This window comes from Myotis daubentonii, chromosome 3 (genome assembly GCF_963259705.1).
Source record: "Myotis daubentonii chromosome 3, mMyoDau2.1, whole genome shotgun sequence".
In the NCBI taxonomy this organism is placed as follows: domain Eukaryota; kingdom Metazoa; phylum Chordata; class Mammalia; order Chiroptera; family Vespertilionidae; genus Myotis; species Myotis daubentonii.
In genome coordinates, this window is record NC_081842.1 from 187,556,687 (window position 1) to 187,627,974 (window position 71,288).

At 51.5% G+C, this 71,288-nt stretch overlaps 2 protein-coding genes across 2 annotated transcripts; both read right to left on the reverse strand.

Moving 5' to 3' along the window:
- Positions 1-42,979: 42,979 nt before the first annotated feature.
- Positions 42,980-45,534, reverse strand: FOXD2 (forkhead box D2). The gene has a single exon (XM_059689668.1). It carries the CDS (start codon positions 45,273-45,275, stop codon positions 43,779-43,781), a length of 1,497 nt encoding a protein of 498 aa, XP_059545651.1. The 5' UTR covers positions 45,276-45,534; the 3' UTR covers positions 42,980-43,778.
- Positions 45,535-62,615: 17,081 nt separating this feature from the next.
- Positions 62,616-65,742, reverse strand: FOXE3 (forkhead box E3). Its single transcript, XM_059686231.1, has 2 exons — positions 65,738-65,742; positions 62,616-63,607 (listed from the first exon to the last, which is right to left on the reverse strand). Exons 1-2 carry the CDS (start codon positions 65,740-65,742, stop codon positions 62,755-62,757), a joined length of 858 nt encoding a protein of 285 aa, XP_059542214.1. The 3' UTR covers positions 62,616-62,754.
- Positions 65,743-71,288: the final 5,546 nt, after the last annotated feature.

Consider the following 71,288-nt stretch of genomic DNA (forward strand, 5'->3'; position numbering starts at 1 on the left):
GCCCAGCATTCTGAATCCCAGACACTAAAGAATTATCAGCTCCATGCGCCAAGGCAGCTGTGGGGTTAAGCAGGACCCAGTGCTCTAACCTGCCCACTCCCCTACCACCCGCCTGGCAGACACCCACTAATCTTTAGGATTCGACTCCAACATCACCTCCTCTGGGAAGTCTTCCTTGACAGCTCTCCCACTCCCCTCAGTGTACCCTAGACAGAACTGATCACTCCCTAATTTGTGCCCCATTCAGTTCAGTCATTCATCCCCCTCACACACACACACACACACACACACACACACACACACACACACACACAAAAAGCTATTAATGGAGTGTCTACTATGCACCAGGATGTTCATTGACCAAAGACTGGGGATACAACAGTGAAGGGGACAGATGAATGTAAGGCCTGCCCTCACAGAGTTTACAAATGCTACACAATGCTCTACCAGCCTCCTGGACCCATGCCTGTCTCTCCCACTGCACTATGATCTCTTGAAGGCCAAATCTCTGCCTGAAAATTCTCCGCACCATAGCCCAGGGCTCTTATATAACTGGTTCTGAATACTGAGATGTTTCTGTACTCAGCCTCCCCCCACCCTGGCCAAGTACCCCCAAACTCCTTGGCCACCCACACTCTCCCCCGAGACTCTCTGGACCGGCCTCCATCATCTGAAGCATCAGTGGCCTTTGCCATAGCTGGTGATCTAATGATCTGATTAGTCAGCACTATCGGCTGTTGCTAAGTATTTTTAATGTCACTCATTCCTGCACCTAGAATCATGTCTAGCACACACGGCAGGCACTTGGTTGAAGGGAGAAAGTTAAGAAGGAAGGAAAACAGGCACAGCTTCTGGCTCTGCCACCATTTATGTATGCACACATTGAGTTTCTCATTCTCATTACTCATGTGGGCCATGGACCTACAGCACCAGCCTCATCTGGGATCTTGCTAGAAATGCGGGTTTTCAGACTCTCTGATACAAGATCTGCATTTGAACAAGATGCCCAGGTGATCCGTGTGCCCGTTAACGTCTGTGAAACACAGTTGTAAGCTATGAGGACGATAATGCCAGGCCTATTGACCTCCCAGGAGAGTTAAGAGGGTCAAATGGGATGACGAATGTGAAAACATTTTGAATATATTGGAACATGCTGGACAAATGAAGTAGACGGCTATGATTTTTCTTATGATTAATAATAGTCCTTGCAGAAAAACCACTTTATAGTTCTGTCTTAAACCTCATTAAATTCTGTTCAAATGTGCTATTAAAAGTTATGTTCTAGTCCACTTAGTTTTGTAAACCCCAAGCCTTTTAAACAGAATGGAGTCTGGGCTCAAGGACAGGAACATAGGCCCTGCTCACGATGGTTGCCATGGGCATGATTGAATGCAAATTTCTTTCCCACAACACCCTGCCAACTGATTGATCCTGGGGCAGGAGGAGATGTTGGGCACGCAGATCCTCAGAGAAAGGAAAAACTAAGTAGAGGCAGAGGGTGGAAAAAGACAACCATGGGGTTTCACGCTGGTTTGTGGGGTGGAACTGCATGCCTGTAATCTTCTGTCTTTCAGCCTCTGCCAAACCACGTGGAAGGAAAAGAAGGGCGCTGAGGAGCTGGGAGCAGACTCCGGTGGGGAATTACCTCAGCCACAGGCTCGGGCAGTGGGCGGCCGTGCAGAGGCTCCTTCAGCTGGAGCAGCCACAGTTGCAGCTGCAAGTCAGTGCGAGGGCTTTTGATGAGGGGCTGGCCTGCAGCCCGGGGCCTGCCAACGGCCCCACCGGCTCTTGGCCCCAAGATAAAGGCTAAGAGTGAGTTAGGAAGATGCATGTTAGACTAAAGTTTGAGCAATGGGCAAGAAAAAGTAAGAACCAGGATTAAATTAGGTGGCAATTGATAACCAGTCAGGACTGGTGAGAAGAGCAATAAACACCAGGTGGGAGGCGCAGGCTCCCCAGTTCTCCTAGCTACAGCTACGTCTGCCACGGCTGGCCACCACAAAGAGCCTCAGTGGGGGGACTTTCTAGCTGGGTCTCCAGACCATGGCCTACCAACTTTGAATCTAGTGTTCCAGTCTCCTGCTCTGCTTACCCCTGGTTGGTCAAGTTCTGAATCTCCCAGCCCTCCACCTGGCTCACATTTGCCCCCTTCCAGCATGACCTCTCAACCCTTCAGACAACAGCACTGATTCTCTCAGCCAGTCAGTCTTCATACATTCCCTGGACCCAGCCCTGTGCCAAGCACCAGGGGCACAGAGATGAATTAGACCTGCATGTGACCCTCAAGGTCCCCACAGTCTAGTGGGGGGGAGAGAGGAGTACTACCCACTAAGATACGCTCTATTATAATGGAAAATGCAAGGGATTAAGAGGACAAAAGGGGAGGCAGAAACAAAGTGAGGGGAGCAGTCTTCCCAAGGGATGTGCACCTGTACTAAGACCGGAAGGACCCGCTGGACTTAACCCAGATAAAGAGGAAGGGGGAATGCCAAAAGGGCAAGCAAGTGTAGGGGTGATACTCAACCTCGCTCGTAATCAGAGATTTGCAAATTAAAACTATGAGACACCATTTTACACCCATCAGATTGTAAATGTAAAAGCTGACTAATGCCAAATGCTGGCAAAGACTGGGGGAAACCTGAACCCTTGTGCTCTGCTGGGGTCCCGTCAGGCAGGGCTAGGGGAAGTTAAACCCAGGCAAGAGCCCTCTGAGCAATGCTCCTCCTTGGTACTCACCACAAAGGAACGCACGCCCTGACCCTGAGGGCACAGGTACGAGAATGTTCATTAGGGGGCCGTTTGTGGCGGTGAGGGGAAGGAAAAGTGTCACTGGGGAGTGAGAGGGTAAGAAAAAGGCAGCGTTTGCATGCAGCACACATGCAATTAGAGGCAATGAACGAGACTAGAGGGACATACAGTGATATGGATAGATCTTAAAAACATGTGTTAAGTGGGGAAAAATAAGAAACAGAAGGTGCTCTAAAGCAAAATACCATTTATATAAATTAAAAACATACACAAAGAAAACAACACCATATATTTTTCAAAGAAACGTGCATTTCCAAGGTCATATACCAAACACATTAGAGTGGAGACCTATCGGGTAGAGGGAAGTGGGAGGAGGGATGGGGACTGAAGGGGGGTAGGAAAGTCATAAATACAATAAAACAAGAGCAGCGGCTGGCAGGAAAGATGAGAATAATGGCTTTCCATGTGGAGAGGGTCATTAACTAAGCTTGGGTGCTTACCTGAGAAAGAGCAGGGAGGAGTTGAAGTCTAGGCAGAGAGAACCACGGTGCAGAGACCCAGAGGCAGTGGGGAGGCCGACGGAAGGAAACACAGGAGGCGCGCAGTGCAGAGCACGGAGGGCGAGGAGGCAGAGAGGAGAGAGGAGGCTCCGTGGGCCTCAGGTGAGGAGTTTGAACTTTGAACTTCGTCTTACATCCACTGGGCAACGCTGGGAAGGTTTCAGACTGGGGAGGGACTTGCTCAGATTGGGATTGTAGACATTCTCATAAAACCACAGATCTGTGGAACGTTGTGAACAAGAGGGATCTAACCATCACACAGTCTGCCCTCCGTCCCCCTCATGCACACGTTTCCAAGGACAGGAAGTCATCCCAGCACTTGCTTGTCCACAAAGCACTTTCACACACAACCTCACTAATCCCGGTAACACTCACAAAAGAGGCAAGGCAGGTGTTGCTATTCCCCTTCAATAGATGAGTTCATTGAGGCTTAGGGAGGTTAAGAGAGCCTGGTACTTTTCAAATCATAGAATTGCAGCCTTCTTTTCCAGAGGTTACAAGATACAAAAAAAGTCTTGTCTCAAAGTTGAACTGAATTAAAGTGCAGTGAATTAAATATGCTAATTAGGGTTAAATCAATTTGTATTATACCCAGTGGGATCCATTCATTTAAAAAATAGTTTTTAAGTTTTTACTGTGTGTCAAATATGCCAGGTGCAGGGTGTGCTCAGTCTTCTTGGACACGTAGGGCACACCATGGGCTCAGGCAGCAGTGCCCGGTCCTCGGGGGCCATCAGGGGCGGCTAGAGCAGCTGCCCGCAGTGTCCCACCCAGGGCACCAGCAGCAGCTCCCCTCCCACCTGAGCCCTGAGCAAAATCACAGCCATGCCTGGGCAAGGGGGACTTCAAGGTTGGGAGGGCCTCTTCTCAACCCCGTCTCCTGCCATCCACATGCTAGCCCCAAAACCTGAGCAGGGCTGAGGGCTGGTTCTCCAACCTCCAGCCTCCTGACCGTGACCACCAAGACCCACTCTTGCCCACCGTGCCTTCCACCCATCCCAATCTTAGACAGGGTCTCCCCATCAACTCATGGAACTGGGTAGGATTTCCTTGGGGCCTTGTGGAGACCATGACTTCATGGAAGACATACACACCACACACACACACACACACAATTACAGATGAGAGATGTGGTCTAGGAGCCAGGGAGTGACACCCTGGTTCACACTCAGAGTCAGTGGTGAGCCAGAACTAGAACTCAGACCCCCCCTTTTCCTTCCCCCCCCCCCACAACCCACCGCCAACTGCTGAGCCAGGGACCAATTCTTCTCCCACATCTGGACAAGCTGGTGTGGTCTCCAAGTAGGGGTATGGGAGTAGAGGGGTAAGCTCTACAGCAGAGGCTGATGTAAATTAGGGCTCCCTACCTCCTACTCCCTCCCTCAATTCTGAACTTCTCTCTTCCCAAAGTCACTGCCAAGGGCTGCGCCTGTAAACCCTTCCCAGCCCTAGTCCAGAGCATCGCCATCAAAGCCGCACTTGATTACCCGCTGCAGGATGACAGGCTTGGAGCGGAAAGTACCAAGCTTTCTGTGCATCAGAAACAACTATTCTGACAATTAATTCTGACATCCCAGCCTATGGAACCCCTCCTCTTCCCCTCACTCTACTTAGAGGTGTCTATCCACTAGGGGCCAGGTCTGCAAGAGCATTTCTACATTTCATCTTCACAAGAACAGACAGAAGTGGATACTATTGTTATCCCCATTTTACAGATTAGGAAATTGAGGGTTCTGTTTGTCCAGAACCAAGCAGCCAGAAGGAAACAGGTGGGGATTGGAAGCCAGATCTACGTGACTCCAAAGCCAGTGTGCTCCACCACCTTCAGTCCCGCTTCCCTGAGCTTAACACCAAGGTCAACATACAGTAAATTTCACGGGTCAGGGTGCCCCAAAGGCTCCATGAAAATCTCAGGGGACACTCTAGAGCAGAGGGGAAACCTGGGTGGCCAGAGCTTCAGAACTCAAGCCCAAGAACGTAGCTGCATATGCACATAGACATGTGCACAGACATGCACACGCACGTGCACACACACACATGCACATACACACTCTGCCCTCAGTAAGAACACAGCAATCTCCAATGCTTTGCTATGAAAAATGTGTCTGACCAGAAGGTTCTGCTGCTAAAAATCACACGAGGGGCAAACCATTGCCTCCTGAGCCTCTCCAGGGAAGGGTGCCTGGTTTCCCCTGGTTCCTAGGGGGCAGGGCAGGGTAGCCTCACCATGCCTCCCATCCTGGTCCCTTGGTGCCAGAGCAGGACTTTTGCTGACCCAGCCGATGGGGCTGGGGCTGGGGCTGGGGCTGGGCATTGGTGGAGAAGCAAGATCTGGTGAGGTCAAGGGCAAAGCAGGGCGCAGCAATGTGGGTCGATGGTCCAAAGAGAAAGACAGAGAGGCTGGAGGCAGGGAGGGGCGTATTCCTGCCAAAAATGGTTATCTCAAATCTAATCTTAAGGAAACTCTCAGACAAATCCATTGGATTCACTTGTTCACTCATCAATATTAGTTGATGAGTGAACTATGTACTGGGAGCTGGAATACAGTGATGGTCCCAGCCCTTGTAGAACTTACATTCTAACGGGATGTTTCACTAAATAACTGAGCTAGACTCCTCAAAGATGTCAATGTTGCCCTAGCTGGTTTGGTTCAGTGGATAAAGCATTGGCTTGTGGACTGAAGGGTCCCAGGCTCGATTCCAGTGAAGGGCACATGCCTGGGTTGCAGGCTCAATCCCCAGTAGGGAGCGTGCAGGAAGCAGCCTATCCATGATTCTCTCTCATCATTGATGTTTCTATCTCCCTCTCCCTCTCCCTTTCTGAAATCAATAAAAATATATTTTAAAAAAAAAAGATGTCAGTGGCATGAAAGATGACAAAAAAGGCTGGAAAATTATTCTAGATTAAAAGAGGCTGAATCAACATGACAACTAAAATAAAATGCTCTAGAGGACATTATGTAGAAAATTGGGAAAATTTGAATGTCGACTATGTATTAGATAATAACATAGTATCAAAGTTAACATTTCAGAGCAATAATTCTATTGTGGTTACGTAGGAGGAGATATTTTTTAAACGATCATCCTGCAGCTGGAGGGGTGAGGTCTGCTATTTACTCACAAGTGGTGAGGGAGGGAGAGTGACAGGAAAGGAGGTGGGGAGGAGGGAGGGAGGAAAGGAAGGAGGAGAGAATCGCTTCGTGGCTGGTGGATCAAGGGATCGGGTTTTTGTTGTGTGATGTGGGGCGGCACGGGACTTGGTTGGAAAGTCTGTAAGGACGAATCTCTGAAAGGTTGGGGGCCTCTCAGGGACCTTGCCGAAGGCAGCAGACCCTGCTTTGACTTTTCCAAACAAGCCCCGTGCTTCCCCACAGTGTAATTCTTACTACTTCTCTGTTCTTCACACATTTTCACAATAAAAGGGGAATGGCTACACTAAGAAAACGGGAGAAGGCATCCCCGCAAGCAGAGATGTGAGTTGACTACCAGGTTGGTGGGGGAGACCATGGGGCCTTCATTAAAGGAGAAGGGGAGTGAGAGGGTTGGGTTTCCTGAGCCAGATGACACAGGGCTTCGCCACCCAGGGGAGAGTCCAGCCCTGGACCCATGGAGCCCTGGGCGAAGGAGAGGAGAGAGACAGGTCTAAGTGTGGCTCACAGGGCAGCAGGGTGGTTGGAGTGGTCCTGAGAGAGTGGGGCCAGAGCAGAGAGGAGCTGAAAGAGGAAAAGAGGCCTGGCCAAACCCATGGGACACAATGGACCAGGTGGGTCTTCGAGCTCCTGCACAGACAGGCCAGTCCGAGGGACAGGGGGGGAGCCCAGGGGGTGGCAAACATCCTGGGCTTGGACACCAGCTCACCCACATCACTGGCATTTTGTGGCACATGCACTCAGGGCAGCCAGGACCTGTCCCCACCATTCAGTGCCTCCGTCTCCTCATCCAGGAAAGAGGGGCAATCGCCATACCATCTTATGCATTAGTGATGTGAGCATTTAGTGAGCCGGTGGACATGGCGTGCTCAGAAAGCAGGTAATAAATATTAGCCAATGCACTAACCGCCCCACTACCTCTCATCTGCGAGGTGAGGATGCCACATTCACTCAGGTTGGTTCTAGGTGCCCAGGATGCAGCAAATGCAACAGACAGAAATCCTGCCCTCAGGATAGACAGACACTGAATGAGATAAATGATGCTGGGAGGTGGTAGCAAATGCTAAGGAGAAGGATAAAGAGTGGGGGCAGGGAGATAAGTGCTGGGGGGGAGGGGGCTGCTGTTCAAGAAAGGGCTCACTGGAAAGGTGACCTTTGGGCAAAAATAACAAGGAGGGAGGGAGGGGGTCTGTCAGGTCCTGGGGCAACCAGTCCAGACAGAGGAAACAGTCGGTGCAAATCTCAGGCTGAGGTGCCACCAGGAGGCCAGTGTGGCTGGAGCAGAGCCACCAGGAGTGAGGAGGAGAGGAGGTTGGGAGGGGAAGGCGTGGGCCGGTCACCGGTCGCTGGGGGCTAACACCACTGTAAGAATTTGACTCTGGCCCGGCCAGCATGGCTCAGGGGTTGGGCTCCGACCTATGAACCAGGAGGTTTCGGTTCGATTGGCAGTCAGGGCACATGCTGGGATTGCGGTGATCCCCATTGTGGGTGTGCAGAAGGCAGCCAATCAGTAATTCTCTCTCATCATTGATGTTTCTATCTCTCTCAGTATATTAAAAAAAAAAAAAAATTCTTTTTCCTCTGTGGCTGGGAAGTCCCTGGAGGGCTGGGGCCACAGAGTGGCATGGTCTGAAGAACATTTTAACCAACCACTCTGGCTTCAGTGCTGGGAACAGATTGAAGGGAGCAAGGGCAGAAGCGGAGACCGGTTAGGAGATTGATTTAATCACCCAGGAGTGAGAGGATGGTGTCTCTGACCCGGATGGTGGCGGTGGAGCCTGAGAAGTGGTTGGACTATGAGTAAGTTTCTACGTTGGGTCAGCAGGGTGTCTGACAGGCTCACACCTCCCCTGCCTGGTTACTGTGAAGCGCAGAGAAAGTGTCTGGAGGGCCCCCCGTGTTTATGCCCTGCGGCAGGCCTGACCCCCCTCGCCCAGGTAGCAGACACTCAATAAATGGGGCTGTTGGGACCAGTGGACGGCACCTGATCAGCAGCAGCATCCCACTGAAAGCCTCTATTGCAGCCAAGCAAGAAAGGGGTGTCCCCGGGGCCTGGAGGCCCCTCCCCGCCACTCCCTGCCTGGACAGATCCGCAGAGGCCACAGGTTACGGAGAGGGAGCTCCCACCCCAGCAAAGATTGATGCCTTTTAAACAGACCCAGAGTGAGAAGGACAGAGAAAGTCAATATTTGTCCGAGCAAGCCAAACAGGCAGGCTGGCCCAGGAATGTGAGGGAGGGAGGGAGGCCCAGCGCCCGGAGAACATTATTTCAACAGGCAGATATTTGGAAACCATGGCTGTCCTGGGTGTGGGGGAAGGAGCGGTTCATCCAGCCCTCATTTCTCCCCAGGGATGGATGGGACCAGGCCAAGCAGCCAGGTCTCGAGGGGAGGCAGGGACGGGGGAGGCAGACTCACACAGTCCCCATAGAAGAGCTGGCCCACTGCTTCCCTTGACTAGAAATCAAGGTTCAGGGAGGGGAAGGGATTTGACCAGTAGATACTGGTGAGCCGCCCTCACACGCCCCGGTGATTCATCACAGACTTCAGGTTAAACTGCAGACATCAGACATCACAGCCTGCTCTGTGGGGCTCCCCGTGCTCCAGACCTGCCAACTGTCCCCTCACCCTCACTCCAGCCAATCAGAGCAATTTATGGCCCCAAACACACCAGCACTAAGCTCATTTTCACCACTGTGCTTTTGCCCACACCATTCCTCCACCTGACACACCTTCTGTTAACCTTGATTCATTCTTCAAAACCTGGTTCAAGTTTTGCCTCCACCAGCCGGCTTCTTGTATTGAGGTTAAGAGCTTGAGGCCTGAGACCAGGGAGTGTTGGATTTGACAGTTATGGCTGAATGATTTAGGCAAGTTCTGTGACCTTTGTAAACCCTAGTTTTTCATCTGTAAGATGGGATGAGGAAATAAATAATGCCCCCCCCCCCCCCAAAAAAAAAAGATGTCCACGTCCTAATCCCTGGAACCTGTGAATGAGTTGCCTTACATGGTAGAAGGCACTTTGCAGATGTGATTGAGTGGAGGATTTTCAGGGGAGGAGATTAGCCTAGCGTATCCAGGTGGACCCAATGGGATCACAGTGATCCCTATAAGAGGGAGGCAGGAGGGTCACAGGGAGAGCGAAGGATGTGATGACGGAAGCAGAGATGGAGTGATGCAAGGGCTGAGAGCTGAGAAATGTGGGCAAGGAAACGGGTCCTGCCTTCGTAGCCAACACCTCCAGCCCTGCCAACACCTTGACTTTCATCCAGCGCAACTGGTGATGGACTTCTGACTGCAGAACTGTAAGATAATAATTTCATGTTGTTTTAAGCCACCGAGTTTGTGGATTACCAAACAAACTTGTTTGTTGTTACAGCAGCAGCAGGAAATGAATTCAGATGAGGGCAACATTCATGCCTACCCGCAGGGCCTCTTGTAAGGACCAAATAACATTTCACATAGACAGCCTGTAGCGTGGCACCTGAGGCAGAGAAAGGGCGCCAGTTGGTGCTACCGTAAGCCTCTCCCCCTTCCCAGTCCCTGACCACTTGATCTTTAATGGCTTGTTTATACCTTTGTCTGCCCCTCCCAACTAGGAGCAATTTGAAGACAGGCTCACAGTGTCATATCAGTCTTGATATCTCCAACTCAGCCACAGAGCAAGTGCTCAGCAAGGGTTGAATGAATGAATGAATGAATGCTAGCATGTATCCATCCATACTGTGGCTTTAGTCATGCAATAGAATCCCAGAGTAAGACAAAATTCTAGAATCCTTGGGACCAAACCTTAGAACCCAAATACCAGAAGAGATCGCTAGAAATGGCTGGGCCCTTCCTGCAGGGAAGATGGGTGGATATCCAACCTCCCAGCTGCTCCTGTCTCCACTGTAGACTGCCTGGAGGCTTCTCCTTGCAGCAGTGTGAGAAGCACTGCCCAGACACAGTGTACTACCTCTGGATGCAGGTTCACACATCTGGCTGCCGCCTCCAGGTCAGAGGCGGTGGCTGTCAGGCAGCCCGCGTGCCAAGCAGCTGCAGGCCTGGATCATGTGGTGGTGAAGTGGCTGGCCACACCTTCACTATGTGCCCAGTATGGTGTAAGGCACCTTCCATCATAATTTCATGCTCAAGTGTCTAGTATTACTCCCAGTTACCAGGGAAACGGAAGTTCTGATCGGTTACACAATATGCCCGAAGTCACCCAGCTCACAAGTAGCTGGGCCAAGATTCAAACCCCAGGCTGTTTGCCTGGAGAGTCTGTTCTTCTAACCACCAGGCTCCATTGCCTATCAAGCTGCCATGTTCTCAGATTGTGTTGCCCCTTCTCTAGAAGCTGATGGGACCTCAGGAGAGTCAGCTCGGTGTACCTGTCTGTGCCCCCCTGTAGATTCATTCAACAAACAGAATTGGTCAAACTCTGGGTCAGGACTTGCTCTGTATACTGGGAACAGAGAGGCGACCCAGTCAGTGAGAGACACAGACCCTGAACCCTCACAGCCCGGTACTAAGGTTTGTGATAGGGGGAACCAAGAGGTCATGAGGACACAGGTGTGGGTATCAACATCTGATGGGTGTCAGGAACAAAGCTTCCTTGGTAACAGTTAAATACATGGTGGGGAGGAGGCAGGGGAGGGAGGCACAGCTTTGGAAGGGGCACTCCGAGCCAAGGAAACAGCATAAGCGAAGGCCCAGGGGCAAGAAATGCTACATTCAGGAAAACGCAGGTTAATTTGGGATGGCCAAAGGATAGTGCATCGGGGAGTGACAAAGCTGAGCGTGAGTAGGGGCCAAATGTAGACCCCAGCTCTGAGAATGCACTTGAGCCTGAGGACAATAGAATACTGTGGAGATGGTTTAACCAAGGGAAGGACTTGGTCACATTTTATTATATTTCTATAATAATAATAATACTAACAATGACATCTATCACTTATCCGGTACTTGTTGTATCTCAGCCGATCTTCTAAGCACCCTACATGGATTAAATCACATAATCCTCACTGCAACATCATTACTATCATACAACAGCACCAGTTTACAGATGAGGAAACTGCAGCACAGACAGGGGGAGTAACTTGCCCAAGGTCAGAGAGCTAGTAAATAAATAAGAGACAGGAATTAGATTTGAACCCATGCAACCTGACTCCAGAGTCCAGGTGCTCCCTTTGCCAAATTCTCCTCCTTAGGGGGCAGGGTTTAGTCCTGTCTGGATGACACCAGACCCAGAACTGGGCAAAGCAAAGAGGAGTGTGCAGGAGTTACGTACCGGGTGGCCCGGCAAGTGGGCCTGGCTCAGAGAGAGATCCTCCTCTTCAAGCTGCTCCCAGCCTCAGCAGCCGTTACCTACACACATCCCAGCCTCCCAGGCACTTACTGCCCCAGCGCCACCGGCCCGCCAGCCCGCCAGCCCGCCCACAGTGCTGCCAGTTCTCAGGGCAGCGCCTTATCTTCCCAGATTTCTTTGGGGTTTCTCCCAGCTCCGCTTTTCTGGAAGGCCTTTCCGCTTGGCTATAGATCCTATCTCCCTGTATGTTTCCTATTAGCAAAGCGATTAGCACTCATCCATTTGCATAAGCGCCGGACCCCCCAGACCCAAGTGAGCAGTGGCCTCTGCTTGGCTGGAAAGGAGCTCCTCTGCAAAACCTGCCTGGTGCCTTGTCAGTAGCTGCGTGTTGTCTGAGGTGCCTCAGTGTCCTCCAATGTCATGCGCTTCACAATGCTGTTGTGAGGACTACGTGATGATAAATATGAATGATATATAATCAGTAAACTACTATGCATAGGTATATTATTATTATTGATGCTATTGTCACTGCCATCCAAATAATCACTTCAATTAAAGAGAAAGAGGCAGCCCTAGCCGGTTTGGCTCAGCGGATAGAGCGTTAGCCTGTGGACTCAAGAGTCTTGGGTTCAATTCCGGTCAAGGGCACATGCCCGGGTTGCAGGCTCAATCCCCAGTGGGGGGCATGCAGGAGGCAGCCAATCAATGATTATCTCTTATCACTGATGTTTCTCTCTCTCTCTCTCTCTCTCTCTCTCTCTCTCTCTCTCTCTCTCCCTTCCTCTCTGAAATCAATAAAAAATATTAAAAAGAAAAAAGAAAGAAATAAAAAGAGGCAGAGTGAAAATTCAATTCTGACGTAGCCATTCTGAACAGCATAAAGGACTACATTAATCACTGAGAGGCCGTTGACTGACAGGTGGTGAGCCAGGAGCTTTCACATGTTCTCCCATCTAACTCACAATTTCTCTATGACATAAGAACTATCCCCATTATACAGATGGGAAAACTAAGATACAGAGGTGTGAGGTCACTTAATCAAGGTCACAAACCTTGTAAGTGGCTTTGAACCCAGGTCTAAAAGACAGACTGATGGGAAATCTTGTGCAAAAGAATACAAATGAGAGCCAGCATTTATTAGACTCTTAATAGAGTCCAGCATTTTCATGAATTCAATCCTCACAGTAACCCTCTAAGATAGGTTACCTCCCATTTTACTAATGAAAAAATTGAGGCACAAAGGGGTGGCGTGACTTGCCCAAGGTCATACAACTAAAGTCAGAACCAGGATTTGAAGCAGGATAGTCTAGCTCCAGACTTTATATCCTTAACCTGAACCTCTACACACAATACTGGAGATGCTGAGAAGTAAGACATGTCCCCCCTGCTCTCTCTCTCTCTCTCTCTCTCTCTCTCTCTCTCACACACACACACACACACACACACACACACACAGTATTCCCACTGACCCAGGCCACTATGTCTGCTATGGTCCCGCCCCACCTTCTCTGTTATATACAGGATGTCCCTGGATGTGAGTACCTGAGGGTGGTAAGTGCCCGGGTTCCAAGGTGCCAGGTTCCCAAGGCCTACTGTGGAAGGAGCATCCCCCATACACAGGAGGTCAGGCAGCCTCAGGGCCCACTTCCCTGTCCGGCCTCGCTGCTAGACAGACACTTGCTGCTAAGACAGGGCCTTAGATTGTGCCCTGCTCTTCTTCTCCTGGGACAATCCTGGAACCTGGCAGGCCCACGCAGAGCCATCTGCTCCCATCCTCGGCATCCTAGGAACCGGGCTCCTCCCAGGCCCAGGGGGTCACCCGAGAACTCCAACACAGCAGCTCCAACACCAGTGGCCTTTCTAAGTGACGAAGCTGCTCTGGGACTCTGCTTCCAGGGACTGCACTGGCAGAACTGAACAGCGGAGGCCCTATCTACATCAGCAGCCCAGTTTGAAAATGGAGCAAAAGAAACTCTTCTGCAGGTGTGAACACAGCTGCCAAGACAATAGCCTATAAAGCACTGAGCCCAGAAGCCCAAGCCTCCATCATCTCATTTATCCATTTCTTCCTCAGATCAATGCCCACTGGACAAAGACACCAATGAACTGAGCCCAACAGGCGATCAGAATTCTAGCATCTGAGTCCTGTCCTATGTGACCTTAAGAAGAGCCTTCCCTCCTGGGACCCCTGTGAAATACGGGCTTGGCCTCTGCGCCCTCCTAGAACTGAAGATACAGATGTCAAGGGCTCTGGTCCAGCATGACTGCTCTTACCAAGTCCAGATTCTTGCAGAAGCACTCACTAGAGGCCAGACATGACCACAGAAGGTGGTTCTTCCCCCATATCTCATTCTAGTTTGCCCACATCCTGTCCATTCTGACTACGAGGCAGACTAAGAGAGCATTCATAGGCATCGTGGATCTGCCAGAGGGTGGCCCTGCTGGCTGGAAGCTCCCAGCCCCTAAGCCAAGCAATTGTTCCCTTAATTAAAGACATGACCTGTGTTATGGAGGGAGCCAGTGGGAACTGACTCATTTACACTCAGACCATGAGCCAGGCTCTGCCATGGAGGATCCTCTAGCTTAGGAGAGGTGGGCCTTTTTATGAAAATGACTTGAGCTTTTTTCTCCTCAGGAAAAATAAGTGTGTGTGTGTGTGTGTGTGTGTGTGTGTGTGTGTGTGTGTGTGTGTAAACAAAACAGGATTCTGCTGTAAACTCCAAATCAAGAAGTTCAAGTCTCATTCCAGCCTCCTTCCCTGGGTTTCCCTCCTCCGTGGGCATACAGGCTATGGGGACAGTGAGTCATAAGGGGACAGAATTCCTCAGGTGAAGCTGCAGCTTCTATAACCTTAAGCCTGTGAGATGTTTCAGAAGGTGGTGGGTCAGGATGGGTAAGAATCACCCCCTTCCTATGACTCATTGCCTCAGGCACCCCGTTGCTTCAGCTGCATGGTATCCTGTCCCCTTCTGAACCTCACTCTCTAGTCTAGAGAGGCCTAGAGAAGGCCTCAAACTCCAGCCTCCTAGGAGCACCTCCAGATGTCCCACCAACACCTCAAGCTTAGTCCATTCAGCATTGAACCATGTGCCTCCCCAGGGTTCCCTGCTGTCCTGCCAATCACCCCAGCCAGAAAGCCTGGCTTTCTCCCCAACTTCTCCCTCTCCCTTACACCCCACACCAAGTCCTTTCCATTCAGTCTACAACAAGCTCAAAGCTAAGTTGCCTGGGGCACTGCTGCTCCACCACACCCCTTCAGATCCCTCTGGCCTTCCAGTGCACCTCACACAGGGCCACAGTAATGGGGCTACAGCCTTGATAAATGAGATGAAGCAGCTGCCATGGCTTGACAGGCCCTGTGGACATCTCCACGTCTGACACATGCCATCCCACTGTATGCCCTAATAATGCTCAGGTGTTTTGTAGCTCCCCACATCCTGTGCTTCCCATCTTCTGCCTTTCCACATGCTGTTTCCTCATCCAGGAATGCCTTTCTCCCTCCTCCCATGAGCTCTATGTGGTAGATTCTGTCATGTGTATAAAAATCAGTCTCTTGCCGAAACCGGTTTGGATCAGTCGATAGAGCGTCGGTCTGTGGACTGAAGGGTCCCTTAACCAGCCCATGCTAAGGAGAGGATGGTAGGAAACCCAGCTCCAGACACTCACTATGGTTAAGGGCATGTACCTGGGTTGCGGGCACATCCCCAGTAGATGTGCAGGAGGCAGCTGATTGATGTTTCTCTTTCATCGATGTTTCTGACTCTCTATCTCTCTCCCTTCCTCTCTGTAAAAAATCAATAAAATATATTTAAAAAAATAAAATAAAAATCAGTCTCTTTAATAGAATTAGAGGGTGGAACCAAAAATGACAAAGTGATACCTAGCACTCAGCAAAAATGCCTGGAACAGACTCAGTATTCAATAAGAACTTGAATGAATGAGTGAATGAATTAGTGAGTGAATGAGTAAATGAATGAGTGAATGATGAATGGAGTAATAGAGGTAAACTCCAGCTATCTTTCCCCAGTGAACCACTAACCATACAGGAGTGACCAATTTTAATCTCTTTATTAGTAAGTCACACTTAGAACTGTCCCTCTGTTCTTAACCTGTGATTTATAAGTAATTTATTCTCCTAACAATAAAAATGGCCTTGCTGTGTAACCAGAATCATACCTGCTCCCTTGGATCCTCAATCCATCTTTTTCTTTCTAGGAAAGCACATTCCTCCCTGTGCAGCTCCCGACCCCTTGCCTCCCTGCTGCACACAGTTGGACCTATTTGACCTTAATGAAAAGAACTAGACCCTTCCCTGGCCAGAAACTGGTCCCTGCCGAGACAGCCATGAGAAGAGGTCTTCCTAACATCTTCACAGGACTTAGCTATGGTCCAGATAAGCTGACCTCAGCATCTCTGCCCCAACTTTCCCTTGGGGAGCCCCCAGTCTGACAGGGCAGACATAGCCAGCCCACGCTAAGGAGAGGATGGTAGGAAACCCAGCTCCAGACACTCACTATGGAAATAGTGGCTGTAGCTGCAGTCACAGGTAGAGATGATGGGCCTTCAGGGAGGAAGGAGAGGAGAAAATGGGTGGGGATAGGGTTCCTACTCATCCTATTCCCAGTGACCCAGGCAAGAGGCTTGCCAAGGGCCCCCTCCCACTGAAAGAAGCAATCAGGAGAACCACATGTGAATTTGCATAATGTTTGCATTCAATTTGCTTCTGATTTACATAAGTGCCCTAGCCTGGGCCCATCTTGGGTAGTTCTCTAGGTGAATGTGTCCCTTCTGTCCTATAAAGTGCCAGCCTTGTCTCAGTACCTCTGAAGGCTCCTCTCTCAGCCTGCCTAAGTCACCAGGAGGGGTGGCTTCTAAAAAATCAAGCCTGCCAGGCTGGCCAAGGTTCTGTAAAGGGACCCACAGCTATGACAGAGCCCATGGAGAGGTGGGAGGGAAGAAGGGGTGCCATCCGTCTCCACATGCCACCTCTTCCTACTCCCCCTCTCCATCTCCTCTTCAGCAAAGTGCTGAGACCAATGGAACAGGGCGTGGAAATTCAGACTGGGGCGACAAAATCAAGGGAGATTTCATGAAGCCAATGAAGAGTAAGATGTGAATAAGGAAATGGAGACCACAGTGGTGAGGGACAGAGGCCATTCATCCACAGTGTGACTTAGTGCTTCATTCAATGAATTGGATGGCTAGATGGGTGGATGGATGGATGGATGGATGGATGGATGGATGGATGGATGGAAAGAGATAGATGATAAATGATTGATAAGTAAAAAATAGATGATTGATAATAGATAAATGATAGAAAATACATAAGTAAATGATAAATGATGGCTAGATGCTGATGATCATAATGATAGACAGACAGATAGATGTTACAGCTAGCCCAGCTCTCTGTACCAGGTATCAGAGATTCAGTGATGGGTTAAGTATGTTCCCTTCAGCCACTGAGACAGACAAGCAAGCAATTAATTAAAATTCAGAATGGTGAGTGCTATGCTAGAGAGATGTACAAATTGTTGTGTGAGCACAGACGAGGGGACTATTAACTCAGCTAGGAAAGGGGATGTGCAAGAGACAATGTCACAAAAGACTGACATTTGAACTGAGTGTCCTGAAATAGGTCACCAACAGGAGAGGCTGTTGGGAAGAGCACTCCAGAGGAAATATGGACTCAGAGGAAATGATCTGAGACAAAGCATGAAGGTATGAATTAAATACAAAAGGCCAGAGAGGGAGAATTCAAGCAAGAGACAATGAAATTGAAACTCTGGAAAGCAAACTAGACCAAGGAGGTCCCTAAGGAAGGACAGCTGCAGAGTCCAGAGAAACCTCTGAGCTAGAAAAGGTGATTACAGATGCTTTGTAGAAAGCACCTACAGTCTCAAAGGGACATTTCTAAATCAGAAGGCTAGAGACTGGGAAGGTCACTCAGAGAGATAGGGTACACGAGGTGAAGAAATGATATGGAAAGGAAATGGTGACACATGGGTGGATGGAAAAGTGGATAGATGGACGGAAAATTAGGTTCCTTATCTAGCCTATCATCTTATAAGTATTGGATGGATTAAACTGGTGAATGAATGGTTGCTAGTGGATGGATCAGCATATATGTATGATGGAAGAGGAAAGAAGAAAAGATGGAAGCAAAGAAGAATAAAGAAATGAAGGAACAAAGGAACACAGGCTGATTAAAGAGTTGAGTGGGGATAAATGGATGACTCGGGTATGGGAGAGGAGCCTACTCATTTATAAGGAGATCTAGGAGAACAGAAGATCCCCAGTGGATAGAGAAGATAATTTCTCACCTTGCGAGAGCTAGAGACCCTATTCATAATAGTAATGGTGATGATGAAAGTTTACCTTTGAAAATAACTCTTAAATTTGCAAAGAATGCCTGCATACTTGTTTTGTTTAATAAATTTCTCAAAGATGTGAAGCTCCAGTTTAATGACCTATAACTACTGATTTTCAGCACCTGGCTTACTCCAGCTCTAGGGAACAGAGTGACAACAGAATGAAATGTATGACATAGGTATTGTTCTGGATAATCTGGGAGTGGTGGTGGCTGTCAGTGTGGCTTCAGTCCACAACCAGTGACAGCAAAGTTCTGATCCACAGAGACTCTTTAGGTCAGGATATGGGTGAGGGGAGGAGAAAGAAGTGTAGTGAGCGATGAGGTTATATGAAAGGACAAGTGGAGGTACATGCATACACCCTAGACCAGTGATGGCGAACCTTTTGAGCTCGGCGTGTCAGCATTTTGAAAAACCCTAACTTAACTCTGGTGCCGTGTCACATATAGAAATTTTTTGATATTTGCAACCATAGTAAAACAAAGATTTATATTTTTTGATATTTATTTTATATATTTAAATGCCATTTAACGAAGAAAAAACAACCAAAAAAATGAGTTTGCGTGTCACCTCTGACACGCATGTCATAGGTTCGCCATCACTGCCCTAGACCAAGTCCAGTCCAGGTAAGCCTGACATGACCAGAGCTTGGCAGAGTAAACTGGTGAGGCATCCTCACCTAAGCTTAGGTGAGGGCTGTTGCCTTTTGCTGCAACAGGACACCAGAGGAGGAGGAGTTTGGTGGATAGGAGGGATAGCGGGAGCTGAGGGGACACAGAGTTGGGAAATTATAAATTCACTTAGCCACCAATTGATCCTGAAGCCCTTCTGTCCACGCTTTTGCTTATACAGAATTTGCCCCCTAATGGGCCTACCCCGCCCCCTTCTTTCCATCTGCTCCTTCTCCCTAAAATCTTCCCATCCTTGGAGCTTGCCAAAGGCAAGGATGAACTGGTAGGAGGTGACAGGGACTGTGGAATAACAAACCCACAGCGGGAGGAAGGAGGCTCCCCCACACCATGGCTCTGACTGGAGCTCACATGTCTTTTTGCACGTCCTGGGCCAGCTCAGCTGCCTTCCCTCTTCCTCTCCACCAGACTTCCCAGTCAGCCTCCCAGCTGCCACACTCCCCAGCTCTCCTGCCCTAATTGGAAAGAATTCCTGTCTCCTCCCTCCAGAAAAACAACAACAAGGTTAGCTGGGTGACTATGTCCAAGTCAGGAACCTCTCTGGGCCTCAATTTCTTATCCTATAAGACACATTTATTAATCCCATCCCTGCCTGCCCCACAGGGCTCTTATGACAATGACATAAAATGCAAATTGTCACCTACTATACATCTATTAAAGGTAAACAGGTTTTTAATGTTTCGGTAGAAACCAAATACAACGTAAGTACATTCCACTGATTTTTTTTTTCATTTATTTTCTCTTTGCTCGTGGTAGGTTTTAATATTTTCACAGTGATTAAGAATTATTTCAATAAGGTGGGAAAATTAAAGTTTGAAAAAATAAATTATACTTAGGAATTGAGAAAAGGTTAGCATTTTAAAATTATACCTGGGCAGTTCCTATTTTTCCACCTCTTGGATTCTCTGTTATAGCTCTTTGTATTGCTACCATCATCATCATTGATTATACTAGTAGGTTATTATCCTCCTCTCACAGATGAGGAAACCGTGACTCAGGAAGATTAGGCTACCTGCCCAGACACACATAGCCAGTCACTGGCTGAGCCAGCACTCAACTCTTTTGTCTCCACATCTAGTGATCCTCACATTGGAAACAGACAGACTTGCGTATGCCCTCTCCCTAGGGCTGACAGTGCTGGCATTCCAAGATTTCAGCCTCACGCGCGTCCAACTGCCACATGTCTAAATATACGGAATACACAGAAAGTTCCTCTACCTAGAACCTTTGATTAAATGCATTACTCCGGACACCTGAGCTTTTAGATAGCTACAGATTTAAGCATCAACTCTTTTTTTAATTAATCATTCTCAGAAATTGTTCTTTAAAAATATGACCCTCTTTCCATAACTTCTTAATCAGAATATACAGAAAGTCGTGTAACTTTCCTTAATGCCTCAAGGCAGCCATTCCTGCCCCAGCTTGGCCTGTGTGTGTGTTATCTCATCCTGTCCCTTCCTTCTCTGCCTCCATTTCCTCGATAGTAACAGCTAACATTTATTGAGCACTTACCGCGTGCATTGTCCTAAGTATTAGCGCATGAGATTGTCCTAACCCCCGGAGGTGGATGTGGTCACTCTTGTTCTATAGACAAAGAACAGGAAGCACCAACGTTAAATAACTTGGTCAAGGTCACGGAGCTGGCAGGCCATGGTGCTGAGATTCATTCCAGGCCGAGTCGAGTGGCCCTGGCGATAGGACCGGGAGCTTCCAAGCCCCAAGAGGAGTTTGATGGGCACAGATGCCCACCCCCAGCGTAGCCAAGGCTCCGGGGAGAGAGTGTACTCACTCCTCCAAAAACTCCACACAGCCTTCCGCAGGCCACGGCGGAGGCTTCATGGAAATTCTTCTTTCTTTTTTACCCCCAGATCCCAACTGTTGCCATAGCTGATGAAACTCAGGGATTCTCAGTCCTTCTGTCGGCCCTCCGGCCCTGCCAGTTCTGAACTTTACACCTTCAGCCTCTTTCTGGCTCTTCACAAATGGAAAAAAAATCATTCTTAGGATTGGTGTGTGTGTGTGTGTGTGTGTGTGTACCTGCTCATAAGAAAGAAAAAAATAAAAGACATGTTTGTCCCTTTCCTCAACTCCCAGTTGCATAACACCGGGAGAGATGAGGGGCTGGACAGAAACTCAAGGAGGCAGCCACATACTCCTGCCCCCCCACCCCACCCCACCATGGGCCACACAGCAAACCCCTCTGCCGCCCAATCCTTTCCTCTACCCTTCTGCGGGGAATTACTGTCTCGGCCTCAAACCCAACCTGGAAAATGTAGCATTCCTGCCCACCTTCCAACCTCATCACCGCAATCCCCTGGCACAGGCCCTTTTTTCCAGACAAACCAGGCTCCTCATTGATCTCCACACATGGTTCATGCTTTCCTACCTCTGTGCCTTTGCCCACACTGCTGCTCCTCCAGGAATGCCCTCCCTTCTCCTCTCCCCATATCCAAATCTACCATTCTTCAAGGCCCGGCTGGAGACAAGCACCAGACTGGTACCTACTACATGCTGCGGTACTGAGGATACACTGACAAACAAGGCAAGTAAAGTCTTGCTCTAAAAATAGTCATTAAAAAGTAATTCCTCAATTGCAAATGGTGAAAAGTGTCCCTTGGTACACCTCTGTTTGTATCTCTTCTGCCTGGAGTGCCACCACCATCAGCTGGCAATGCTCAATAATAATGCCAGGCCGGCTGGCGTGGCTCAGTGGTTGAGCATTGACCTATGAACCAGGAGGTCACAGTTCAATTCCCGGTCAGGGCACATGCCCAGGTTGCTGGCTAAATCCCCAGTGTGGGGCGTGCAAGAGGCAACCAATCTATGATTCTCTCTCATCATTGCTGCTTCTATCTCTCTCTCCCTCTCTCTTCTTCTCTGAAATCAATAATAAAAAAATATATTAAATAATAATAATAATAATGCCAGCCTCTGCCTTCCCCCACCATCTCCACTTATGGAGATGCTCTTAAATCTTCAACCAATGCCCACCTCCTCCAGGGAGCCTCCCAGAGTTCCCCTGTCCAAATGCAATCACTCCCTCCTCTGAACTTTACCCTCCACTGGTTTAGGTGGACCCTCTCAGTGGGCAACCCTGAATCTCAGCCTTGTGCTTACACAGTGGGTGTGATCCCTGATCTCCACAGCCCGGGGCCTCTGACCATATCCCCTTCCACTTACCCCAGCATGCCAAACACAGACCATGATGTTGTGCGCCTGCCATGTTGTTGAAAGGTTTGGAAGCACATCGGTGAAGCCATGATGTTTATAGGGCCTGTCTGATGCTGCAGTGTGCTGCTGGTCAAGCCTTAAATGCCTGAATGTGAGCTGCAGGAATCTAGAAATCTATGCTGCGCAGTGTCATTCTTATGGTTAAAGTCAGGTCATTTTTAATTTTTCTATTTTGTTCAAAATTGTCATCTTGGTCAGTTTTTTAAAAATATGTTTTTAATACTTTGTAAGTGGGTTGCTTGACAGACAAAACACAGTGTGGCAAACAGACATAGCCTCAACCAGAAAAAAATCAATTTGCCATTTACTGCCCCCCAAATTGTTCAGAAAATGACATGATGAAAATTTTTACTAATGACTGTTGTTCCAAGATAATTTGGTAAGGCAAGGTAAAGTCAGGGAGGTAAGGCAGTGTTCATTGTAACTTTAAAAAGAGATGAAAGCTAAATCAAATTCTGTAAATTATGACAGGCCCTGAGGACAGGCCTTGCAAAGATAATGAAAAGCCAATCTAGGATGCAATCATGTCCCATGATCCTTGTTCAGTCTTTAAGGGGTTTTAGTTCTGCAGAGGAGATTACTGCTTGGCCCTCTTTTATTTTTATTTTTTTAACATATATATATTTTATTATTGATTTCAGAGAGGAAGGGAGAAGGAAGAGGGAGAGAATGATTTGATAGAAACATCAATGATGAGAGAGAATCATTGATCGGCTGCCTCCTGCACGCTCACACTGGGGCTCAGGCCTGCAACCCAGGCATGTGCCCTGGTGCTGAGTGAAGTGGAGGTATATGTTGCTGCCAGCTCAGCAGACTCCCCTGATGATCCCATGAGATGACCACCCAGGCAGCTGCAGGGGGTGTGCATGGACAGCATTCTGCTTTAGAAGCCACTGTCCAGGTGTCAAAACACTTGGTCCCACATCAGAAGGGCAGGTCTCGTGATCTGGGAATCACCTCCCTCTATAGACTGTGCTTGAAACACCCCACACCTGTCTCTATAAGCAAAGAGGGCCCAACACTCATCCAACAGACCTGTGACCAAAGGTCCATAGGTTGTGGGGAAGTAGAACACACCCGGAAGTCCTCTAAGATGGAAGAACTCCCTTCTGCTGCTTCCAGCCAAGCACCTGTCCATGATACCATAATCATAGACAGGACTCTTCATGGGTGAATTCTACATATAAAAGCCAATAATTGAAAAAAAAAAAAAAAGCAGGACCACTCACATGAGCATTAGGAAAGAGGTCCTTGGGGAAAATGGAAAGCTGTAGAAGATCATGGTTGTTATCAACTATTCTCATCATTATTAGCTTGAGGAAGAGGGTCAGAGAGATTCACCGCATCCTTAGGAAAGCTAATACCTGGTGACCATCAAATGACTTGAGTTACGGGGCATGGGGCTGCTGGAGAGCATGTTCCCTTCCATTTCTCTATGAACATCCTTCCTGGAGTGAGTCTGGTCAGGAAACATTGAACATGACACAGGAAGAAGCCATTAAGAAAAGCAATGCAATCATAAGACCTAGAGCAGTGATGGTGAACCTATGACACGCGTGTCAGAGGTGACATGCGAACTCATTTTTTTGGTTGATTTTTCTTTGTTAAGTGGCATTTAAATATGTAAAATAAATATCAAGAACTATGTCTTTGTTTTGATATGGTTGCAAATATCAAAAAAGTTCTATATGTGACACGGCACCAGAGTTAAGTTAGGGTTTTTCAAAATGCTGACGCGCCAAGCTCAAAAGGTTCGCCATCACTGACCTAGAAGATCTTGTAATAACTTTTCATAGCAATGGAGGGAAAGATGCTTGTTTACAGTAAGTGGTAACATTAAGTTCTTTAGAATAAGAACACCTCGAGGAGATAAACAGTTCCAAGGGTGATCACAGTGCCAGTGTAGATAATGCCACAATCGCTCTCTTGGGAAATTAAAACAGGAGCTCAAAAAAAGTTGAGACTAGATGAAGCAAAGTCTTGGTAATAGTTGAATCTAGGTGGTGGGCCTATTCAGAATACATTGTACTGTTCTCTCTATTTGTGCATATAATTAAAAATATTCATAAGAAAACGATTTTAATAAGTAGTCTCAAAACTTCAGAGGCCTGATACAGCCACTGCTCCTACTTTTTTCTTTAATCCTCACCCGTGAAGTGAGCATATTTTTTTCCCATTAATTTTTAGAGAGAGTGGAAGGGAGAGTGGAGGGGAGAGAGAGAGAGAGAGAAAAAAAAACAACAACCACAACATCAATGTGACAGAGATACATTGATTGGTTGCCTCCCACACACAGCCTGACCAGGGGCAGGGATCAAACACTGAGCCATGCCGGCCAGGGCTACTCCTACTTTTTTGTGTTTTTTAAATATATATATATACTAGGGGCCCGGTGCACGAAATTCGTGCACTGGGTGTGTGTGTGTGGTGGGGAGTGTCCCTCAGCCCAGCCTGCCCCCTCTCACATACTGGGAGCCCTCAGACGTTGACCCCCATCACCCTCCAATCGCAGGATCAGCCCCTTGCCCAGGCCTGATGCCTCCGCCAGAGGTGTCAGGCTTGGACAGGGGACCCCCATCTCCCCCCGATCACTGGCTCTGGCCCCCGCCCAGGCCTGAGGCCTCTGGCCCAGGAATCATGCCTGGGCAGGGGACCCCCATCTCCCTCTGATCGCTTGCTCCACCCCCCGCCCAAGCCTGACGCCTCTGACCCAGGCTTCAGGCCTGGGCAAGGGGACCATCATATCCCCCCAATCCCCGGCTCCGCCCCCCACCCAGGCCTGATGCCTCGGCCAGAGAAGTTGACCCTCATCACCCTCTGATCACCAATCACTGGATCGGCCCCTTGACCAGGCCTGAGGCCTCCGGCAGAGGTGTCAGGCCTGGGCAGGGGACCCCCAGCTCCCCGCGGTTGCAGGCTCTGCCCCTGCCCAGGCCTAACACCTCTGGCCTAGGCGTTCGGCCCGGGCAGCGGGGACCCGCAGCTGCAGTGGCCCCGCGATCGTGGGCTTAGCTTTAGGCCCAGGCAAGGGACCCCTAGCTCCTGGGACTGCCAGCTTCGACCGTGCCCAGCTCCCATCGCTGGCTCCACCCCTACTTCCTGCTATCACTGGCCAGGGCGGCAAAGGCACCTGATTCTCTGATCATGGCTGGGGGGCAGGGCAAAGGCAGCCCCAGGGCTTCCTTTGCCCTGCCCCCCAGCTCTTAGCTCCCCCCTGGGTTTCCGATCACTGTCAGTGGCAGGGGGCTTCTTTCTGCTTTCCCTTTCGCCTCCCTGCATTGTGCCTCCGTATGCAAATTAACCGCCATCTTGTTGGCAGTTAACTGCCAATCTTAGTTGGCAGTTAATTTGCATATAGCCCTGATTAGCCAGTGAAAAGGGTATCGTCGTACACCAATTACCATTTTTCTCTTTTATTAGATAGGATATTTTAATCATCACCCAAGGATACTTTCCATTAACTTTTAGAGAGAGGGAAAGACAGAGAGAAATATTGAGGTGAGAGAAACACATCGATTGGTTGCCTCTTGCACATGCCCCAACCAGAACCTGGACTGAGGAGGAGCCTGCAACCGAGGTATGTGCCCTTGACCAGAATCAAACCCAGGACCCTTGGGTCCACAGGCCGAGGCTCTATTCACTGAGCCAAACCAACTAGGACTTAAGTATATTTTTATTGATTTCATAGAGGGAAAGAGAGACAGAAACATCAATGATGAGAGAGAATCATTGCTTGGCTGCCTCTTGCACGCCCCACAGTGGGGATTGAGCCTGCAAACCAGGCATGCGCCCTGACCAGGAACTGAACTATGATCTCCAGGTTCATAGCTCAATGCTCAACCACTGAGGCAAGCTGGCCAGGGCTGCTCCTACTTTTTAAACACTGTTGAAATTTTTTTGGTTTAGGTAACCATTGATTACACTAGCTTAAAACTACCCTCTTTATAGTAAATGTAAAACAAAGATTATTGTGTGATTGCAGGAAAAAAAGGAGGGGAGGAGAGAAGGAGAGGACAAGGCAATGCAGGGGAAAGGCACAGCAGAAAGGACACTGCTTTCATATGAGCGGGTCCAAATTCCCATCCCAGTTCTGCCGCCTCCTAGCTGTGTGACAAGGGGCCAGTGTGTGGTGCTCTCTGTGCATCTTCTTCTGGAAAATTAGGACACTCCCCCACAGGCTTGCTAAGAGTTTATCCTATCTAATAAAAGAGAAACATGGTAATTAGCATACAACCACTACCCTTCCCATTGGCTAATCAGGGCGATATGCAAATTAACTGCCAGCCAAGATGATGGCCGGCAGCCAGGCAGCTTGAAACTAACATGAGGCTTGCTTGCTTCAGTGACGGAGGAAACCAACGTTCCCCGCCTGCCTTGCTGGCCTCTGAGCCTGCAGTTTGAAACACTGTAACAAATATAAAAGCTAAACAAAACCCCAGAAACCTGCTTTCAGCAAGCTGGGATCTCAGAGCTGGAGTTATACATTGTTTCGATTATAGAACCCAAACAAACCAGATACTTGCTTTCAGCAGCAGAGGCTTCAGAGCTGGAGCCAGAGCTAAAGCTGGCCCAGAATAAAAGAAAAAAAGGAGCAGTGGGGAGCTTCAGCCAGCCTGAAAACAGCCCTCAGCCCCTCACCCAGACTGGCCAGGCACCCCAGTGGGGACCCCCACCCTGAAGGGTGTGTGACCAGCTGCAAACAGCCATCATCCCCTCACCCAGGCTGGCCAGGCACCCCAGTGGGAACCCCCACCCTGATCCAGCACACCCTTCAGGGCAAACCAGCCAGCCCCACCCATGCACCAGGCCTCTATCCTATATAGTAAAAGGGTAATATGCCTCCCAGCACCAGGATCAGCAGAGCCGCGAGGCCTCCCAGCACCGGGATCAGCGGAGCCACGAGGTCTCCCGGCACCGGGATCAGCATGACAGGGGGCAGCACCCAAACCCCCTGATTGCCCTGCGGCTCTGTGTGTGACAGGGGGCGGGGCCACAACCTCCCTATCTGCCCTGCTCTGTTCGTGACAGGGGAAGGCACCCCAACCTCCTGATCAGCCCTGCTCTGTGCCTGATACGGGGGAGCTCCCCAACACCCTGATCACCCTGTGGCTCTGTGTGTGACAGGGTGCAATGCCCCAACCCCCTGATTGGCCCTGCTCTGTGTGTGACAGGGTGCGGCGCCCCAACCCCCCCCCCCCCACGGGCCCTGCTCTGAGTGTGATGGGGTAGAGCCATAACCTCCCCATCAGCCCTGCCCTGAGTGTGACAGTGGCAGCGCCCCAACCCCCTGATCAGCCCTGCTCTATGTGTGAAAGGGGGCGGTGCCCCAACTCCCCTATCGGCCCTACTCTGTGAGTGACAGGGGGGAGCTCCTCAACCCCCTGATGGGCCCTGCTCTGTGCGTGACAGGGTAAGGAGCCCCAACCCCCCTGATGGGCCCTGCTCTGTGCATGACGGGGTGGCGCGGCAACCTCCCCATCGACCCTGCCTTGAGTGTGACAGGGGGCAGTGCCCCAACCCCCCAATCGGCCCTACCCTGAGCGTGACTGAGGGTGGCATTGCAACCTTCCAATTCGCCCTGCTCTGTGCATGACAGGGGGAGGCGCCCCAACTCCCCAATCGGCCCTGCTCTGAGCCCGACCAGGAGCTGCACCTAGGGATTGGGCCTGCCCTCTGCCACCTGGGAGCAGGCCTAAGCCAGCAGGTCGTTATCTCCTGAGGGGTCCCAGACTGCGAGAGGGCACAGGCCGGGCTGAGGGATCCCCCTTCCCCCCCGAGTGCACAAATTTTTGTGCACCGGGCCTCTAGTAATTAAATAATAGACGTTGGCACACAGTAGGCACTCAAAACATCCTATTGATATTTTATAAATATCTATATGTTATGAAATAGATACAGTCAGGAGATTCTTTGCTTTACAAAAGAACTCACCACAGGGGCCCTGTAAGCCCTCAGGCCTGCTAGCGCATTTTCAATGGGATTGAGTCTGGAAAAACACATTTACACATGACTTTTCAAGAAAGCAGCAGCCAAGGCACTAATGAAGACAGGCTCAGATCCTGTCCAGCAGGATTCTCTGAAAGATGGGACTGAAAACATCTTCTCTGAAAGCCCACAAAGACCCCCCGGCCTCCCTCTGGGAAGCCTTTTGTCCATTCACATGTGGAAGGGCTGTGGTATCTCCAGCTGTGGTATCTCCAGCTATGGGTCCAGCCTTATGAAGGCAATAACAATAGGTAAACAACATTAGCTAATACGTATTGAGGGCTTCCTATGTGAGAGGCACTGCGTTAATTCCCACGCATTATCCTGCACAAGGCAACGAAAGTTGGTGTCTGCTGTATAACCACAAGTGCTTTCACATAAAAGAAGTTCCTATAATTCCGCACAAAGATCTCATGGAGTATTATGATCTCTGTTGGTTGTTTTTTTTATTATTTGTTTCCGGATAGAGGAGCTGAGGCACAGAATAGGTAAGGCATTTGCCCAAGGTTACCCAGCTGTGAGTGATAGATGATCAGAAGCAGTCTGAAACCCACCCCATTACAGACCCACTGCTCTGTGCCCCATATCCCCTTACCACCAGGACTAGATCCAGCAGAGAGAGGATTGCAGGGCAGAGTGTCCCTGCTGGAGGCACTGCCCCTCCCGTCGCCCCCTCCCCATCTCACTTAGCCCTCCACAAGCTGTTGTCAATTGCACTGAAGTATTTACAGCAACCAGCAACCGCTGACACCTCTGTCCACGTGGGCTATAATTTGATGCTCAAGTTGTTAAACAGCCGCTTTTGAGCGCTGAGCTCTTCATACATGAGTATCCCTCCCAAGAGCCAGGCTGGCTGCCTCTTGGCTGCTCCTGATGCTTGCACACCTCTCCTGCTGGCCCCAGGAGTGCACACGTACCAAATACACCATTGCACAAACACCTCCTCACAATTCCCAGCACAAAATGATCCCAATTCCCTGTTCAGGACACATCCACCGATATACTTGATATGTATCCAGACTTCCAACCCACCCAGTTCACACACCTCTTGTCATCAACACACATGACATGGCAAAGGTGATGGCTGAGGGTATTCTGTGTAAAGCAGACTGCACAAGTGAGTAGTTACCAGTAATGCTCATCCCAGGCATACTCTCCCCACATCATGATTTATGGCAAAACCACCACATGCTCAGTTCTGCAATAGTATCACCAGAAATATACTAAGCACATTTTCCACTTAGTAATGCTAAATGCAGTTTTATCTAAGTGGTGGGTGTATAGAGTCCATTTCCAATACCTCTGCGCACGTCAGGAAATGCTCGTCCTGGTGTGTATACCTAAACCCCTGGCTCCACTTCTGTGTCAGTGCCTGCGTGTGCTGGGGGGCAGAGGGGCTGTGCATGTGCTCACACACTAACACACCTGCCCCCATGTGTCTGTTTGCACAGAGCAGATTCAGCTCTTCAGCTCTGTTGAAGGCCCTCTCCCCGGGGAGTCTTTGCAGAGTAGGGCCGCTCTCCGCATAACTATCCAAGAGCAAATACGTGGAAACCAGATCCCCACAGAAAACCCCCTCTCATTAATGTAGCAATGGGGGAAGGCGGTTCTGAAAGAAGTGAGGGTATAGCGGGTAAGGGAGGGGAATGAGATGGGGTGATGGCCGAGGAAGAAACTGGGGCCCATCATCCCAGAAGAGTATAGATTCAGAACACTTGTTCATCCATAATCACTGAGGAGATGACCAAGGGCAGTGGGAGCTGACAGGTTGAGGGCCTGAGGGGGAACACAGGTTTGCAGCTCATCTGGGACCCTTCTGGGTGCCCTGGTCGGTGAAGACAGGGATCAGCCTTCGCCCACTTTCTGGAGGTGCTGAGTAAGGGTGCTGAGAAGGTTCCAGGGGATGGAGGCCGCAGAATGAGCCTGTGCTGAGGCGACGCCCTGCAGAGCAGTCTGCTTATAAAAGTCAGGCCTCCTGAGACAAGGAGAGTCAGACTGGCACAGAGACAGGTCTGAAAGGTAAATGGGGAAAGAAAGAGAGAAAAGAACAAGGGAATGAAGAGAATGGGAGGGGAGAAAGGATGTAAGTAGGGTGGAGGAGAAGCTGAGGCCAAAGGAGACTCAGGGCTGCCCTGAGAGATAAGTGATGGGGACACTCTTGCAACAGGAGCCAAAGGGAGGAAACAGCTCAGGACTGTTTCATGGTGTGTCCTGCCACCTTAGCCACTGATGAGAAGCAGCCCTGCCTGTGCAGCTAAGCTGCTGAGTCCTCAAGGAAACCTCCCTGGGGCCTGGTCCAGGCAGAGCAGGGGTAGGGCGAGCATACCTCCCTCAGCCACCCTGCAACAGGGCCTGACTGGTGGCCCAGGGAGGAACAGCAAGTGGTGGGGAGAAGAAAAAGAACACCTCAGAGTGGGAGCAGGAAGCATGGGTATCCATGGAGTCAGAAGATCAGAGTTCAAGTCCTGATGCTATTTACAGTGGGACCAGCCATGGAATTGCAGCGTGTCTCATCCGGAAAATAGTGGCTCCAATGCCCATCTGAAGGCCCTGTGAGGACTGAATAAGACAACTGGGATAGGAATGCCTTCTGATGAGATCTGTGAGCCGCCTCATTGACGGAGCTTGCCAGTAGGGGAGTAGTCAGGAGATTCAGGTAGAGATGACAGGGAGCAGTTACCTGCCCACATGGAGATTTTATCGTTAATACGTAGGTGTGCTTGTGCGGCCTGCCTCATCCCACAAAGGAACTGAGTTGGCTGAGAGGGAAAAATTACTGACAGGCCAACTGCAGGACAGATGGATGGGTAGAGGAATGAAAAGAGAGGTGATAAGAGGGCAAGAGACCTCCAGGGAAAGAAGGTCATTCATTCCGAAGTTCAAATCAGCATTTACTTAGTAAGCAGCTACCAGGTTTGGTTTCTGGTGACTTTACCCAGGGACAACAGTGTGGCAAGTGTAAGCTTTTCTTCTCCCTTCTGCACACACTCACAGGAGCCTCTTTCATGGACCGCGTGCCACATTCCAAAAGATGGATCAGTCCCAACGAATCCTGATGAAGAGAGAGAGCAGCAGATGGAACAGTGTTGGTCCATGGGCGGGTCTCCATCTGGGCATCCCACAGCCTGCTGGAAGCCAAGGCTGTTCTGAGTCACCTCTCTGCACAGGGTGGGACATGGCAGGGCTGGGGTGAAAGGGGGGAGGGGAGGGCTACTTGGCTCTAGAAGCCACTCAGCACAGACAGAGCCAAAGATCTCTGTGCCTCCAGAGCTGGACTTACTGGACTTCACACTAAGAAATATCTCTTTTCCTCCATTTTCCTTTCTCTCCTTTTCAAGATAAAGAGATGATACCCTCTGTATTTTCCAACAAAGCCAGTAGCAGCCTCTGACCTGGATCTTTAGAAATGGGAGAGAAGACTCAAGAAGGAGGTGTGGCACGTCCTAGCTGGCTTTGCTAAGTGGATAGAGTGTCTGCCTGCGGACCAAATGGTCCCGGGTTCAATTCTGGTCAAGGACAGGTAGCTCAGTTGCAGGCTCCTCCCCAACCTGGGCCCTGGTTGGGTCTGGGCCCTGGTTGGGGCCCATGCAGGAGGCAACCAATCAATGTGTTTCTCTCACATTGGTATTTTTCTGTTTTTCCCTCTCTCTTACACGCTCTCTAAAAATCAATGGGAAAATATCCTCGGGTGAGGATTTAAAAAAAAAAAAAAAAAAAAGAGGAGGAGGAGGAGGTGTGGCAGAGGCAATGTTGTGTGGTCACCAAGCCCCGTTCCTTTCTTCCTGCGCACACAGCTAGGCGAACTTTCCCAGTCTCTCTTGTGGTGAGATAGAGCCATCTGACCGGGTTCTGGCCAAGGAAAGTGGTCAGAAGTGATATTTACCACCTGCAGATCTGGCTCTTTTTAACTGCTCCCCCTCCCCCCAATATTCTGTTCTTTCTCCTCCTCTGTTAACTGAGGTAGGAAGATCCAGTGGAGGATGCCCAGGGCCTAGAACTGGGGTCCACAACCCCCAAGGGATCAGTAGATAGAACTTGTTGGGTGGGTGCTCCATAAATTTGGATGGAAAAAAGTTTTATCTTTACTTTTACAACCTCTAAATTGAAATTCAGCGTTTTATTCAATTATTAAGGGAAGCAATAAATCACAGTAGTATTCCCCACACCTGTAAGTTTGTCACCCATAGAAATCGCAGCTATTTTTCTATATCATGTTAAGCTGTTACAGACATATCCAAAGGCCATTTATGTTGAACTGTAATTGTACTGTTAATCTTGTTGCTATTTTCTTATTTAGCTTGTTATATTATTATTATATCATGAATTATTCTATTTTTTTATCATATGTACTGTTACGATTGATTCCTCTTGCAATCCTATGAACTGGATGTTATACATTGAAATTTTTTTATTTTTAGGGGTCCTAGACTTCACTTATCTGCCCAAGGGGGTCCACAGCACACAAAAAAAACATAAACACTCCTCCTCTAGAGAATGCTGGAGTCCCTAGCCAGAAGGCCCTGGGTCTCTGAACAACTGTGTGGAACAAAGTGCCCCACCCCTACTACCACCAGCACTGATCATTTGGATTATGAGATGGATGAAAAATAATCTTAATTTGTTAAACTACAGGAGGAATGCAGGGTACACCTCTCAGCTCAAGTTAACTTTGGGCTCACTTTTAGCTCTCCTACATGCCCTCGCTCATAAAGGATGGAATGCCCCGGATGCCCACACCCAACCTTCTACTGTCAGGTTTCTCCCCAACCTTCAGGGCCCAGCTCTCATGCCACTTCCTCCAGGAAGTTTCCTGTGCCTCCTTCTGGCCTAAGCACCAAGAGCTAGCAACATCAGCCTGTGAGTTGCCCCAGGGGTAAGAAGTTGGATAAATTCCCTTGTTGTTCCCTACTCTGCATCCCACCCCTATGGTGAGCCTAGTCCAGTAGGGCCAGTAAAAGTTTGCTGCATGGGAGGCAGGTGGGTGGTCAGGGAATTATCTGATTCAGCTCTATCCACCCTCCCACCCCCGAGCCTGTTCCAGGTCCACATAGAATATGCATATTTTCAAGGGAAATACAGGAGTGGGCAAAAGTAGGTTTACAGTTGTGATTACATGAAACACGGAGTTTAATCTTGTATTATTTATATGTTTACTATTGTCTTCTTATTATTATTAACCTACTTTTGCCCACCCCTGTACATGATGGGAGCGGGGAGACTAGTGCTTTCCCACATTGGGGTCTTAATTTCCTTTTCTGAGATGATTTCTGCCCCAGTCTGGATTTCCAACCCATATTGTCCTCTGGGTCTGTGTAGATTGGGTAGCCAAGGAGACTGGACCTCACAAAGGAGTTAAAAACAAGATGAATCCTCTCCAACCCCAGTTGAAAGATACCTCCTGTGGGTCCCAGCTGAGTCAGCCTCTTTGTCACCCACCCTTGAAAGCCTCTCCCTCTGCCCAGCCCCCCTTCCTCTCCCACCCTGCCCCACCCCCAACAAGCACTTGGAGCCTCTGCCCTTGGGCCAGGAGAGCTCATCTTTGTGCAGCTCTGGAAGCCCCGACAGCTGCGGCACCATGGGCAAGCGGGGTGTTGGGAAGGTGGCTCTCGGGCCCCCTCCTTCAGAGGGTGTCTGTCAGCCCTCAATCCTTTCGGAATGGAGATGAGAATAGATGCAACTGAGCTTGAGTAAAGGCCCCCACTCTCCCTTCAGGTTACCTTGCTACACCGAGTTCAGCCCCTGCCTCAAATACTGCTGTGCTTACTCCCTCTCTCCTACCACACCTGCTTTATGAAGGGTCAGACTTCTGAAGAGCTCCACTTGCCTTTGGCAATGTGACACACTTTTGGAGCACTTCAAAACACCCGGTTGATTTATTCACTCACATGCTAGGCTTTGCACCAGGACAGAGCGATTGATGTATTGGATTCAACTCTTGCCCTCGAGGAGCTCCCAGGCTGGTGAGGAGGGTGGATCAGTGAACAGAAAATAATACAGACTACGTTCTTTAAAAGTGCCAGGTGTAGGAGCCCAGAGAGAGAATCTAACCCCAAGTTTGGGAGGTAGGAGTCAGGGCAGAAGGAAGGCTTCCTGGAGGAGGTGACATCTGTGTTGGTGGTGAGCCGGTGAGAAAGGGGGAGAAGGGACCATCAGATTCATGAACCACAGAATTATTGGTTCTTAGGCTCATCAAAGGGTTGACTGGACTCCTAAAATTTTTCTTTTAATGAACAACTATGTATTATGTCAGATACCATGGTGAGTAAAAAGATCTCAGACACAGGAAGGCACTCCTAGGCCTGGCCCCCAGGACGTCCCAGCCTCCACGGGATCAGATCCCTTTAGGAATTCTCTCTCCCCACTTTCAGCCACCTTCTACACATTATACACTCCTTGTCCCAGGGCTGCAGGGCCTGCCCAAGCTTCTCTTCAAAAGGAAGTCCCAGAATTGTCTTAAAGGGCCAGGTGGGAGAGGGAGGGAGCAACAGCCAGTGTAGGAGGAACTCTGCTTTTGCGCCGGAGCTGGGAACCTACCACAGGGACTCAATCTGTGAAGTGAGCCTTGAGAGGGAGAGCACGGAGCCAGCCCAGTTAGCACACCACTCACGGTTAGCGCGGATCTTCCCTAGTCAGGTTAGGGACACACCTGTGAGCACAGCACAGGTCAGGCCCGCTCAGAACTGGGTCACCCCGTAGGCACAGAGTCATCCCTTTCAGCGCTAGGTCGGCTCACTTTGGAACCAGAGCGTCCTGGGTGGCAGAGTCGGCCTCTAACAGAGGGTCAGACCCAGCAGGGCGGGGCGGGGTCACCTGGCTTGGCGCCCGTGAGCTCCTGGTACTTTGGGGCCAGCGGCGCCCCCAGGTGGCTGGGTCCCGACAGCGATAGGAATCTGAATCTGGAGAATTTCAGGAACCTCGCTGCTCTCATGCTCGCTCCTCCGGCAGGAAGCCGCGCGGACTCAAGTCCCGGGCCTCAGCCCTCCGAATTGCTTCTGCTTCCAAATTTCCTTTGCACGCATGTTTGGGGCTCTTTCTGTTCATAGAATGTAATTTGGTGCGTGAGCGTATCTGAGAGCGAGTATCATAGATGCAGGTGGAGAGACCCTCATCAGGAAACTCCAGCCCCAGCTGCAGGGGAAGCAAAGACAGAGCTTGGCCCTTTCTGTCCCGTCTTCCCTACTCCCTGGGTCTCTGTCTGTGAACCCACCCTGAGAGCGGCGGGTTCGTCCCCCACCCCCAGGCTTTGGGTACTTCCTGATACAATCTCACAAAACCTGAAATTCTGTTTGTCTTCAGAGGGTGACATTGGGAAAGAGGCAGAGTCGCAGCCTCTTCCCCACTCGGTTTGGGGACTTTGGGGACTGTTCTCCCCACACCAAGACCTCCACCTACAGAGGCTGGAGTTCTCCAGCTCCTATGAAGTGCCAGCCGCTCTCACCTCCTGCTAAACAGTCAACCGCTCCCAAGGGCTTCCCAGAAAGGGGACGATGGGGCTGGGTGAACAGAGACCGGGAGTCAAGGGAGCTGGGGGAGGCTGCCTTTCACATCTCTGGCCAGCCCTCCCCGCCCCACCCCCCCACCCCCCCTCCCCCCCCCACCATGCCACCCTATCCCAGTGCCACATAGAGACACAATTTACTTGCAAATTCTGATCATTACCCGGAATCCTTCCTCAAAGCCAAGCTGATGCCCAACCTCCTTCGTGGCCTGGGACCCGGGGAAGGATTCAGCCGCCTTCCCCAGCCCAGGAACCCAGAGTGGGGTGGAGTGCAAGATGCTATTGCTCACCCACAGTCCTCCCAACTGCTGCCAGCACCCCAGCCACATGAGGGCACCCTATTTCATGCCTGATATATCCAGATAATTGTTGGCTCTTTCACACCTTGATCAACTTTCCTCCCGTCCTGCCACTGGAAAGGAAGGATGACTCAGAAACTTCCATAGCCCAGACCACACTTGAGATTTCCCTAGAATACAAAGATGAGATGCCAGGTTTTAACTTTCCTCAAAATTTCTAGTCAAAGGCTTTAATGATCCATGCTGGTCCACAGAGGTTGCAGGCTCCAACGCTCCATCTGCATCCTGCTGCGCAACTTGGGGCAAACCCCACCCTCACTCCCCCTCCAGACCTGTCTCCCCATCCATTCCATGTGATCTGGGAACCTTGCACGCTTTAGTGTTACAAGCAGCACCCACCCTCTGGCTGCAGAAAGTTCAGGACGGAGGAGAGGCTCCCAAGCCCTCTGGGACCACTGGCCACATCCCTCTGTGCGGTCTGGGAGGGAGGGTGCTCGCAGCACCTGTCAGGAGAGCAGGCCAGAGTCCAGATAATGGGGCCACTTGGTCACTCTGGCACAATCTGGATCCATCCCGAACCCCAGGCAGGCTAAAGGGGCCGGACACCCGCAGAAAAGGGAGGAAGCGGACGCTGTGGGAGGAGGCCAGCCTGCTCCACTGCTGGCCAAGTCTCTGTGCCCCTCAGTGACTTCACTCACTGGGTGCTCCGAGTTCCAGCTTTATCTGCAGTGGGGAAGGAAGTAGGGAGAAGGTGGGCAGGTCCCAGTCTTTGCTAGAAGAATAATGGAAGAGGCTCAGAAATTGGGGCCTCCCCCTCCCACCCCTGCTGAGACCCATTTGTAGTGCTTTAACCTCAGTCCTCCATACCCACAGCCCTTTAGCCTCTGCCCCAGCCAACTCAAGAAAAGGGGACCACATTCTGGGATTCACACTGATACAGTCACAAATATACACAGTAGCACACACAGTCACTCACAAATACTCACTCCCAAGCACAGTCACCCATACACACTGACACATACTGGTCCCCTCTCACACACAAACATATACACAGTCGCAGACCCTCAAGTACCCCAAAAGCACACACACCTATGAACTGTGATACCTGGAACCATCATCATAAAGTGGAAATCTACCACCATTCACCCTTAAAACACCACTTTTGTTTTACCTCAAATATTGTGGTAATCAGTTGTTTTGCCTTTGCTTCGGCTCTCAACTTCCAGAGTTAGACCACGTGAGGCTAGGCAGATGTTTGCTGCTTGCACCTCCAGTACAAATGCCTAGTACACAGTAGGTGCTCAATAAATATGTGTGGATAGAAGGAAGGAGCCAGAGAGGAAAGAGCTCTCCAGGACTAGAGGCAAATTAACTCGCCTGTGTTTGATTCTTACTACGCAATTCTCAGACGAGAAAACTGTTCTTGGACACAGACAGCCCAAATGCTGGCCTCACACTCTTTAGATGATCAGTAGAGAAACCAAAGTGCGAGGTGTGGTTCAGAGGCCAGAGGTACACCCTGGGGCCATCAGAACCCAGAAGTGGCCTCGCAATCCATCGGCCCCTCGCATTGCCATACCAACCACCCACGGGTTTGCAAAAGGATACTCCGAATGGTCCTCCATCCCCAAGCCTGTCTGGCCTCCACAAAGCCTGACTGATTGGGAGAGGGGTTGGGAGGGCAGAGGTAGGGATCTGGGCACAAAACCCATCCACCAGAGCTTGGAGCCCTGAGATCCAATTCCTTGTACAGAGAGCCCAGGTCCTTGGATCCACTCCTCCGCTCTGCAACCGACCCCCTGTGAGATCTGAACCTGGTAAGCAGAAAGTGGAGCCGTTGGTCTTCAAGCCCCCTCTAAACTGCTGCCTTCTGCGTCTGAGACTAATTTAAGCGATAACCTCACCCGCTGCCCTTTGACTGGGGTGACCGGGCCAGCGGGAATAGTTCAAAAACATGGGGGCATTTGCATGGAACTCGCCACTGAGCCTCAAACCCACAGGGCCCTAGAGAAGGGCTGCACGCAATGCTTTGGTAGATCAAGGGTGGAGGGGCGGTGGGCTCCCCTAACCCAGCCGGACGACACTTCTGCATCTGAAAGGGAGGGGCATCTAAGCAAGGAGTCCTAAGGCACCGACACCTGCTGGGGGAGAGGGCAGAGAAGCAAGGCCCCTTTGTAAGCAGCCCGAGAGTTAATTGGGACAATAAGCCCCACTCCCGTACCCGCCCTCACACACACACACACACACACACACACACACACACGCACACGCACACTGGCAGTGTCAACACAAATCATTTGAAATACACTTTTCAGGGCCTCCGTGATCTTTACGGATCAAAGAGACGAATTTAAATGTTTTGCGCCCCCCCACCTCCATAATTCGTTCTTTTCAGTCCTAAGATCCGTGCAACCGCAATTCCAAATATACTTCTAACTGCACATGGACAGACAGAAATGCCCCGAAGGTGAGACCAGCCTGAGGCGATTTTCCATCTTCGGGAAATGAGCGCGAAGGCCCCAGCTCCCCACGACACAACGCGCGGGACCCCTGTAGCGGCAGCTCCGCGCGCCCAGCCTGCCGCCGTGGTCCCGGGTCTGCTGCGCCCCGGCCCGGAGCTGGGCTGCGGAGAGGCCGAAACCGGGGGAGGAGGTCAAGCCCTAGAGCCTGTAGACGACCTCCAGGAAGACGACATTACCGCGAGGAGGCTGGCGTGGCCTTGGGGAGGACACCCGGCGCAGACCCCTGCGGCACCCAGAGAGGTAGAGCGCGGCCGGCGAGCGACTTCCGCTGAGTCCGCGTGGAGCGAAAAGGGAGCGCTCCGCAGAGACCCGGGACTCGGAGCTGGGCGCCGGGCTCCCAGAGTGTCGGCAACAGCCCGAGGGCATCGGCGCCCTGTCCAGCCCGGGGGCGCAGACTCCAGAGAGGTCCCCTCCTTCGCAGCTGCCGAAGCCTCGAAGCCTCCGGCCTCCGCCGCGCCGCAGCCTCCCGCCGCCAGGCTCGCTCCGCTACCACAGGAGGCGGTGCCCGCTCCGCCCCGCGCCGCGCCCACCAACTGGCGGAAAAAATCGTTCTCGAAACCGGAGCTGGGAACCTCTGTCCCCCTTACAGTTTTATGTTGATACGTGTCTATGCCGACCTTAAAGAACAGAATAATTCCTCTCCAAAACTCCAATTAACATTTGTTTTGCTCTCAGGTGCCCCGATAGACAAAAACCTTAGGAGGCTTAAGTATCCTGCGCTACCTCTGCCCACCGTTTCTCTAGAAATCGCCAGCCCCCGGACAAATGTCAGCGGGGTCTCATCCTTCTGGATGGTCCTCCTGGACGCATCTCCAGGTCCCCAGCCTACGCAACCTTTAGAACCACGTATCCGAGTCATTTAGGCGCAAACCCAAACTCTCCTCGCTTCTCTTGGGCCGGATGCAAGAGAAATTCCGAACCCGGTCCTTAAAGACCCTACGCGAGCTACCTCCTCCCATCGCCTCCTAAGCTCAAAATCCTATGAGGCACGCTCCACACTCGAAATCTTTTCTCCCTTTCTTCTGCAAGGTCCCTCGTTTAAACAGCGTCGGCGCCTTTATTCGCCTAACCCGACGCGGGGGAAAACCCGACTGATCGGTCATTGTCTGGTCCGCGACCGCTCCCACCCCCCGCTGCAATCAGTGTCACAAAACGCCCCTTTCAACAGATTCCAACCCCTCTTCACCCGGGCTCACCGAGCCTTCAACTTCATTAAGTGCGCGCTGCGGCGGTGCTGGAGGAGGCGAAGTTTAAATAAACCCGAGGGGAGAAGGAGGAGGGGCGGGCCTGGGGAGGGTTGCTCGCTGAAGGGGAGAGAGTGAAGTGTTTTTGAAAAGGGGAAAAAAGTCATCAGGGAAAAAGCGCTTTGTAACCACGAAGACGCGCCTGCTGTGGCGAGAACAAATTGGATCTGGAGGGGAAGTGTCCGCCCCCACCTCGACTCTGGCTCCTGGGTGGTCCGGGGTGCCCCGGGAGAAAGAAAGATGGGGAAGAATCGGCGGTGAAAAGAATTCACCGCTTTAATTGGGCTGCAAGAGAGAAGGGGGAAGAAGAGGCTCACCCGTGTGCCTCCATCACCCCAACCAGATATCCTTCACTAAAATAAAATAAAACAGCTGCCCTTCGCCGTAACTGAAAGAATATCAAAGTTTGAGAAGCAAGGCTATTCTCGGCCATAGAAAGTAAACCTGCAGGATGGGGGAAATTCTGCCCGGAAAGGCCCCCTCCCCTTCCTTGTGGCCTGGGGCCTCCCGGCGCGGGATGAAAAGGAATGAAATTGAACGAAATTGAACGAAATGAAGTGAAATTGACCAGTGAAATTCGCCAATTTTCTTCCCCTTTAAACTGCCCGCTCGGCAGCACTCTGTGAACCCCCAAGCTGATTTCTTAGCATTTTTTTTTCCCACCTCGAGAGATGAAGGTGTTCCCTGGATATTTTCTTATTATTGTCACCGATTGTTGGGGTCTACCAGGGCAGAGGCTCAGCTGTCTCCACCCAGGCAGTGGGGGGAAGCTACAGGAGCCTCTGGAAGTGGGATGGCCTTGTTTCTCCTCCCGGAAGGCTGGCCTTCACTGAACACCCAACCTGTGCACCCACAGGCTGGGAGGGAGCCACTTACCAGCCAGTCTGGCCTGGAGGGGGTGGGGAGCCTGAGGACACTACCAGGCAAATCTGCAATTCCCTCATTCTTCTCCTTGCTTCTCCTCACAGTCCAGGTCCCTGGTGGGTCCTTGCCATCTTCTAATTAACAAGTTTCCGGCCCACACAACCCAAAGCGGTACCAGATTCAAAACGCCCTCCTTCTCTCCTGCCTTCAGCCCACAGATCGCTCAGCAATCTTTTTCTGATGTTTGTCAAGGCCAGTTGGACACAGGTGGCTTCTTTCTGGATCCCAGTACTCAGCCATTATATCTGGCCTGTACTTGGCCTTCTGGGAAACTCGGGTTGAGTCAGGGGTCTGAGGTCTCAAGCTCCACCGAAGCCCCTGAAAGGGCGTGTCTCACTCGTCCCCAATCCTCTTATCTCTGACTTTTCCTGATGTGGACGGACCCTCTGACACCAAGCAACACAGTCAGATAAATTCACACACACTTTCACAAAGACAAATTGAGGAAACTGGGAGGATTAGCTGCTTCTTTTGGAATAGCAGTTGTGGAAGTATCTCATCTATCCATCATCATATATGAATTCTGGCTGAATTGATTTTCTCTCTTCTAGAGAGGAAACACCAATTGATAAAACTTTTACTTGAAGCTCCAAACTAATATCTGGAAGTGACCTATTCACGGTAAACGGGATCGTGTAAGCCACAAAGTGTTTTATTGTGGGCAAACACACGGTCATGTTCAACCTTCCTCAAGTGAAAAGAAATGAAATCAAACTCAGCAATGGAAATCAACCAAGCAGCCAGCCAGGGGTATCCAGGTATCCACAGTCAGCCCCTCTTGTGACCATTGAGTTTAACCTTACTTCTCCTGGACTGCTTGATAAAATCATGGGGAGATGGCCCACTGCATGCACTCATTTTCCCTCCACTTCTCAGTCTTTCAACAAGATGAAGGAGAGGGCACCTCAGCTCTAGCAGCTGGGGCTGCGTTTACCAGATGTACCTGGGACCTTGTCTCTCCTCCACTGGGGAAGCAGCTGAGACTTAGCAGTCCCAACCACTCACCCTCAGCCCTGTGCAGTCTTCCCACCCTGACCCCCTTCTATAGGGCACTGTTCACTTTCTCCTCCTTCTTTCCTACTATTGTCAGTGCCCAGGAATCTGGTTAAAGAGACCTGTATGGCTTCTCCCTGCCTGCCCCTCTCAAGTTCTCTCCATCTGTCTTCTTCCTTCTCTGTCTGTCACTTGTCTGCAAACCCTCTCCCTCTGCATGTGTCTATTTTCTGTGAAGGCTGAACTTCCTCTTTTGCACCTCCATATCACTCCTTCTCGCCTCTGACCTTAGTTGAATGTAAGAGAAAAGACCTACAAAAGCATCTTCTCTAACCCAACATGCTTTGCCAGTCTGACCACAGGGAATCCCAGGCGCAGGCAGTGAACTGGAGGCTCAGATGATGGCTTGTGGAAGACACTAGCCTACGCGCAATGGCTTTGCACTCAAGCAATAGGTTCCAGCTATAGTCATGGGTCAAGGATTGAGGAGGTTTTCCCTAACAGAATATGACCACACTGACTCTCTACCACATAGCACACCTCTAATCCTCTCGGACTGGGAAAGAGAGGAGTTTCTCTTTTCAAGCCATTCACTCTATTACGTGGGTGGATCAAGGAAGGCGCTACAGTGGCATCAGAAACCTCTCTCCTAGGGACATAGAAATAGACAGTGACAGAAGACCACAGACACACGTTCATGGTCACACATATAAATTAAAACACAGATATCCTGAAGTACTACCCACCTCCCCTAAAAAGAACAACAAAACACAGATCACAAGCTCCTTAAAAGTCCCCACACACAGAAGCACGCAGAAAATGCATCAAGAGATACAGACACTGAAACTGTACTTAATGAGTACAGTGTCCATAAGTACTGGGCACTCAGACCTGCCCCACGCTAAAGTCTGAACTCAGAGAAGATGAGATTCCCCAGGTGCATTTGAAACAAAACCTCTCTGCAAAAACCCTCCTGGACCAGAGCGAAAATGAAAGCAGTGGAGGGGTCACAGGCCTCCCAGAGTCCTGGCCCATTAACAGCAAAGGCCAAGGCCATAGTTTCCCCCACACCCAATAGCCCAAGCCCTCTTCTGCCTGCCTGGGCTGCCCAGGACCCTTCCTCAGTCCACCTCTGCCCGCCTGGAAGCTGGTGGGGGAGGGGGGGAGGGCCTTCTGGGAGAACCCTGACTACGTAAAAAGGGGAGTGCAGGCAAGCAGACAGAGCTGGTGACTGCTGGAGTTCACATACATTTATTCAATTGACACCAATGGGGAGGAAAGGGAGACAGATTTTTCTTTTCTTCCACACAAACCATCAGAGGATTTCACAGTCTCCCCACAGCGGAGAAGTCTAAATCAATGGACACCCAGTGGACAGAGAACGCAGATAGCAGCCGGCTGTACAGATATTTACACATAATTACAGGACCCCCTGCCACAGGATGTGCCCTCACCCACCCCGCCCCCACTTCTCCAGTCCCTGACTCAGACCCTTCTCTCCCACCCTAAACTCATTGCCTTTAGCGATAATAAATATCCCAGGGCCTGGGACAGCGTAGAACGCTGACGGGGCGGCTGGCCCTGGTTGGCGGGACCCAGCCAGCTCTGGGAAAGGGGAAATGTTCCTTCAAAGGCACCCCAACACAAAAGGGGAAGGATGCTCCCCAGTGGAGTGGGACCCAGGGTTTCCAAAGGGATTTCGGAGACACCTCGCTTCTGCTCTCTGCTCAGCTTCACCTGTGTAGACACAGCTTTAGGCGTCGGCGAGAACGAACTTCCTGGGAGAACAGCAAGGAAAAGAGTTGAATTTTTTCTTTTAAGTACGAAGCAGATAATAGGTGTCTTTAAATTATAATATTGGACAAGCAAGATCTCAAAGTCGGGGAAGGGCTGAAGGAGATACAGAGAGGAAGACCTCTCTGCGCGGTTGGTGTTTCTGGCGGGATCCGCAGGGCCTGGGAAGGCACCCGGAAAGCCTTCTTCCGGGGCTGCCAGAGGCGCAGAGGCCGGGGAAAAGTGAAGGCTCCCCCTGTTCCCCCCTTGCTGCTCAAACTGGAATGGAATCAAAGCTTGCGACCTCGTCGCGGAGACCCGGGCTCTCCCTGAGCGGTGGAGCCCGCTTGGTCCCAACCATCGCCGATATTCTGAACGCAGAGCCACGTCGCGCGCGCCGGCCCAAGGTCTGGAGACTCTTCACGCATAGACTCCCTGAGTTCCGCGGGGACCGCAGGAGCTGCCGGGAGAGGCTGAGTGCGGGCCCAAGTGGCCCTGAGCCCGGCGCGGTCAGAAGTGGCAGCCGCTGAGACCGGCAACTTTGCCGGCAAACGGGGGCCCTGAGGACAGGAGGGCTTCCCCGGGGTGCGAGAGGCGGATGTGGCCAGCCACTGGAGCCAAGGCAGGCGCAGTCAGCATGGCCAAGACTTGGGCTTGACCTCCAGGACCCGCCGCCGCCGCGAACGGCGATCCCGGCGAGCCCTCGCCTCCGCCCGGAGGTGCAGTCCCGCCGCCACCGTGGCCCATGATGTGGTCTATAGAGAAGGAAGGCCTCTGCCCAGCCCCGGCGCCCCCGCCGCCCGCACCACCGCCCGCGTCTGTCTTGAGGCCCTGGCGCAGGAGTGCGGTGGATAAACCGGTCGCGGTGCCGGCTGCGGGAGGGCTCAGGGAAGCGGGGTAGAAGGCTTTGGCGCAGCCCAGCTCTGCGCCCAGGAAGGCGGGAAGGCCTGCGGGTCCCGAGCCCGGCCCCGACCCCGTCCCTGGCGCTGGGGCCTGAGCCGAGGCCGCTCCTGCGAACACCGAGGCCGTCGGAGGTCCGGGTGGAGGCGCAGCTGCACGGCCAGGGGGGACCGACAGCTGGCAAGGCGCGGCGGCGGCGGCGGCGGCGGCGAAAGCGAAGGCGTGCGGGTGTGGATGCGGATGCGGGGCCGGGCCGGGCGGGGGGGCGCCGTAGGCTGGGAGCGCCAACCCATAGCCGTAGCCGTAGGCGCCGTAAGCGGCGAAGCCCGGCAGGAAGGCGCCGGGGTCCCCCGCCGCCGCCGCCCCGCCACGCAGCAGCAGCTCGGGGTGAGGGTGTGTGTGTGGATGCGGCGGCGGTAGGGGCTGCCGCTTGAAGCGCTTGCGGCGCCGCAGGAAGCTGCCGTTGTCGAACATGTCGGCCGACTCCGGGTCCAGCGTCCAGTAGTTGCCCTTGCCCGGGTTGCCCGGCTCGCGGGGGATCTTGACGAAGCAGTCGTTCAGTGAGAGGTTGTGGCGGATGCTGTTCTGCCAGGCGGGGAACTTCTCCCGGTAGTAGGGGAAGCGCCCGCTGATGAACTCGCAGATCTCGCTCAGCGTCAGGCGCTTCTTGGGGCTCTGCAGGATGGCCATGGTGATGAGCGCGATGTACGAGTAGGGTGGCTTCACCAGCGGGCTCCGCGTCGCCGCGCCCCCCGACGGCGGTCCCGGCCCGGGCCCCGCCGCGCCCCGGGCTGCCGCCGCGCCTGGCCCGGGGCTCCCCGCTGCGGCCGCCGCCCCCTGGGGCGCTAGAGCGCGGGGCTCGCCGTCAGAGCAGCCGCCCGACTCCTCTTCCTCGGCGGCGTCCGCCTCGGCTTCCTCCGAGGGCGGCTCGGGGCCGTTCGGGAGCGCGTCCCGGGGGACCCGGGGCCCGGAGCGGGCGAGGAGCTCCCCCCCACCGCTGCTGCCACCGCCGCCGCCCACCACGTCTATGTCTGCGTCCGCCTCGGACAGCGCGGCCGGAGAGCTCTCGGAGGACATGATCTCGCAGCAGCAGCTGCCCAGGGTCATGGTGCCGCCGCCGCCGCCGCCGTTCTCCGGCTCCGCTCCGGCCGCGGCTCCGGCTCCGCTGCGCTGCCTCTGGGGCGAGTATGTTTTGCGCGCGGGCGGGGAGGGGGCGGGGGACTGAGGCGGACAGGGAGGGGTGTCCCCCAGCTCCGCAGCGCCCCCTCGTGGCCTAACTCCGCGGCTCTCCCCTCTCGGCGGGCACCGGACTGGCGGCCCTCTCCGCTGCCCCGGGAGCCGGAGCGGGGCCTGCACCCGGAAGGAGCTGAGGGGTCCTTCCACCCTAACCAGTCTCGGCCCCGGGTCCACCCGTGCTGGGGGGCTGGGGAATTCGTCCTCCCGCCTAGAGGCTGCCCAAGGCGGAAGAGCGCGCGCCGGGGGCGGAGCTCCCCGAGCGGGTGGGGCGGGCGGGAGGGGCGGGCGGAGTGGCTCCGCGGAGGGGCCCGGCGGGAACCAACAGCCGCCGCCGCTGGAGCTCCGCTTGGGCGGGAGGTGGGGTCCTCCTTGTCCCCGAAGACCCCGCCAGTCCTCCGTTCCCTGGAGCCGCGGCCGCCTTCAGTACGCCCAGCCCCTGGATATTAAGGTTCACGCGGGTGCCAGCCAGAGCCAGAAGAAGTGGCGACAGCCCCCACCCATCATCTCTCCCCGAGGCAGAGCCCGGGCCACCGAGGCCGAAGTTCGGATGGAGCGCGATCAGGGCCCTGAGACGCCAGGACGGACGCGGCGGGAGCGGGGCCGCTGGAGCCCAGTGGCTGCCGACCCAAGGGAAGGCGCACAGGAGTCATCGCGAGGAGCAAACTTTGGCGCTCTCGGCCTCGGGCCTCGGAGGGGTGAGAGGTTCCGACTGCTCGGTCTCTTTCTTCCGCAAGGCTGGGACCCCGCCACCTTCCGCTCGCCGCGCCACTGGACTCCGAACGGGGGATGGTACCCCGGCGACCCAGGTAGTGCGCCGCCTGCCCGTCACCCCCCCCCCCAACCTACCCCCACGCTTCTGTGCGGCGCCCGTATTCCCGGGAGCGCGGTCCGCGCCTTAGCTCTGAGTTTGCCTGTACTTTTTCTGTCTCAGTATCCGTTGTGATTCTGTGTCTTTCTCGCCTTCGGTGAAACCTTGCATTTGCCTGGATGTCTGTTTGTGGGTCCGGGAAACCCTGGCTCAGTTTTCCTCTCTCCCCCAACCCCAGTCACACTAGAGGGCTGCCCCCCCCCCAACTTTCTAGCTGGACTTGTAGGTTCTACAGACAGGCAGCAGGACTGCCATGGAGACCTTCTTCAATGAACCCTGACCGCAGTCCGGGCCAGTGCTGCCTTCATCTCTCACGGCTGGTCCGGTGCCCTTTTTCTCGCCAGCTGGGTTCCTTTCCATCTCATTAGGCTTGTCTCTCCCCGCGTGGTCTCCCACCAGGAACCCAGCAACGAGTAGCACCGGCTCAGACTGGCCCCATCTCAGCCTCTGAGGGGTGAAAGGGGAGATGGGCCCTGGAAGTAGGCAAGAACTGAGCATACGGGCCGGCTGCTGTCCCGACAGCGCCGCGCAGTGGTCAAAGCTCGGACGCTCGCGGCCTGAAACCCAACTGAGCTCCACAGTCTCGCTACTGTATATGACAGCCAGCAGGTTACTTTCCCTTCCCAGCCTCCGTTTCCTTCTTTGCTTAGTAATTAAAAGCAGGAAGCCTGGAGTCAGGTTTCTGGAGTCCCAGTCCTGTACTTACCAGCTCTGCCATCTTAGATAAGTTTCCTAACTCTTTATGCCTCTGTTTCTTCTTCTGTAAAAATAAGGTTAATAGCACCTTGGTCATGACGAATATGTAAAAGTAACCAAATCATTCTGGGTTACTTTTGAAGAGGGTATTGTGAGCACTTTGAAGACTCCTGGGAAGAAAAGAAAAGGAGTCAAAGGTGGTGTATTCTCCCACCTGATCTCAAGCCCTGGTGCAGCCCTCTGACTCGGTGGGTTACCACTGCCACACCAGTCACTGTGCAGAATTAGGCCCCTTGCAGATAAGCACTGAGAAGAGAGTGGGAGGCAATTTGTAGCCCCTGCAGGCTGTATCTCAGCAGAGCCCATGTGAGGGTGGGTGAATTCTCACTTTCATCTAACAGCAGCCTCCAATATATGGAATAACCTAGTGTAAATCTAACTTCAATTCCACAGCTAGGGCAACAGAGGCCCCAGGAGAGAATGGACTCCCTGAGGCTCTCCAACAAGACAAACTAGGGTCCGGTGCAAATCTTGTTACAGAATCCTCATGATAGAGTTCTCCATCCTCCTGAGCCAAAGGAGGGTAGAAGGCAGGGCTGGCTGTTCATATCCTGTGAGAGCAACTCCTCTGGGCTCCTCTTTAGGCCCTCAAACAAAGGGGGTCCACCTAGTGTGCTGGGCTGCATAAATACTGTTCTTGGGGAAAAGATAAGAGGTCCAGTCCTTAAGCCATGGACAGGAAATTGGGCAGGGACTAGTGGCACTGGAATCAGAATTTCCTAGGTGATAGGGCTTTGTGAGGGTGTGGGGGCCCTTTGGAGAGAAATTCTTTCATGACTCCAGAACTCACATAACTAGGGTTGCTAGATTTAGCAAATTAATTTTATCTGGCAACCCTACACATACTCCCAGCACGCTCAATCTCTCTCACTTCACAGACACTCACTGTCTACCACACAACTCCAACCCAGCTCAGTTCTGCTAGTGTCTAAGTAAATGGAGAGAAAAGACTGGCACTATCTTATTTCATCTCACCTTCTAAATGTCTTCATTTCTAAAATGGCAAATATGAATAAATAAGTAGCTTTCTTCCTTGCCAGAGTTCTCCTGGTTCCCCAGGCTCCAGTCCCCTACCCAGCTTCAGGAAAGACTGGCTGCAGCATTTGCTTCCCAGATAGCCTGGTTCTAATGCTGCAGGCAGAGCTCTACAGAGCAGCTGCAGCTGCCGGCCCCTGCCTCTGCCTGGCCCTGCTCCTCAGGACTGCTGCTGGGACTCAGATTTCGGAAAGGGAACCCACGCCCTATCCCCCTTTGCAAAGTGGGAGTGGTGCATGATCTTAAGGAATCATCACCCAGACCCTTCAGAAACACACACACACACACACACACACACACACACACACAAGGCCCAGGAGATCACATGACTTTCCAGGCTTTTGAAGGCTCCCATTCCCCCAATTAGGTTGGACCCAGGTGTCTGAACTCCCAGCCCAGACCTGATCTGTTTACCCCAATGACTGCTTAGCCCAGGGGTGGGCAAACTTTTTGACTCGAGGGCCACAATGGGTTCTTAAACTGGACCGGAGGGCCGGAACAAAAGCATGGATGGAGTGTTTGTGTGAACTAATATAAATTCAAAGTAAACATCATTACATAAAAGGGTACGGTCTTTTTTTTTTTTTTTTTTTTTTTTTTTTTAGTTTTATTCATTTCAAACGGGCCTGATCCAGCCAGCGGGGCTGGGGCTGTTGTTTGCCCACGGCTGGCTTAGCCCCTGGCCAGGCTCCATTCTTGCCCGAGGAAAAGTTTTCTGGGAGCTTCTCATCCCTTCCAAGATTCTGGGCCGATTTGTTTTGAACAATGCACTGGGGGCTGGGAGAAGGGCCACCTGCGTTTGGAGGTTCCTTTCGTTTCTGCCCTTCTCCCATGGCTCCAGCCCTTCCTGCTTCTGCAGCCCTGTGTGAGCCTGTCACTCCCACCTGGAAAACCTGGGTGCTTTTCCAGAAGATTGTGGCCCAGCACCCATGCCTGCAGCCTCAGAGAAGCAGGGGTGACAAGGCTTGTGCCAGCCTCTTTCTTTGTCTGCCTCACTATTTGGCCACCTCTCATGAGCAACCCAGAAACAACTGGGAGGATGCATTTGCTGGGGGCGGGGGAGGGGGGTCCTTTGGGCAGTTTTCTACTGTAAAATGTTCTGATAACCTGGAGAGGTTGTTATGTGTTTATTGAGATGTGTTGCTATCAGCGGGTCTCTCCCCATATGACTTCTCCCTCCCCTCCTTGTGGTCCATGTATGTAGGCATGCTCTTAGAGCTGGGGGGCAGGGGGACAGAGGAGTCTTCCATGATTATGAGAATATAATTAAGTCAATCGTGAGACTGGCAGAGAGTGGCACTGAGGGAGCTAGAGGCAGGTGGCTGCATTGCCCTTTCCAGGGTTGAGTTTGGTGAGCGCGGAGATCCACCCCTCAGTGTGGCCCGGCTACAAACCGGGGCCTTAGCTGGACCAGGGGACACACACGAAGTCTGCACACTTCTCTCATTTTATTCACAAACCTGAACAGCCTGGGGGGAAGTGGCGAGACTTGCCCGCAGCCACCCTCTTCCGGTCCTTCCACCACCGGGCTACAGCTCTGGAACGAGATGGTGTTTGGACGGTCCTTCCACCACCGGGCTACAGCTCTGGAACGAGATGGTGTTTGGACGTAGTTGGTAACATCTTTCCACCCCAGATCTCCGCCTGCTCCAGGGTGATGGTGTCCTCGGCCTGGCTAGGAGGCAGGAGACTCCAGGTCTGCAGGGCTAACCTTAGGCGGCGGGCTCCCTACACACAGGAGCGGGACTCAGATCAGGGTTCTAGGAGGGGCCTGGCCCTCTGCAAGCACACCACTAACCGGGCCTCCATATGCGCCTGCACCGCTGAAGCCCACCACCTGCCCACCCCTAGGCGCGCGCTCAGGGTCGGGCGCTTCTGCGGCACCCCCCACACCGGTGTCTCCTCCACTTCTAGAAGGAAACGTCTCCTTCCTTCCATTACGCCTGACCACAGTCCCCTCCCAGCCCCACCTACCCCGAGACTACGTGGTGGGGGCTCGCTTGAGCACCCGATGGCCCGTGCAGCGTTGAGACCAGGGCGAGCAGCGGGGCCTATCGACTTTGGTTCGTGGGAAGAGGGTTGCGAACTCAGGAGACGGTGAAAACAGCGCGGCTCCCAAACCGCCCGACCTGGGGACCGGCTTCGCAGCGACCAGGGTAGGGCAGGCTCCACATGCTTGGGAGACCTGCGAGGGAGTAGGGGACGCTTCCAGGGGTATGGGAGCTAGCGCCCCTATGTCAAAGTGTGTCCCGGGCTTCCGGTCAGCGGGTCTGTTTCCCTGTCCGCGTGTGAGTTGTTTGTTGGGTTGATGTGCCCCTCAGGGCAACAGTGGCTCTGGGTGCCCCACTACTTCCCAGAGCAACCAGCGCCCGTCCTGAGTCCTCCCCTCCGGGACGCACGATCTGTGCGGAGACTGCCCTGGAGGGCTTGCCTTTAACCCCAGGGCCTGCAGCGGCGTGGCCTGGTTGGGGGACTGCAAACCCACTCCGAGCCCGCAACGAGACTCTGGCAGGGAAGGAGGGCGTGAGAGGGTGCGAGCCTGGATAGGTGTCTGCTAGGGACGCTGCGTACAGGGACTACGCTGGGGACAGCCGGGCCGACTGCCGCGGCGGCCTCCTTCCGACCAATTACATGCTGCCTGCAGGAGCAGCAAACCTCGGGAACCCGACGCCCCTCCGGAGCCCCGAATTGGGGCAGAGCAGGAGGGAAAAGGGTACAGAGCTGTCCGAACTTGGCCCCCTTATTTCACACGCGCACGCGCGCACTTAGCCTTTCCGATCCCGAAGCAGAGGTGGAACCGGTAACGCTCCTCTGGCCGGGTGCCCGAGGCCTCTGGAGCGGACCCGAGCCGCCAAGTCTCACTCCAGGGGAGCGAGGAACCAGCGGGAGTCCTGGCCTTGCAGACGCCGATTGCGGATTCCTGGGGAACAGCGCCCTCTGGAGGAGCCGCGCATCCACGCAGTCACAACTGGACGCCGAGGTCCCCTTCCCCACCTCCTTTTGCAAAGTCATTCCCGGACTCATAACCTCCGGGCCCTTTTTTTGCGCAGGCTTACTTCCTTTCCCAATCTGTACCTGTACCTCAGAACCCTGCTCAAATCCCGCCTCTTTCAGAAGGGAGCCTTCTCCAGATCCCAACTATCTTCCCCCTTTCCTGCTCTGAGTACCCCAGAGCCTAAAGCCTGAACCCTCATTCCAGCACTGCACAGCAGAACTGCTTCCAGCCCCGCCTTAAGACTGAAGTTTATCTCCACTCCACTCATACCTGATTTGCTCTCTCTCCCCTCTTCACCTTTGCACTCTGCTCACTCCTAATTCTTTGTCCATTTCAAATGTCAAGCTTTATGCACAACTTTCCCCCACAGCACCCCACACTGGCCAGGCTGAGAGGGCCTCCTCCTCTGTGCTCCCCAAGACTTAACTCACTCTGTTGTCATGATTTGTTTTCCAGTCTGTCTCCCTCTATCCACTGTAAGCTTCTTGAAAACAGACACTATATTGTTTTCATCTTCCCTCCTCCACAAAATCGGGATAAGAATTGTACCTACCACATTGAGTTGTTGTGAGGATTAAGTGAGATAATGCGTATAAAGCACTGAGCCCAGCGCCTGATACTTTAAAAGAGCTCAATAAATATTTCTCATCATTATCATCATTATTAATCACTCTACCTTCTGCAGGCACAAAACCTAACACATAGTAGATACTCAGTGTTACATATGTGACTCCGTTAATGTTACCTATGTGACTAATTAATGTTAGATAATGTTAGATATATGAAGGAATGGTGCAACATATCTCCTCCTCAGGTCTGAGACTCACCAGAAAGCTAGCTTACATCACCAATAGAAATATGTGCTCTAAGAATGGACATTGCTTCTATTCTGAAGGGAGGAAAACCTATCTCCCTATCAAAGAGAGTTTTTCCATGGTCCCCAATTCCAGCAATCATTGAATATCTCTTTTGTGCTTCAGTTTCCTTCTTTGAAATGACAAACTTCTAGTTATAAACTAGGTAATGGGGATGTAATGTACTGCATAGGAAATAGCATCAATAACATTTGTAATAACTATACAGTGACAGATGGTTATTAGACTTGTTGTGACCACTCTATAAGGTATACACTAGTAAATGTTGAATCACTGTATTGTACACCTGAAACTAGTATAATACTATATTTCAATTATAATTTTAAAATAAAATAAAATTTTAAAAATAAAATGGTTGTGACCAATCATACCAGCCAAACCCTGCCAAAATCTTCCAGAGGCTCCCAGGCTTATAATTTAAAACTCAATCTCCTTAATGTGGTGAACTGAGCATGTATACAGTTTTGGGGTGTCCCACTTCTCTGTTGGATAAGACCTCCCCTCCCATATTCCATGTGGTCCTGATGCGACTGTCCAATCTCTGTCCCCCTCACACTTATCTCCAGGAGAGGACAGGCAGCCCAGCTGGATGGAACATAGTATGGCAAGTCCGAGGCCCAGTGATTGGTCCAGGCAGGAGTAAGTGACCTAACTGAGCCAATCACTCCTTCTACAAGATGTGATATATGGACTCTGGGACTCTGGGATGGAGGGTTCTCCTTTTGAATCAGAAGATAAGCACATGGGCTTAGCTGCCAGCAGCCATCCTTCCTGCCACGTAGAGTGCTGTTTGACACTGGAGCCCATCCACTGAGGGAAACAACCCGAAAAGACAGAGTTTAATAAAAGTGTTGAGTCCCCCTGCTTTGCCTGAAACTAGGCCCTTAGACTTTCCAGGCATTCTAAAGATATCCCCCTTTTTGCTTAAGCTGGATTGAATTGAATTTCTGCTGGTTTGAGTTGAATTTCACAAACAGCAAAGCCACATGAGAGAAGGATCCTGGGTCCCTGTGACCCCTGACTTGCTGTTTCACCCTGAACTGCCTGCATAGACTTTTATTCGAAAGGGAATTACACTTCAGTTTAATTTCATAGACTCGATTTCTGTAACTCCCTGTAAGGAAAACATTCCAACTGGGCCGCCCCTCAGATAAGCGATAGGCCACTTGGACGGCACCATCACTGGAAATGCGTGAGTAGGCAAGGTAGTCACTGGGCAGGAATCTTGGAGGCAGCAGAAAGAGTAAGAGATCTTAGAGCTGGGTTCAGATTATACTCCCACCACTTATTCGTCTTGGGCAAATAATCTGTCTAACCCTCAGTTTCCTTATTTGTAAAGTATTCAGATAGCCGAGCTGGAGACAGAGACCAAGGAAACCTCCTAGCCGCCACCTCTCAGGGACTGCTGACACCTAGTACTCTAGCTGGAGCCTAGGTCAGGGTGCCTCAGTGAGGTTCCTCGCTCTCCTCTCCAACCTTGACATTTTTTAAGGCGCCTGCTCCAACCTGCCAGGAAAATGCACCTCCCCTGGTTTGTTCATGCGACTAAAGACAGTGGTGGAGCCTGAGTTGAGAGGCCTGGGATCTACTTCCAGTCGTGCCCCTGCCTTCCTGTGCAACCTCTGACAGCTCCTGCCCCTTCCAGAGTCCTCAGTTTCCTCATCTGACCTGTGCGAAGTACATCCCTTGTTCTGGACAGTCTGGCTCCCGAATCAGGGCTCTTAACTACTGTGCCCTACCCACAGTTCCAAGTGGGAGCGATTGCCATCCACAGCAATGATAATAATCATGCTCTGCACGGCCTTGCCCTGTCCAGGCTCCTGGTCATCCTAGCCTGGGCCAGCCCCAAAGGGCGCCACCTGCCACATGAACTGACATCACAGGTGCGGGCCAATGCAGAGCTTCCCAGGCTTCTGAGGATCTTGTTTGCAGCCATGGAGTTTGGCTCCCCCTTAGTCATGTGCATGCCTCTCACAGGGGGCTCTGCGTGATGGTCCCTCCTCTACTTCCTTCCACAAAGCTGGAGCCACTCAGGGGGTTAGAGGCAATGAAATGGGAAATCTGAGGCCAGAGAGGAGCAAATCTTAGAACATGAGCCTATGATCAGATGAAGGAAGTCACAGTTGGGGCCCATATGGGAAGGGTAAAAAGAGGGAGATGGTAGTATTTGGCAGGAGGCCTGGAGGCCTGATGGTGGAGATCCAAAGATCTAGCTCCTTAAACCTGCCACTGGTGCCCAGGCCTTGGAAGTAGAAGGGAAAAGGAGCCATCACCCCCGACAGGGCACAGACCCCACCTAGGATGGAGGTGGCAAGTGCCCAGGCTTCCCAGACCCAGAGGCCAAAACACCTGGGAGGAGCCCTGGTGAGATACTGATGGGAAGGCTACTTGGGAGGAGGGCAGTGAGGTTTGAAAAGGAGAAATTCTGAGCCCAGTCTCCAGGGTCCCTTTGGGAAATAAAAGAGGACAGCTGACAAAAGAGCCAGGATGAACACACAGGGAGCTTGGTGCCTGGCCAGGGCTGCGTGGAAATGCACTTTAGGAATTTTCCTGCAGATCTACCTGCACACAAAATGTATGCACAAGGTCTCATTGCAGCTGGTTTGGGAATGTCAAAATGTTGTAAACAATGTAAGTGTCTGTCAGTAGGGGGCTGGTTAAATAATGGCACATCTATGTACGGGGTAGTATGCTGTATAAAATAGAATAAAGAAGTTCTTTATGTGTTGATCTGGAAAGAGCTCCAAGACATATTGTGGAGTGAAAAAAAATCAAGATGTATAACATTGTAAACATTATGTTTTCAAGTGTGTGTGTGTGTGTGTGTGTGTGTGTGTGTGTGTGTGTATGTGTGTGTGTTTAAAGGAGAAAATAATGTATATTTGTTTTGGTTTATATATGCAAGAAAAATAGAAGCATGACTAAAAAACTAATTATCTGTTGGGGCAGGGGTAGTATCGGATGCACCTCTGAGTCATCAGCTGAGAAGAGGGACACAATCCAGGAGCTTGGAGAGAGTTGTAACTTGCTGTGGACACAGAAAAGAAAGGCCTTGCCTAAGTGTTTGACCAGGGACTAGACCTCAGATTTCCTGACCCCCAGCCCAGCACACTTTCCTCTACTTTCTTTTTATAGAGTGGATTCTGCACCTAGGACCACCCTCCCCACCCCTTTTCCCAACCCCCTACAGAGGAAGGTTACCAAAGGCTTCCAAGAAGAAGGGGAGGGGAGGAGCGGGATCTGCCAGGGCTTCCCAATGGAGGTGGGAAATGCAGCAGTTTTCCTCTCACACACCAAACATTTGGGTTCCCACTGGAGCAAGTGCCTTTCAATCACCAGAAGCCACCCCTGGCCCCAAATACCATCCAAATGGATCCTGACTTCATTCCACTGATTTCCTGATCAAATCAGGTGCATACAAGGTGGCCAATTGGTGGCGCTTTTGTCTCCACAAAATTGTTGAGGGGCAAGGAAGGAAGGACAAGAGTACAGGGAGAGGGGGGGGAGAGGGGAAGCATCTAAGAGGGAGGAAGAGGAGAACTGAAAGCAAAAGGAAACCAAAACCTGTCACTTGGCTTGGAAAGGTACCTTTCCAGATCCAGACGGTGGGTGTGAGTGTTTGGGGAATATTGGGATGATCTGAGGAATTTTATTGGTACCTAGAGCTCTCCGTCCAAGTTTCTACCTCCCCGGCCTCTTCCTCAGAGAAGGAGGATGACTGGAGTCAGGCGGACCTGGATCAAGTTCTGAATCAGTCATTTTGCGCTTGACCTGGTAAGTCACTTAGCCTTTATGAGCCCCAATTTCATTATCTATAAAATTGAGTTAACATTTCTAATGCTACCCTGCAGTCCAGGATAAACTGTATTTGATCATGCCTTTTTGTAATGTACCACCAGAATCAATTGCTGATATTGAATCTTCTTGTATATGTGAGACTGGCTGGATTTTGTTTGCTCAACCCTCTATCGGGTTTTGATAATGTAATTAAGTAGATAGAATTGGGGTGACTTTTATTTTTCTGGGTTCTGCAACTGATTGTTTTCCTACCTTTGAACATCTACTTTTCTCTATCACTACTGCTACCTCTACCAAACCAGCATCCTTTCCTGCTTCGATACTGCAGTAGCCTTTTAATTGGTCTCCCCGCCCTACCCCAGATCCCCTCTAATAGCGTATTTGAAGCTGTGAAATTTCCTCTGAGCACATCCTATGGGTTTTAATATATACTGTTCTCACCTTTATTAATTTATCAGTAGCCTATAATTTCAATTTTTCTCTAACTTAAGAGTTATTTTGATAAAAAGTGTTTTGAAAATTTTAAGAGCTTAGTTTAAAATGTGGCCCAAGAATGTATTTGTATACACGTAGGAAATATGAACATGTTTAAATGTTGTGTATTCATTGCAATAAAAATCTTAAAAACATATTCACATAAGCCCATTCTGGATCACTTAGATGACCTCCTGATATCATAAATATCAGAGATCAGATATTTGGAGTCCTCATTTGCATTTGTTATCAAGTAGTGCTACTTTAATCTTGAGATAAGGCTAAAAACAATGTGGAATGAAGGAACTGCTGTGTTTGGGCCAGTTGATGGCATGACTTGCTACCTGAAGGAATGTGGGCAGTTCATTCAAAAGAAAAAAAAATGTTGGATGAATTTACTCATCACATGGCTCCAGGCACACCAAACTCAAAAGACCTGAGATGGAGCAGTCAGGGTCACATTCAAGGTGGAAGTGATTTGGTTTCAGTAAAACAATATTTTATATTTTATTAATATTATGAATTTGAAAGTTTATTTTGTAGCTGTTTGCATTTAATTTATAAAGATTGTTTTATAGTTGCACTAGTAGCCCCGTACACAAAAATTTGTGCGCTGGGGGTGGGGGGGGGATCCCTCAGTTATTAAACATTTATCGGCACAACACTGACCACATTGGTGGTGGTGGTGGTCTTGTCAGAATGTGTTATATTATGCAGATGAAAATCTATTTAAACAGATTTGATGTAGATATTTTTAAAGATGGAAGAATTGTCCCTGTCAACTATTTTAGTTGATTCATATCTTCACTAATTGTCATTGCAAAGTTTTCAGTCCCCATCTGGATTGCTGGATATAATAGGTCATGCGCTGTCCCTGTCCTTTGTAGCCTTTGTTACCTTAAAGACTCTAGTTTTCCATTTATATGTTTAAGTACAAACCCTACCGGCTTAAAAATATAAGCTTTTAACACTGCTCTCTCTGTTCCGTATCCTTCCGATGAAAAGTGGAGTTGGGTTGCAGCATAGGAGAGAAATTCAGAAGGGGAATATTGAAGTAATGACTGCAGTAGGAGAAGAGGGAACCTATTTCCCTGGACACAGGCGCTGGCACCCTGGACCACAGGGCTGGCAGCTTCTCCGGGTGGCTGCAGCCTGGGACCTCGGGCAGGTGGCTTGTCCGTCTCCTGGGCTGCAGCTAGCCGCAGGCGCTGGCACCTGGACCAGACATGGGAGGCTTCTTCTTCTGGCAGCTTCTTCTTCTGTGCTTCCAGGGAGGGCAGTCAGTTATGTGTATATGTGTGTGCATGCAAACATAGGCGTGTACACATGTGTATGTGGAAATCTGCTGGGCAAGTCAAAACCATAGAAGAGTTGCCCCTTATCTCTTGAATTTTCCAGAGATATCCCCCACTTTTTTATTCTATCACTACTGGAGAATCAGTATTTGCAGCCAGCCAGCCAGTGACTCAGTGTCTATTTCTGACTTCTTCTTTCCCTGTCTGTCTTCCAACCCCTAATCATATTTCCACCTGGATGCATCATTTTTACTCCCAATATGCTGTATAGAGAAGGAATCAGGATGCTGTCTTCCCATGAATAGTACTCAGTAACAAACCAATCGCATTTTAGTTGGGCAATGCCCCTACCCACCCTTCAAATCCCTTCCACCATGCATTTCTGTTTCCCTTTTTGTTTGTTGGATTGTTCTGCTGCTGCCTCTTCCCTGCCCCGCCCCATCTTCTCCGATCACCGTCCGGGGGGGCGGGGGCGGGCAAAGGTGGCCCTGGTTCTCCGATCACGGGCCAGGGAGCAGGGCCACCTTTGCCCTGCCACCTGGCTCTTGCCTGCCGCCTGAGTTTCCGATCACCGTCAGCAGCAGGCAGCTTCTTCCATCCTTCCTCTTTCGCCCCCCAGCATTGCGCCTACGTATGCAAATTAACCACCATCTTTGTTGGCAGTTAATTTGCATATTGCCCTGATTAGCCAATGGGAAGCGTAGCGAAGGTATGGTCAATTACCATGTTTGTCTATTATTAGATAGTTTAAGAGATAAAAGTCTAAGGATTTTATATCTGCCCATACTAAATGGCATTATAATTTTTTAAAGTTAAAGTCAATACTTGAGGTCACCAGGATTTTTTTCTTTTAAAAGGAGACTACTTTAGCCCCTGTATCTTGCTAAATTGTCCTCCACCCTCACCTCATACTTCTAAGATCTCCCAAAGGGGTACTTCACATGGGCTTAGAACCGACCCACACACTTTGGTGAAGAGTCCACATTGCTTGTTTTGCCTTCTGCCTTCCAGGTGAAGCCCATGGCCTGAAGGATCCTCTCAGCTGTTATGCTTCCCGTGTCCCTGCCAAGGAGGTCACTTCCCTATGTCCTCAGTTGTCCATGTGTAGGGTGGTCTTGGCCTTTCTCCAGCAGGCGCTCTGACCAGCTCAGCACCATACTGGGCCAAAACTCATCCTTCCTGTGCTCCAAGTCCCCCCAAATCAGAAAGCAACCCCCTCTGCTCACTTACTCCTATGAAGAACTCAGAACCATTCCCCTGCCTTCATCCTCTAACCAAAACATGCAACCCTCATTTCCATAACACTGAGCCACCTTCTCATCTTCCTAGGAGTGCACACTGAACCCAGAAACAACTTCCCATTCTCCTCTTCCTCCGTCCCCACTCCCAAAGAATATAAGGCTACAAAAACACAGCTTTAACTCGGCCATTTCATTGTCAAAGTGCACACTTAGCTTCTCACGCTAAAATAATCATCTTAATTTCAGATGTGCAAAATTTCCCCCCAAACTGACCTTGACTGAAACAAAGAGACCGGCAAAAAGGAAGATATGGGATTCAAGAAGCAGAGAATCCAACACAGGATAGAGATGGAGGGAATTCCAAAGAAAACAGTGAAGGGAAACAGGTCCACATCTGTGCAGCAGACATGGAGAGCCATCAGCCCAGGCTGGAGCTGGAGGACAGAAGGCCAGGGGAGAGGGGCCCCCAGGAGCAGAAAACACAACAACCCAAAGCAATGATAGATTTCATGATAAGTTTGACCTCATGAAAATTAGGGGAGATTTAGCTATGGATACAAAGAAAGGTAAGTAAATGAAAAAATGAAAAAGCACTGAACTCCAGGAAAAATGAAAAGTTGTACTCTCCCTCCAAAAGGAATTGTAGTCATGGTACACGAGCAGCTATCAGAGAACAATATTTATATAGTAATAATATGTGAATTATTATTTTAACCAAAAGTTGGTGATTTGGGTGGGAATGAGAAGGGATAGACATTTCAGAGGTAAATGACAATCTATCATGACAGGAAGTTAATCATTACCGTTGTGAGATAGGAGTACTAGTATAAGCATGGAAATACAAAAGTGTATTAAAAAAGAGACAGATATGAATTGAAAGTAGATGGTTCTAGGGTACAAAACAGGGTCCTGAAAATTGGGCTAGGCACCATTAAACCCTTGTCATTGCTATTTGGACTGTTAGATTATATGCTTATTTCAATTCAATAAAAACAAGAATTAAGTGTTAAAAACCGTGTCTTCAGATTAAAGATGACGTCCAGGTTTCTACAAAAATGAAGGGGTATTCCCTTAACGTTTCTGCAAGGTCCACTCAGATTATCTTCCCCCTTCCCCCCCCCCAAATAAAAAGGAGAGAGAGGGAGAAAAATACGACTTCCATATTGAAATCTTGCTTCTAGATTAAAAGTGTTTAGTGCTGCAATCCACTTGGGTCCCCTCCCTGCAGCAGGGAGCTTTTCTGTAATAAAACTTTACTTTCACTCAAAAAAGAAAAAAGTGTTTAGTACTTTGCAAAGACAGAATTGGAGTAGAGCTTTGTTTTGTGTTTTCAACATCTATCCAAGTGTCAAAAGTCTTAGGGCACTCTATGACATATAGGTTTCCAGATAATGAACTTCGATGGCATCAACAGTCTCATATTTGTATCTGTATGGGCCCAGCACAGGGCCTGGCACAGAGTGAGCCCTCTATGCTGTTGAATGGAAGAACATTAAAGAGGCATTTCAAAATAAAATCTTTTTTACTTTCCAGTTCAGTGACCTTTCTAGCATTTCCATGCAGACACTTCCCACCTCCTCATCACTGTGCCAAGATCCCAGGGACAGAGACCTGCAGGGCCATGGTGGCAAGAATGAAATTCAGAGCTCAAGAAGCACTTCCTGGCTTCAGCAGAGTGAGAAGGAATGTCTCCTTCCCTGGAAACTTCTTGGATTTGGAAGGAATTTATCAAGAGGAACTTTGAGGCAGGAGGAGAGGCTGTAACACCAATTGGAGCAGAAAACGTGTGCATTTTGATCTCTGTGGAGCTATACTCCTTAGAGAACCAGGTTGAATCTTTGCTACCTGCTGGGTCCCAGGGAGGGGCAATTTTTTCATTGGACAAATGGGGAAGTAGCCTTCACCTTCACCTCTTTTGAAGGTCACTGTGAGGATTGCAAGTGAGAATGGAAAGTGCCAGAGTACTGTCAACCCAGTCATTATTCAGTAAGTCAGGCACAATAGACACTAGGGATTCATTCAGTGGGCCAGTCATTCAACAAATACTAAGTGAAGAGCTGCTATGCATCAGGCAAATGTGATCTGACTCTTGCTCAAAGGGGTTAATAGCTGGGCAGGGAGTCTAACCAGGGTGTTTCATACCAGACTGTGCAGACCTACTGTCCTATCTCTAAAGACTGCCTTCCCTACCTCATATTTCCTGCACCTTTCTCCTCCATGAGCTGCCCACTTTCCACCCTCACCCTGCATCACCACCCCAGAGGTTTAAACTCTTGTCTCTAAAAGAGGTGCATCAGGCTTGTGCAACATGCAAATCACATTCACCCTGGACTCAAGGCACACTGATCCCTTCCCACCTTTTCCCACACCTAATCTAGACCCTACTAAACTGGGAGCCCTGGGGCAGAGGAGCTTGGGAAAGCCTGGCGCTTAGCATTTGGGTCAGCACGGAAGAGTAGGACAGGGTCAAAGGCCAACTCATGCAGCAACCTCTGAGTCTCTGCTCAGTGCTGCCCTGTCCTTGGTGCTGGGACAGTCCTGAATCAGTTCAGGTCCCTGTTGCTCCAGCTCCCAATTTAGCAAAGGATATAGTAAGACAAGGGGCATAGCTGATGGCGCAGGGCCCAGCTCCAGAGGTGTGGAGAAGTGTGTGGTTCTGCAGCCTGGTCCCGCTCTTGAAATAGGGAGCTTTTAAAACTGAGCCTCCAGCCTTGGCCCAGTGTCTTTTTTCCAGAACACTGTGCAGAATCTGATGACTCAGTGGGTCTGAAGTGGAGCCTGAGATTCTGCATTCCTAACAAGGTGATGCATTTCATCCCAGGAGCTGGCGAAGGTCCGGGGACTGCACTTTGAGGCCAAGGCTATAGAACACTTATCTCATTTCTCTGAGGAGTGATTGGTAATGTCTCTTCCCCAGTGGTCCCTAAGCACCATGACGCAGGGATCTTGCCCATTTGTTTAGTGATGTAGTGATTCCCAAAGCCTAGGGCAGTACTTGGCACATTCAGTAAGTACATACTTGGAGGAGTGGCCAATGCTCCCTTATCCATGGGAGCTGGGAGCAATCACAACAGCAGGAACCCACTGGCCAAATACATTCATGTGCACACCCATCTCATCTCCACCAGCCTCTGGGACGCAGCAGGTGATGGCATTTACTAGGCCTACTATGTGCACATCTATGGTTAATCACATCCTAACCCTACTGCATGAACTGCTGCCTGATGCTTCACCAGGGGCTCACCCTATATATGAACAACCAAAGATCCTGAACAAAGCCCCACACTCTCCCCAGGCCACTCCCCCAAGTCACCAGCCAGCACACCAAGCCCAGAGAAAGCTTTCTTCTTTCTTTTTAATCAAATCAGTTTTAATTAAAAAAAAAATAATAACCTAATGAGCCAATCCTAAATCTTCCAGATGGTGGGGAGCCCACTAAGTCCCCTTTCAGTCCGGAGCCCGTGGTGCCGCTGGTCTGAGAATAAGAACTGTCCTGAGACCTGGAACAGCGCAGCCAGGTGTGTGTGTAAGAAACTGAGGACAGACAAGGAAGTGGGTCGGGGCTCGAACTTGTGGGAAATGAAGGGAAGAGAACCCGGGAGTCTGGTCGCTAATGTGTTGTAAGAACTCCAGGGGAGGTTGAAGAAGGAGTCCGTCAGGGAGGCAGCTTGAGATGGAAACCCTGGCTTCCGAAGGCGTGGTCTTCACGGGAAACCTGGCGTGGGGGCTCATGGGTGGTGACTGGGCGCGGGGAAAGGGGATCAACAAGGGCACGGGCACCGGGGAAGCGCACAGGTGGGGGCTCACGGAGTGGGGGGCGGAGAGGAGAAGAAAGGAGGGGTTCACATAGTGGGGTAGGTAGGGAGGGTTCAATCCGGTGGAGAGACGGTGGGATTCTCCCCATGGAAAGAGGTAACAGGTGTGCTCAATCCAAGAGGCAAAGTTGGGGAGCTCAGCGCCCCAGTCCTGGGGGAAAGGGGGTCTCCAGGCGGCCGCTGCCTGCGGGGAAGAGCTCACAGGTAGCGCTCCAGGCCCGGCAAGTAGCCCGGCGGCCTCAGGTAGGCCTCCCCCGGGCCCAGCGCTCCCGGCGGCCCGGCCAAGGCCAGCAGCGGCTCGGCGGGGCGCGGGGGCAGCCCCGGGCGCTCGGGCGCGTAGAGCGGCGGGAAGGCGGCGGCGCAGGGCGGGAAGGCGGCGTCGGGCGCGGCGCAGCAGGGCGGCTCCGGGGCGCCCAGCCCCGCCAGCTCGGGCGGCAGGCTCCCCAGGCTGTCCACGCCGAAGAGGCGCGCGGGCGGCGCGGGCCCGGGGCCGGGAGGGAAGGGCGCGTAGGGGCCGGGCGGCGCGGGCGGCGGGGGCGCGGGCAGCTCCGCGCGCTTGAAGCGCTTGCGGCGCCGCAGGAAGCTGCCGTTGTCGAACATGTGGGCGGCCGCCGGGTCCAGCGTCCAGTAGTTGCCTTTGCCCGGGTTGCCCGGCTCGCGGGGCACCTTGACGAAGCAGTCGTTGAGCGTGAGGTTGTGGCGGATGCTGTTCTGCCACTTGCGCGGGCTGTCGCGGTAGAAGGCGAAGCGCTCGGTGATGAAGCGGTAGATGGCGGCCAGGGGGAGGCGGCGGCCCGGGGCGTGCGCCAGCGCCATGGCGATGAGCGCGATGTACGAGTAGGGCGGCTTCCCGCGCTGCAGGGGCCGCCGCCGCCGCCGGCCCGGGCCCGGTGCGGGCTCCGGCTCCCCGCGGCCCGCGGGCGCCCGCTCGGGCTCCGGCCCGGGCTCGGCTCTGGCGAGCGGCGACGGCGGCGGCCCCGACGGCGCGACCGAGGGCAGGGCCGGGAAGCCCAGAAAGGAGGCGGAGGGCTCCATGTCGCTGCGCCCAGTCCTCGGGAGGCCGCAGAGGGGCAGCCGACCCGCCTTATATGACACAGCGCCCCTCCCCCGCCCCCATCTAGGCAGGAGGCTCGGACCTTCCCCCCCTGGCCAGCGCCTCCCCCTACTTAGCTTTCCGGGTCCCCTTACCATGCTCCCAGTCCCCAGCCCTACATTTTGCCCCTCCCTTGGTCTCCTCCCTTCGGGTCAGCCTTTTCCAGACCCAGCCTCATCCCTTTCCCATCTCCAGGGAGTCAGTCCAACCGAATTCATCAGCTTCCTTTCCTCTAAGATCTCCCTCAACCTCCTCCCTTATGGGTCAGTGCTAATCAAAAATCCACCCAATCGCTGGGGCCCCTCCCCATTATGGTTCTCCCAGCTGAGTCCTGCCTCCTCCCACCTGGGCCAGAGATGAGAGCCACCAGGGCCTCCCGGCCAGCCTTCTGCATCCTAACCTGTGTTGGTCAGGGAAGTGTCAGGCCCACCTCAGACATGAGGCAATGGGGAAGCTCAGAGCCGGGAGGTTGGCTTTGCCTCAGGGCCTCCACCGACACCATCACCTCTCTCTCCTGCCTCCCCCGAAACCCTGTCCCATCCAGGACACTTGTGAGCATCCTTTGAAACGGAGAAGACTGCAAGAGCCCAGAGAATCCTTAACTTGGAGTTGCCCTTCTGGCTTCCCCTTCTCCATGTCCCTTCTGCTCTAGAAAAAGGGCTCCCTTGCACTCGCGGGCGAGGGCACGCGCGCGCACACACACACACACACACACACACACACACACACAGCCGGCCCACTGGGAAGATCCACGGAACACAGCCCAGAGTTCCAACAGTTCCAAGGGACAGGTACCGGCCAGAGAGAGACCCCCAAGTGCTTCCACAGATTGGAGGTCTGAAGAGCTGGGGACTGACACAGAAATGCTACACTCACATCTCAGTGGGGCTGGGGAGGAGGGGCAGGCAGGGACCTTAGCAGTTTTTAATAAATACTCACTCTGGGAAGTGTCACCCACCATCACCATCCAGAGGTGATGCTACCCTGAGCCTAGTTCAGGAAACCTTTCTAAAGTGACAGGAGAGCCAGCCCAGGCTTGGGGAAACCAAAGGACAACGGAGCTTTGTCTTAAAAGGCTGTCTTGGGTACAGGCAAGATCATGGGAGCAGGGCTGGGGGTGGGACAGGCAAGTGGCATTCCCAAGGCCTCCATTTAAGGGGGCACTCACTCTCAGGGTGGTGCAAGTGCAGGGTCAGTACTTGTGAACCAGGGCTCCTTAAATGTGGGCCCCTAGGTGCCTCATCCCGGTTTTGGCCCTGATGTGGAATGCCCCTGGGTACAGCAGGCCTATAGGCCAGGGCTTCAAAATCCACAATAAGACTTAAGGGCCCACCTCTCAATTCCAGTCTCAGCTGATAATATAACAGCCATCATAACTGAGCATTTTGTAAGTGTGAACGCCCTGTGCTATAGACAGCCATTCCTGTTATGCAGATGAGGAAATTAAGGCTCTGAGAGGCTGAGTGACTTACCTGACTTCACACAGCTAGTAGCAGAGCTGGAATTAGACCCAGAGTTCAGAGCACCAGCACCATGACTTCTGAGAACATCGTATTTTAAAGCTGGGACTACAGAAATAATTTACTATAGAGTTCTTCCAGCCCTCACAACTTTAGCTGCAAAATATGCCTAGGTCAGCATATTCCAAAGTGTTCACTGCACATCACTCTCAACCTAGCGTACCCCCCACCTGCTCCCCTTCCTGTATTCCCGATTCCGCAAATGGGCCCCTTTCCCCTCACCACTCAGATCAGAAATACAGACATCACTTTGGGCTCTTACCCTCCCCCATCACTCCCACACCCAAGCAATCTGCAAGTCCTGTCAATTCCACATGGATTCCAAGTCCACCCCTCCTTCATTTCTCCTGCCTCAGCTTAGCCACATCCTTCACTGAGCACGTGTGCCAGGCCCTCTGCCAGCACTCAGGGAAGACAGAGATGAAGAGACTCGCAGTCTGGTGGAGAGACACACAGACAGTTTTGGCTATGAGAGAGGTGGGTGCAGGGGGCAGCGGGGGCTGTAGAAGACAATCGCCCAACCCACAGCAATGAAGAGTCAACCGGTTTATACATGAATGGGTCTCACCTCATGCCCTCTCCCCCTGGCATTCTACTGCCCGAGCACAGGCCGTACAAAACACCAGGCAGTGCTGTCACACAAACAGCTCGCCAAAGAAGGTAGGCACGCAACTGCAGCAATGGGATCCTGCTCCCAGAGCTGAGTGACCTGGGGCCAGTTGCTCATTTGAGCCTCAGGCGGGACAATAACAAACCCACAGCATAAATATGAGATTTAAATGAGACTGTGTAAGAAAGGGCCTGGTCCACACTGGCACTTGGTTACAGGAGATCCAGAATTAAGCCAGGAGGGGAAGGAGAGAGGCAGAGCCAGAGAAGTCATTGCAGAGCCTGGGTTTTTCAACCAGGTGTAGCATAATGAGGCAGTTAGACTCAGGAATAGACCAAGAGCTGCCATCTTTCCCACCTTCCCTAGGTCTGAATCCAGTCCCACCTGAAGCTCCCTACCACAGCCTCTGTCTCACAGCTCCAAATGTGAGAGAGGGATGGCTCTTATTACCTCCCGATGCAAACTGCAATTTCTTGTACTTTCAATTTTCTGATTCATGCGCAGAGCCTGGGACATAGTATACGTTCAATAAATGGTACTGAATGTGCAGTTGACTGCGCTAATCCTGGGGAGGGTGGGGGCAGGGAGCTGGGTCAAAGGGGTGAGAACCCAGACTTCATCAGTTCTCTGTGCTGGCATGGCCCCCTCCATTGGGCCAGTGTCGGGGTAGCCCAAGGGCTAATCCGTGTTTTCAGCGTGGCTGGGCCCTCTTTTCACAGGCCCTGGTCCGGATGGGATGTGGCTGAGCATCCGGGCATAAGATGGCCAGTGAAGGCAGCCCCTTTCTCATGGGTCTGGATTCCAGGCGGCCCAGTGTCTGAGTGGAGCCCCTGGGGCGGGAGGAACACAGTGGCTGGGCTGGGCAGTCCTTTGTCTGACCATGCTGGGTGAATATTCGGACTGGCAGGAGGGATTAATGGCCAGGGATTGGCCCTGGGGCTGGCCTTCCCACTGCCCTTTGGAGGCCAAAGGCCCAGGTCAGGGCACACAGCATTGATGGCTCCCTAGATAGGAGTGGAAATTCCCATTGTGTGCAAAGCTGTTAGAATTAGCCCCTAAGGCTCCCTGCCCCAACCCCACCTCAACAGAGGCAGCACAGCCAAGATGCTCTTCAAGGCAAAGAGCAGAGGGTGGGAGCCCGAGCCTCCCAACCACTGTCCGGGAGAAGGGGCTTAGGTGTTCAGGTCTTTACCCTGAGATCTGCAGCCCCTCTAGGAAGGCCCTATGATTTCCCCTCCAGAGTGCTGGGAGAAAGAGCTATGTTAACCCAACAAGGGCCCAAGGGGCCAGCCTAAGCTGTTGCCAGACCCCATAAGGCTTTCTGGAACATTCCTCAGACACCTCTAGTTTGAGACTGCTCCATAGTCATTTATTTCTAAAAGCCCCCATCACAACGTCCACTTACCAATAGCCCAACAGCTGCAGAAGGGGCTCAGGAAACAAAAGAAATCTCAGAGACACCCCCACCCCACCCCCTGCCACCCAGGCACCCAGAGGGCTACTGCAGGACCTCTCCCTCTTACCCCCACAACAGTTTGTAGCTGACTTTATTTACCAGCCCAAGGGGCTCAGATCTTTCTAGAGACAACAGGGAGACTTTGAAAGCTCTTCAGCAGGGGAATGAGACGATCACATCCCTTGTTCAGATCAGTGTGGCAGCACATAGGCCAGACAGGGAAGAGGCTGGAGGCTCAGGGAGCAGAGGGGAGACTGAGCATGTGATGAGGTGTGAACCGAAGCTCTGGTCTGGGGGCATACTAGACCAGTGGTCGGCAAACCGCGTCTCGCGAGCCACATGCGGCTCTTTGGCCCCTTGAGTGTGGTTCTTCCACAAAATACCACGTGTGGGCGCACACATACAGTGCGATTGAAACTTCGTGGCCCTTGTGCAGAGGTCGGTTTTCGGCCTTGGCGAAACAAGTACAGTGGGGCCTTGACTTACGAGTTTAATTCGTTCCAAGACCGAGCTCATTAAGGAGCTCGTTAACTCAAATTACTCTATCAACTCAATGCAAAAAGTCAGAGGAGAGGCAGCTGGTATCTCAAAAAACTCATTAGTCAGGACACTCGTAAGTCAAGGCCCCACTATATACAAGACAAGTGTGGATGGGAGAGTTGGAAGGGGTCGACCTCAGCGAACGTACCTCAACAGATTGAGGACGTTTTTAGCAAAGGCCAGTTTAGGAGTACCCTAATTAAGTTAATAACAATGTACCTACCTATATAGTTTAAGTTTAAAAAATTTGGCTCTCAAAAGAAATTTCAATTGTTGTACTGTTGATATTTGGCTCAGTTACTAATGAGTTTGCCGACCACTGCACTAGACCCTTCGTTCCCATTCACTCCAGACAGAACAGAGAGAGAACCTCTAGCCATCCATCTCAGAGAAGGGCTTAAGCATCAAGTTCGTCACAAGTTAAGAACTGATCATCATTCTCTACTCCTTTCTCTCTCTCTGACCACCTCCAGTCACCAAGACCTGTCAGTTCTCAGAAATTTCTCTCAAAACCATTCTCTTCTCATGTTCCCTGTCTCGGTCCTTATTCGGACCAATATCTATACTCACAGAGCCAATTGCAGCCACCACCTGGCTGGGCTTGTGGCCTCCCCCTCTGATTCCTCCTCTACTCAGCAGCTACTTAAACACCTTCAGTGGCTCCCCATTATCTCAGGAGTCAGACCAAGTCATTAACAGGGCTGGCAGGCGCCACGCGACCTGACCTGCAGGCCCTCCTGCCTCATTTCTCACCACCTCCATGTACCCCGCTACCCTGAAACACACAGGGTCTATAAGGAGCTACTTTTAGCCAAAGGCCAGGTCCTCCCCAACTCTGAGCCTTTGCTAACCCAAATAAGCACAACCCACTTTGCCAGCTTCCCATACAAATACAATCTCATCTGTTTTTCCTACCAGCCCCTCGCTCTCCTAAGATCTGCAGTAACAAGAAGTCCATCTGTCCCTCTGAAAGATTGCACCTCCACAGTGTCAAACAAGTGAACAAAAATAACCCTGAGGGTTTCCCTGTTTAGATGCAGAGAAGGTATTCACCCTTCTCCCACCGCCCCTCTGCCAGGAGCTCCAGTCTCCCCTGACCTGTTGGTGTGCTCCCCCTTCCTTTGAGAACTGCTCACAGAAAATAACCACTTCATTCTTTAGAAAACATTTTCCAATTTCTCCTTTCTTTCTCCTTCCCCAGGCAAAAGGCCCGCTGGCCCCTCTGGCCCGACGGTACCCAGAGAGATTTCATTTCAGCACATGCTCTGGTTTGCCTCCCTCTGTGCCCAGTTAGTTCATCCTTGGGTCCTATGCCAGGCTGCAGGGCTACACACTTCTGAGCATCTCTTGAGTGACTGACTACCTTGCTGAATGAATAGATGAATAAATTAATGAATGAACGAACAAGCTAACAAATGTCCAGATGTGTCTGGGAAGACAAAAGGAGCCTGTGCCCGATTTCCAGCTAGGAATCTGCCTCCTGCCCTTGCTGCCTCTCTGCTCAGCTCTGAGGCCCAGAGCAGAGACCCCCACTGTGCGGTCCTTGCCTTAGCAGGGCCCAGGCTCAGACAATGGTGGCTCAGCCCTGAGGGTGTAATTCCAGCCGCTCCTAAACCACATAACTGCATCTGAAGTATGTTCCGTGTCATTTGGGGCTGTCAGCGTACTGCATTCTGCCATCTACCTCTGCCTGCACTCCAGGCAATCTCAGGCTCTTGGGGCTCCCTGCTTCTTATTCCAGGGAGGCTGTGGGGGAGAGGCGCTGTCAGCCAGGCTGGCTGAGCCAAGGGAGCCCCAGCTGAGGAGAGTGCACTGGAACCCACACTCATTTGTCGTGTGATCTTGAGCAAGTTGTACAACTCCTGTGGCCATTATTAGATACATCAGCTCCTTGAGCCTGAAGAAACCTGAGATGATCTAGGTCAGTGAATCCCAACCGACGGGCCCCTTAGAGAAAGCCAGACATCTGGAAACCACGTGGCACCCAGGGCTGTCTGTATAAAGGATGCACAATGTGTCTCACACACACACAAGTATTAATGTATTTTGAATGGTTGTTGATGCTGCTGTGATTGTTAAGTGCCCATATTTCAAAACTTCGCAGTGGATTTTGTTTTTAAGCCATTAGTGGATTAACCAAAAGTGCTAATACTGTCCAGAGTAGCTGAGAGATATTTTCAATCCCATTCTTCAGCAACTGCTCTAGTCCAATATGCCTTCTTACAGTTTTGGATATTAAGGTCCAGAAAGGGGAGTGACTCGCCTAATGTCCCCACGCAAATTAGTGCAAAGCCTGAGTGGAGTGTAGGGCTTTGCCCCGTAGCTCCTTCTCTTTGCGTTTATTCCACAGTATTTCTACATACCTGCTTTGTGGCAGTTCCTCTCCGCTCAGCACCGGGGACCAGTGATGAAGACCCAGGATCCTGTTCTCTGGGGCTGACATTTGTCTGGGAGGGTGTAGGTGTTCTTGAGGGACAGGAGACGTTGAACAAGGCCTTTATCCTAACTGCTAAAACTGGTTATTGGTGGATGGAGTCAGGAAGGGCTGTGATAAGAGCCCTGTTGTATAATAACCGCTGCGTTTGCAAGGTGGATATGATGGACCAGAAGGATCTTGCCATTTGAGTAACAGAAAACCTTGACTCAAAATGAGTTAGGATGTAGGGAAATATATTTTCTCCTTGACAAGTAGGTCAGAGGCAGGATGTGGTTGGGGCTCTGGCTCCCTTTTGCAGTTTTTCTCCTCCTGACTGTGCTGTCACTCGTGGGTTGGCTTTATCTTCGTGCTGGTGACAAGATACTTCAGCACCCAGAACTACAACGCCTGAGTTCCAAAGTAGTCAGGAGACAGGTGTCTCTTTCTATGCCTACATTTCTTAGGAAAGCTCCCCTTCCCCAATGTTGCCTCAGCTCTCATTGGCCAGAATTGGGTCACTTTGTTGTGCCTAAGCCAATCACTGGCAAGGAGGAAAGTATTACCAGTTTGACCAGGACTAATCAGAACCTACTTACTCCAAGAACTGGGATGGGTCACTTTCCCATCACACAGATTGCTGTGTGGAAGAGAGTGGATACTGGGAAAAATGGGTCCCCTTAGGAAGGAGGAAAAGGACCCTCAGCAATGTCTGCTGTAAAGAGAGGAGAGAGGAGTCTGGCAGCCCAGACTGAAGTGACTGAACAGGGCAGCTTCTTCAGAGCACTCACCTCTTTGTTTTGTATAAACCACTCATAGGTGTCTGCCTCCTCACCCCGCTCCCAGCTCCGTGAGGGCCAGGCCTGGGACTCGTCGCTTGTGGATCCAGGCACAGGAGTCCCCAAAGAAGTAGAAGGGTGGTTAGAAATGACCACGTGTTTCCATAGTAGGAAGCATGGTCCCCATCTGAGAAGTTCCCCAAGCAGGGACCAGGGAATATGCTCTGGGAAAGGTCATCTGGCTGGGTGACCTGGGCAATCATCTTGACCAACTCCAGCTTCACTTTCTCCCTTAGAAAACCAGGAAAGGATGTTCTCATT

Bases quoted from the DNA above. Each gene is read 5' to 3' on its own strand.
- FOXD2 (XM_059689668.1), bottom strand. From the start codon at position 45,275: ATGACCCTGGGCAGCTGCTGCTGCGAGATCATGTCCTCCGAGAGCTCT.